At 40.4% G+C, this 71,213-nt stretch overlaps 5 protein-coding genes across 13 annotated transcripts in view; 3 read left to right on the top strand and 2 right to left on the bottom strand.

The window, feature by feature from the left end:
- rela (v-rel avian reticuloendotheliosis viral oncogene homolog A) overlaps window positions 1-11,507 on the top strand; it is a 30,436-nt gene extending 18,929 nt beyond the window's left edge. The window contains exons 5-11 of the mRNA XM_079392912.1: window positions 724-815; window positions 1,848-1,982; window positions 2,063-2,167; window positions 3,692-3,907; window positions 8,332-8,409; window positions 8,506-8,598; window positions 9,333-11,507. Of these exons, the coding sequence (XP_079249038.1) occupies window positions 724-815; window positions 1,848-1,982; window positions 2,063-2,167; window positions 3,692-3,907; window positions 8,332-8,409; window positions 8,506-8,598; window positions 9,333-9,997 (1,384 nt within the window). The 3' untranslated portion in view covers window positions 9,998-11,507. The remainder of the gene's footprint in view (window positions 1-723; window positions 816-1,847; window positions 1,983-2,062; window positions 2,168-3,691; window positions 3,908-8,331; window positions 8,410-8,505; window positions 8,599-9,332) is intronic.
- A 482-nt stretch (window positions 11,508-11,989) lies between these two features.
- On the bottom strand, window positions 11,990-14,381 carry cUnh11orf68 (chromosome Un C11orf68 homolog). 5 transcript variants are annotated; one of them, XM_079394143.1, is made up of 3 exons: window positions 14,128-14,381; window positions 13,925-14,094; window positions 11,990-12,941 (listed from the first exon to the last, which is right to left on the bottom strand). In XM_079394143.1, exon 3 carries the CDS (start codon window positions 12,867-12,869, stop codon window positions 12,165-12,167), a length of 705 nt encoding a protein of 234 aa, XP_079250269.1. In that variant the 5' UTR covers window positions 12,870-12,941; window positions 13,925-14,094; window positions 14,128-14,381; the 3' UTR covers window positions 11,990-12,164. The 5 variants fall into 5 exon arrangements, with proteins under 5 accessions (XP_079250269.1, XP_079250271.1, XP_079250267.1 ...); XM_079394145.1 differs by having other exon boundaries at window positions 13,925-14,381; XM_079394141.1 differs by lacking the exons at window positions 13,925-14,094; window positions 14,128-14,381 and adding an exon at window positions 13,338-13,615.
- Window positions 13,425-19,656, top strand: LOC306858186 (dr1-associated corepressor-like). Of its 2 annotated transcripts, none has more exons than XM_079398601.1 (7): window positions 13,425-13,852; window positions 14,281-14,353; window positions 15,784-15,877; window positions 15,966-16,085; window positions 16,548-16,638; window positions 17,284-17,375; window positions 18,992-19,655. In XM_079398601.1, exons 1-7 carry the CDS (start codon window positions 13,811-13,813, stop codon window positions 19,098-19,100), a joined length of 621 nt encoding a protein of 206 aa, XP_079254727.1. In that variant the 5' UTR covers window positions 13,425-13,810; the 3' UTR covers window positions 19,101-19,655. The 2 variants fall into 2 exon arrangements, with proteins under 2 accessions (XP_079254727.1, XP_079254728.1); XM_079398602.1 differs by having other exon boundaries at window positions 13,434-13,852; window positions 14,218-14,353; window positions 18,992-19,656.
- A 4,441-nt stretch (window positions 19,657-24,097) lies between these two features.
- Window positions 24,098-56,436, top strand: LOC306874176 (mitogen-activated protein kinase kinase kinase 11-like). The gene is made up of 10 exons (XM_079424011.1): window positions 24,098-24,939; window positions 43,328-43,508; window positions 46,219-46,367; window positions 47,310-47,485; window positions 48,127-48,370; window positions 49,194-49,301; window positions 50,351-50,501; window positions 50,580-50,686; window positions 53,412-53,813; window positions 55,314-56,436. Exons 1-10 carry the CDS (start codon window positions 24,204-24,206, stop codon window positions 55,886-55,888), a joined length of 2,829 nt encoding a protein of 942 aa, XP_079280137.1. The 5' UTR covers window positions 24,098-24,203; the 3' UTR covers window positions 55,889-56,436.
- A 13,920-nt stretch (window positions 56,437-70,356) lies between these two features.
- The window catches only part of nrxn2b (neurexin 2b), a 711,451-nt gene continuing 710,594 nt past the window's right edge, over window positions 70,357-71,213 (bottom strand). For all 4 annotated transcript variants that reach the window (XM_079427101.1, XM_079427100.1, XM_079427102.1 and 1 more), the window contains one exon: window positions 70,357-71,213. This exon is cut by the window's right edge and continues 2,034 nt beyond it. The gene's annotated coding sequence lies outside the window, so the exon portion shown is untranslated.

Below are 71,213 nucleotides of genomic sequence, written 5' to 3'. Positions count from 1 at the left end.
TGCATGAACATTTAAAGGGGAATGTTATGAAAACATACTAGTTTATTATCATTTGAATCTACAGCAGTGTGGATATTAATTTGTATTATTTTACCTAAAATCAGGTTTACTTCACACATACCTGACAGTTATGATCTAAATATGAGTTTCATTTACAATAATCAATCCTAAGATCCAGCATTAATAACTTAGTTTATGTGGCGTTCAAGCTGATATCCCAGTTCATCATTGAATCAGTGAGCTGTTGACTCTTTTGATTCACAAATGAATCGTTCGGAGTGACTTTTGAAGCGATTCGACAGCTCGGACGTGATGAACCACTCTTGTGTCTTCGAGCAGGTGGTGATTTCTTCAGTTCTGAATAATGAAGAACAAGATGTTTTTATGAAATGTAGTAAAGTTTCCCTAAATAAAGAAGTACAGTAACAGTAAAAACTCTCTTGTTCCTGTCCACCTCTTCCAGCAACTGATTTTAATTCATTCAAACTCTGTTGAAACACATGAACAGGAGCAGATTGGAGGAGCTTGGCTCCATCTCTTGTATGTGTGCGTGTTATTTTTGGTCAGTGCTATATTTAGTGCTGGCCGTCGGAAACATCTCATCACAGCGCTGCTTCCGGTTTGGGCTCACAGATGTGTGTTGGAGGGAGCTCCATCTCGCGGCTCGAAGCCGTATGTTTCCAGAGCTCAGCCTGCCTCTGCCCTCTCATTTCTCTCTTTCAGTTTCCAGAATTTGGGTATTCAGTGCGTGAAGAAGAAGGATGTGGGAGACGCAGTTTCCTGTCGCCTGCAGACACAGAACAACCCCTTCAATAGTAAGACACACACCAGGACGGTCAGTCTGTGTGTGGAAACCCTGATTCACTTTACTTCTCAGGATTCACAGATGAACAGAGAGTTCACAAGAGCAGCAGTTATATGAAATGGGAATCTTTTGCTACATTATAAATGTCTTTACTGGCACTTTTGATCAATTTAATGAGTCCTTGTTGAATAAAAGTATTAATTTCTTTCTGACCACAAACTATTAAATAGTAGTGAATGACGGTTTCCACAAAAATATTGTGCAGCACAACTGTGTTCAACATTGATAATAATCAGAAATGTTTGTTGAGCAGTAAATCAGTATATTATTATGATTTCTGAAGATCATGTGACACTGAAGACTGCAGTAATGATGCTGAAAATACAGCTGTGCATCACAGAAATACATTACAGTTTAACACATTCACACAGAAACAGCTGTTTTACAATAAAATTACACTATTTAAAAAAAAAAAATTATTTCACTATTTTTAAAAATCCTTATTAATCCAAACTTTTGACTTATATACACACACACACACACACACATATATATATATATATAAATTACATAAATAATAGGTTTGCGCAATGACTGAAGCTCATTGTGTATTTATGACAGAAAATAGTCATAAGGGTCAATTTTGTGAAACTGAGATTTCTACATCATCTGAAGCTGAATAAATAATCTCTCCATTGATGTATGGTTTGTTAGGATCGGACAATATTTGTCTGAGATACAACTATTAGAAAATCTGGAATCTGAGGGAGCAAAAAAATCTAAATATTGAGAAAATCTCCTTTAAAGTTGTTCAAATGAAGTTCTTAGCAACGCATATTACTAATCAAAAATGAAGTTTTGATATATTTACAGTAGGAAATTTACTAAATATCTTCATGGAACATGATCTTTACTTAATATCCTAATGATTTTTGGCATAAAAGAAAAATGTATAATTAATAATACCTGTGCTACTTATGACTGCTTTTGTGCTGCAGGGTCACATGTATGATTAGAATCATGTTTTGTGGTGTGTCTGCAGTCCCCGAGCCCAAGATCTGGGAGGAGGAGTACGATCTGAACGCGGTGCGCCTGTGCTTCCAGGTGTCCATCACGCTGCCCAGCGGAGAGCTGTACCCCCTGGAGCCCGTCGTCTCGCAGCCCATCTACGATAACCGTGAGTCCCGCGCCGGACACACGTCTGACCGCTCACACCTGAGCCTCTGACCTCTAAACCTCTGACCTCTCTCTCCTCAGGAGCGCCCAACACGGCTGAGCTCAAGATCTGCCGCGTCAACAGGAACTCTGGCAGCTGCCGCGGAGGAGACGAGATCTTCCTGCTGTGCGACAAAGTGCAGAAAGGTCAGAATACACACACAAGCCAGTCTCATTCAGCTTCACTGAGACACTACTATAGGTGCATTAACTCTTTCCCCGCCAAACACAGAATTTTGCTGTTAAACGCTAGGGGGCAATATCACACATCTCCTGAATGAGTCTAGAATCACTCGATCAAAAACTATGCATATGAAAAATCATCAGCACTAACTGCATATAAATGAACGCTGTCTAAAGTTTCAGAGTGAGGTGTGGATCCAGAAAGTGTTGAAGGCCTGTGAAGCTTTCAGATACTGATGGAAGACATCTACTGCATCTTTGCTTTGATAATATTACTGAATATGATCCAGATGTATTAGTTGATAAAAATGAGATTTGCTCAGCTTTTTGCTCAAAATGTTGCTTTTTTATGAAATCTACCTACATTCAAGTGTTGATGAAAAACCAATGCTTGAAGCTAGAATAAAACAGATTTTCAGTTTGAAAGTAGAGGGTCTGATCTTTATTTTGATGTTTTGCATGTTCAGATATTCATACAGCAAAATATTCTGGGCACCATGATGGACTTTTAGTGAAAATCAGCAAAAACGCTGGCGGTGGCTGGAAACCTTTTCAGAAACGCTGGCGGGGAAAGAGTTAATATCTTTACGTTTTATACTTTCTGTTGAAAGTTAGTCATTTTTATTAGTTCCCTATTAAATTTTAGTAGAAAACGTATTAAATTGTTAGAAAAATGAAAGCTGAAATAAAGCAAGTTTTAATAAAATAATTTTATATTTTACATTTAAATTTTTACTGTAAAATGTTTAGTAATGTCATTGTTTTTTGTTGTTAGTTTTAATATAAAAATATGAAGTTCTTATATTTTAATTAATTTAAACTTAAAATTAAAGTAAGAAAAATAATTAATTAATATAATTAAACTACAAAAAATAAGAAATATCACGTCAACTAGTTGAAATTTAAAATACTTTTTTTTTCTCACTTAACCTTGATTTAATTTCAAGGGAATAACATTTTAAATTTAATTTTAGTTTTCCAGTAAAATATCTAAATGACTTATTTACAATGAGGCTAATTTACTTCAGAACCCAAATCAAGAGAATATTTAACAGTCCATGTATTGAGTTAAGTTTATTTATCTTGAGTTTAACTTTGCTAATCTGTAAATTGTGGCATAAGAAAAATAAAACATTTATTATTGTTGTTATTTTTATTATTAAAGAATACTTCTGAAGTAAGTGATTTTGTTTCAAGGTTTTTAAGGTACTTTTCAAGATTATTAGTGATAATGCAGCATATAGAACTGTGACTGATCCGATGGCTGTCGGTCAAATACTCAAAAACAGCCCAGTGTTAGTGATTTATTTAATGTTTATACAGCTCTTTATTTCAGTTTTAGTTATTCCAGTGCTTCAAGTTAAACTAAAAGAGAGAGTAGTGATGCCTTGGCATCCAGCTGCACATAGTAAATCATTATTTTGCTGCTTGTTTAGTTTGAGTGCGTGTTTGTGTCAGTAGTAGTGTATCGTTGCTTGTGTTTTGTAGAGGACATCGAGGTGCGCTTCTTCCAGGACTCATGGGAGAGCAAGGGCAGCTTCTCTCAGGCTGATGTTCACCGGCAGGTGGCTATCGTCTTCCGCACGCCACCGTACCACAACGCTAACCTGACGGAGCCGGTGCGCGTGAAGATGCAGCTGCGCAGGCCGTCCGACCGCGAGGTCAGCGAACCCATGGACTTCCAGTACCTGCCGGCCGACCCGGGTGAGAGCCCTGCCCCGACACCAGCGCTCCGCTTGAGGAGAAACACCTCAGAGCTCATTATCAGCTCTATATACTCTACAACACCACACACAATCTAGGGCTGTAGTCTAGTCCACCTTTGTCGAGTCCAAGACCAGGACTATCAAGTCTGAGTCAAGACCGAGTCCAAGTCAAGTCCAAATGAGACAGTCAAAACCACATACTTAACTATTGATCATTTATGTGAGGTTTAGGTCACGAGAGACAGCATATCTTCTATTCTAAGATAATCATGTTGCATTATTATTTGTAATGATCTAAAAGCATGTGCAGGAACACTGTAGGATCAAATTAGGCCATTTTATTTACTTTAGGTTTAGCAAAAAGTCGCGTAAGCTGAAGTGCAACTTCACATTTTCAGCATTTTTATTAAAGTGTAACAATCACATTCTGGGCTGCCAATGGAAAATATTACAAAGAACAAGCAGCATAAGTCTAAAATAAATCTACATGTTCCCGTTCTTGAGCTTGTTACTTGTTCTAAAGCAGGGTGTCCAGACTCAGTGCTGGAGGGCCGGTGTCCTGCAGAGTTTAGCTCTAACTTGCAGACCTGCTGACCTGTACGCATGTTGTGTAGCGGGCACGCATTTTGAGCTCTAAGTACGCAGGTACGATTTGTCACTTTAAACTACGCAAAAACCTGCTGACGCCTTTGTGCAGCACAAACCAATCAAGCAACAGCAAAGAAAGAGCTTCGACCAATCAGAGCGCTGGGTTCATTCCCCATCTAGCAAGTAGGATGATTGACAAATGCGTAACCTATCATTAAAAAGAGACTGCAAATAGACAGCAAAACTAAATCCTGCTCGGTCTCGTACCTTTTTTACTCCCGCCGTCTGATTTCTGAAAAGAGGACAGTACACACGGTACTTAACTAAGGGAAACGGGTCGGGTGGATGTGGAAAGTTTGAGTTGAGTTAACTTTATCCTCTGGAGTCGACGTGATTGCATTGATATTCTAGAGGAACTGTGAACAGAATAAAAGCACATTCATATTCAGATCTGCTGCGGTTTATTAGCTGCACTCACTGAACAGCGTCCTTATATTAGGGCTTTCAGTCCAAAAAAGTGCAGGTACTTGGATAAATACTGCTATATTTGCACTAGAGCTTCGCCCGTGTCTAATAAACCTTTAATAAAGTCTTCCCGGAGCATTCACATCTGCGTTCAGCTGCTGACAGAGCTGAGAGATACCGTGTTTGAGTAACAGATCCACAAACACAGTATTATTTCTGTATTACAGTCATTCATAAGTTAACAGGTCAGATATAAACACTGATGTTTATGGTAGCGATCAAAATAGAGCTCTTGAAAGTTAACTGGCGCTTCAAATAATGTTTGTGTCGATGGCATTGTTTGGCCACTAGGTGCAGAGAAGTGACTTAAAACTGTATTTGTGATTGAATCAAGAGATTAGTTTAAAAACACTGATTCATCCAGTAAAGAAACAAGTGAAGTATTTATGAGCGAGACATTAAATCATTCAAACCACTTTATCATCATTTTAATGAACTAAATATATTAGAAATACATAGCAATTTAAATGTTTAATGATTCGTTCAAATTAAACACTTAAATAGACTGCAGCAATGGTATTTTGTCACATTATTTTGTTTCGTGGGAGAATCGTGATCTCTGTTTGAGACAAGATCGTGATTCTCAATTTATCCAGAATCGTGCAGCTTGTGCAGAGCTTGACATGAATAACGTTATCCTAACACTACTTAATTTTCAAGCTAGTTTGCCTATTCACCAGGCATTTAAGTTATCAAAGTAGAGTAAAGTTATGTGCTCGGTGACAGAAAAGTGTGTGTTCATGCCTTGCAGCTAAAAAACAAACAAACATGACATCAGATGAGGACACTGACAGGGAGAGAGAGCAGCAGACATGAGAAGAAACCAAAAATACCACAGCACTTCCTCACAAAATATCCTGATATGATATATCAGCATTTGTTTGCTGTTTGCCTTAGGCCATATAATACAGGTGCCTATATGTCCCCCGGGGATAGGGGATATAGACAGTGTTACAGGTGTTCAGTTAGAGAACAATTAAAGATTGGAAGGTTTTTTTATTTGTTTCTAGGGTTGGTGATATGGCAAAAAAAAAAAATCTTGATTTTCTCAGAACATTTGACCAATTCTCGATTTTGTACGATTTTAACTAGTCAACTTGAAAATATAACTACAGCATGATTGAAGCAACTATTTCTTTATTAACCCTCTGGTTAAAGAAAACTCTACACATGAAGTTGCCATCATGATGTAGATGTTAAATCACTAAATATCTTTGCAGAAAAGATGTATGAACTACAACTACATCGTGTACAAACTCTTCTTATGCACATATGTTCAGAAATAATACAAGAAAAATGCTTAAATTCTCTCGTATCTCGTGCATGAAACGGCTTTCTAAAAACACGGCGCTCTAGTTATTAAAACATGTTTGACTCCCATCTTCTTGCATGTTTTCCTGTTCCACTGCCGCGTGGCATCTTTGAGAACACAAAGCACATTCTGTGTGAACGGCACCGAGAGCGCTTAATCATGCGTTTGGATCGGTCTTCTCTCTTTACTGTTATTGGCAAAGTGTCTGATTCTAGCGTTTGGTCATATTTCTATTCAAAATCTGGATTCCTCGATTTATAAAAAAAAAAAGAATTGTGGCAAAACATTAAAATGGCCCAGCCATAGCCACAGTGTTTGCTTATTGTTACTTTATTTCAATTTTTGTGTCATTTATTTATTTTATTTTACATCAAGGTGTTTGATCTTCCAGGCTTTATTCGTTCTGTTTCTTATTCATTTGGTTCCTCAGCATTTGCTGATTTTCAGGGTTTATTTTTTTTAATTTATTTAAACATTTTGTAAATGCGTTATTTTTTATATATATATATATCTTATAGCATGGTAATGGTGCATTTGTATTTGTTTTGTTAATAAAAGTCCCATATTTATTGCAGAAAGTTAGTCGTTGTAAGTTCTAGATAAGCTGGGAACTGGGAATGAAAGTGAAGGTAAAATGCGCACGGGCATTTATAAGCCGTTTAAAAGCGAAGGAAAGTGATGTGGACTCCAACGTACTTTGTAAAATCAAACTGTATTGTGCAACTCTTCAACATTGTGTCTGTGGCCAAAATAGCAATGATGTATGCCTCCTGCAGCACACACTCAGAGCCAGGCGTATGAGCAGCCGACCAATGGCAGGGCCCGTTCTAGAAGGAGTTAAACCAATTACATTACCCATTTTCCCAACAAGCGAGCCAGATTAATTTGTTTTGAAAGAGAAAACAAAAGCATATATAGCTGGACTCGGTCGAGTCCGAGTCCAAATACCAACGAGTCGGAGACGACAGAAACAGGTCTTGAGTCTGGACTCGAGTACTACAGCCCTAACACCTTCCCTTCAGTGCTAACTCAGCGCTAGAGTTACACTCACTGATTCACAACATTATCTGCATGTGCTTTAAAGCCTTGCCGGTTAAACATTTCATTCCTACACCTGAAGCACGCACTAAACACCTGTCTAACAGCGCCTGATTACTCAGCTAACTTATCTTTTGCGCTAATACTGTCAAAACATACAAGGTTTCCATACAGACTGAGTTGGTTATCTCTAAAATGAAAGTAAATAGTTAAGAGAGAAACGGATGCGTGCCTGTATATTAGATGCGTGCAGCTCTTAAAGGGACAGGACACTAAACGTGCTGTCGACTGTCATTAAAGGGATAGTTCACCCTAAAATTACATTTCTGTCATTATTTACTCACTCACATGTTTCCCAAACCACTATTAATTTCTTGTGCTGAACCCAAAAGAAGATATTTTGAAGAATGAGGGTAACCAAACAGTTGCTGGTCCACATTGTCTTTGATAGGAAAGAACAATCCTGTGGAAGTCACTGAGGACCAGCAACTGATTGGTTTTCCTGCTTCTTCAAAATAGCATTTATGTTCAGCAGAAGAAAGAAACTCATCATCGTCCTTTAACGTTAATAAAACACCAAACACAGAGAAAAATCACTCTATTCTTGACCGAAAAACTTTAATACAGTTGCTTTAGGAATCAGTCTATCTAGTGTTTTATTTCTATATTTGTTCACAGTTTCTTGAATGCTCTGCTAAATACACCTATTGTACCTGAAAATAAAGCACTGTTTGTTGTATTTGTATATTATGTGTATTTGTAATGTGTATCTTTGTTCTTATTTTTTAATAAGAAAGATAAAATAATGACAGATTTTTATCTTCACCCACTTTGGCCTAAATATCTGCCATCCTTTTTATATTTGTTACCTTGATTGGGAAATTAGTTTCCAACATGACACAGAATCGTGATATTTCTGAAAGAATCGTGATATTGTTTGTTCTGTGTTGAATGAGCAGATGAGCACAGACTGATGGAGAAGCGCAAGAGAACAGAGGGAATGCTGCAGAACCTCAAACTGAACAGCATCATCACAGGTGTGTGTGTGTGTGTGTATCACTGTCATACAGTGTTATTTTAGCTTGTTACTGAACACACAGAGCTGATGATCAGTGCATGTGCTGTATGTGCAGGATCCTCTGTGCCTGCAGACCGACGGCCGTTTAGCACCGCTAAACGAACACTAGGCATCTCTAAACCCCCAGCGGCCTGCAGCCTCCCACCAGGTAACCAGAGCTAAACTGAAACATGCATGATTAGGAGTTTAAAAACAGTTAAAAATACAGATGAGCTGAAAATGTGTTCACGCTCAGTTCATCTGAGATCAGGATGAGTTTGTTTCTTCATCAGGTTTGTATAAATGTGTCTCTGCATCAGTGTCTCAGCAATGGATGCTCTGCAGTGAATGGGTGCCGTCAGAATGAGAGTCCAAACAGCTGATAAAAACATCACAATCAGCTTTTGTCTTCTCCAGATGTTACCTGATGGACTGGAGTGCTGTGGATTATTGTGATGTTTTTATCAGCTGTTTGGTATCTGACCCTGGAGCACAAAGCAGTCATGAGTAACACAGGTATATCTGCAGCAATAGCCAACAATACATTGTATGGATCAAAATTATACATTTCTCTTTTATGACAAAAATCATTAGGATATTAAGATCATGTTCCATGAAGATATTTAGTAAATTTCCTACCATAAATATATCTAAACTTAATTTCTGATTAGTAATATGCATTGCTAAGAGCTTCATTTGAACAACTTTAAAGGAGATTTTCTCAATATTTAGATTTTTTTGCTCCCTCAGATTCCAGATTTTCTAATAGTTGTATCTCAGACAAATATTGTCCTATCCTAACAAACCATACATCAATGGAGAGATTATTTATTGCTGGTTTAATGCTCCAGGGTGACGTGTGCTGCAGGTATAGTGTGTAAAGCACGTCTCTGTGTGTTTCAGTGCCGTCTGCGGGTGTGTCGGTGAAACCGCAGACCTCCTCGTTCTACAGTCAGCTGTTCCCTCAGTCTGCTCAGAGTTCCCTTAAGCTGGATCCGCCGGCCTCCAGCTCCACCAGCGACACCTGGAAGTTCCTGCAGACCCTGAAGGTGGACTCCCAGCCCAAACCTGCGATCTTCCAGAACCCCAGCGTGCCGCAGGACTTCCCCACGGTCAATCTGTCAGACCTGCAGGACTTCACCCTGAGCAACTTCATCACGGCGGAGCAGATGAGCGCCTCCGAGCCGGGCCCCGGCCCCGTCCCCAGCACCGCTCCCCAGGACGCCTTCAGCGACGAGCTGCCCGAGTTCCCCAGCTTCTCTGAGGTGCACGGCTCCGACGTGGACAACATCAACATCGAGGATTTCCAGGCGCTGCTGGGCCAGAGCGGGCTGGCGGGCGAAGCCAGGCCTGCGGAGGACCCCACGGTGCCCGGCTCCACCTGGATGTCCTTCCCTCCCAGCATCGCCAGCCTCATCCAGAGCGAGAGCATGATGGAGAGCGCGGCCCCCACGGCCCCGGCCGTCCTGGACGATCTGGAGGTGCTCAACTCCATCGACGACGACCGCTTCATGTCCATCTTCACCAGCACAAACCAGGTGGGCTTTCTGTCCGGACACCCCACCTAGAGCACGGGAACCTGAGGGCCCTTGTATTCGTGATGACTTCAGACGGTCTTGTGTACAGTGCTTTCTCCTCGCATCTCTCACCCTGAAGCAGGATCACCAGCTAAACCACAGTGCCTTACTGACCGGCTCAGCCAATCACTGCGCAGCATCCACAGCCTCGCAGACCAATGACTGTGGAGAACTCTGAGCTCTAGTGCTCACCCAGCAATTATGGCCACTATAGAATGTACTTCTTCAACTAAGAAGAGTTTATTAACACTTTTAAAGGAGCATCACACCATTTTTGTCTTATTTTTTAAAAGGTAAACCTGTGTTTTGCAGCCAGGAATTAAAGTTTTCATTTGATAATTTAATTAATCTTGTACCTAAGGGATAAAACATTGATATGTTTAATCATTCTTTCAAGATTTTATGCCGTTATTTGCTTGCCACCGATAATACATTTGTATTAAATCATAAATCCAGGAGAATTAAGTCAATGCAGATTTTCTGAAAAACATCAAATAAAAGATTTCATAGGGCACTGCGCAGAAATGTGAATACATTATTATACTGTTAAAATGTTATTATAATAATGTAAGTAAGCCATTAAAATGGACTAGGATAATTATAAAGAAAACTAAATTTGGGACTGAGACTTTTATACAAAATAAAAACAGATTTCAAAATAAATTTGTTAAACTTATAAGTCGTTGCTTATTAAATTTCAAGGAATTATACCTGCTTTTAAGCTCTACTTTATTACTAAAATGGAAAATTTAAAATAGAAAATCATGAAATTGAAAGTAAATAAAACTGATTTCATAGGGCCCAAAATGTCATTTTTGTTCAACTTTGATAAATCGTTTGTTAAATTGTGTAACTTTTATGATTTCAATTAATTGGACAAGCTTTGTGGTTACTAAAATTGAATTTACCATTGAAACAGGATCCAGAAAAATGAAAAGGAAAGAAATGGAGCTGCAGGATTAGCCCTAAATGACTATGAGCACTAGGAAGTCGTCTCGTTTATCTAGTGCGGGTCCCGTTAGAGCATCTCTGAAGGCTTCGTTCGTTCTGTCAGTCTCGTCTGTAGTCGCTGTTTGTCTTTTATTGTCTGCTGCTTTATTCTGGTGATCTGTTACACATTATGCATGAATAAATCTGACAATCCCTGGCTGTTTGTGCCAAACCCAGCACTGACAGCTGCCTGCAGAAGAGAAGTGTGCGGCTGGCTCATAGAACTTGTAAATATTCTGAAGAGGAGCTACCTGTGTGAAGGACAGAGTTCAGCAGAGCCACCGCTGCAGCTTTACCGCAGTAATCCTTCATGATGCTACTGCAGGCTCGTTTGATGTTCGTTACGCAGCACAATCGTTAATCGCTCCGCTTGCATGGGAAGAGAGACGGAGGTAATGGTTTCTGTTTTGTGAGCTTGCAGCAGTTAAACCTCTTGTTTTGACTCCATTTGTAGAAATTAAATATGCTTTTGTACTATTATTTCAGCTGTAATAAATGCATTTATATCACAGTTCTGCCTTTTTCATAATTATGAGTTTATATCTTACAATTTTGCCTTTTTTTCCTTGTTATTCTGAGTTTGTCTTGTAATTTTAAAGTTTACATCTTGCAAATCTTTTTTTTCGTGCATTTCTGATTTTTTTGTACATCACAATTCTGATATTTCTTGTTTTTCTCACTTTTTCTTGACTTTCTGGCTGTTTTTTTTCTTGTAGTTTTAAGTTTATATCTCAATTCTGATTTCTTCCCTGTAGTGTTTACATTTCACAATTCAGAATATTCTTGTTTTTCTCACTTTCTCGTAATTTTGAGCTTACATCTTGTAATTCCGATTTTCATCATAATCCAGAGTTTTCATCTCTGCGTGTGGTGCAGATCTGCTGTTTTGACACGACTGGAGGAGGACCTGTGTTGTGCACAAACTAAACACTTTTGTCTCATGTGAGCTGCAATGAATGTGAGCAACTGCTTTATCTCACAGAGAAACACCGGTTGAAACATCCCGGATTTATTTGGCAAAACGAACGAATGAACAAAACCTTGTCAAATAGAAAAATGACTCTTTAAAAGGAAAAACTGAAAAATCTCAAAGCCCTTCAACATTTGGGCTTGTCTTCAGGTGCAGTCCCCGCTGGACGCCAGAACAGGAGACGGGAGGAAAGCAGCTTCACGTCACCTCCTGGTTGGTGACCTTGTTGACGATGTGTGAGCGGCGAGGAACGCTCTCCAGGTCGAACATGCTCTCGTAGATGGTGGGGCAGATCTTCCAGCGGTTGTTGCGGTAGATGCCCAGGTACGAGTAGACGTCAGGTTTGTAGTAGAGGATGCACTTGACGCCGGCGGCGCGGATGGTGGAGTCCAGGCGCATCACCTGCTCCTCGTCGGTGAAGTTCTGGTTGTAGACGCAGATGACGTGCCTGGAGTCGGAGTGCGGGTCTCGGGGGCTGACTTTGGCCGAGTCGATCTTGCCGTCCAGCGCGGCTCTGGCGATGCTCTCCCAGGCGCGGTCCACCTTGAAGCCCGTGTCCAGGTGCATCAGCCACTTGCCGTAGAGCACGCTGTGATTGAGCGCCAGCTCTCTGATGGTGTGGAAGCTGACGCTGCGCCCGCTCTCCAGCAGCGTCTCCCAGCTGTCCTGCAGCCCCTCCACGTCTCCGGTGTCGCTCCAGTACTGCGGCCCGCGCACCGCGATCCAGCCCACCGGGCCCCCGGCTCCGTGCCGGCTGACCTGCGAGGGCCGGTGGGACTCCAGCCAGCCGCTGAACTCTGCGCGGGGCGTCTTGCGGACGTCGAACACGATCCAGGGGTCCATGTCGGCGGCCATGGCCTCGGCGGCGTAGTCCTCGGCTGAGAGATGCTGGTCCTCCGTCATGGCCAGCCGCTGGTCAGCTCCGCTCTGACCTCTCACACAGAACACACCAGAGCTCCAGCTGCTGGAACAAATCTGTAAAAGCGTCGTATAAATAACCATCACTTGACTTCTTCCCCTCAGCATCTCTTAATGTTGGCTTTTCTCACACAATGTGGATGTTTCCTGAGATTGTACATGTATCTGTCAACTTCATTATTAAGAGCTCGACAAAACCTTATAATTCATACTCTGTCCAGTATACACACTCACATAGTAACTCATGCAGTTTGAAAACACTGAGCTGTCTATATTGATAGAAATATATTGAATGTCTAAATGTTACATCATGTTGTTAAATGTGTTTATATTCAGATCATATTTAGGAAGTGCTGACTCTCTCTCGGTCCCGCAGTTCATCACAAACCCATCTGCTGTCGTGTTAATATGATCTTTGTCGTATGAAACGTATCAAAAGAGTAAAATTCTCACTCTGTTGTGTGTTTTTCTAGCAAAACTCTGCTGAGTCACCGCGGCTCTCATCCGCCTCAACGCTTCCGGCTTCTGCTTCTTCTCTGTTGGTTCGTTTCCGCCACCTTCCGTGATGGAGGGTGAAGCGCTGGTGTTTAGCGAAAATAAAAACAATAAAGATAATACAAATAATATTTACTCTATATCGTTGACTAAATTCTATTATAAAAAAAACGTGTTTTTATTTTAAGCCGATTCGGTTTCCGACTCTGTAACTTTATTTAAACACCCGGAAGCACAAAAAGCACCATAAAGCAGCGATAACTCGCGCAACCAGAAATCAGGAGAAAATCCACCGTAAAATACCGATAAATATCGCAGAAAGGCACGGACGGTGATCGGTGATGGCGCTTTAATCGTTTTAGCGACGGAGCTGCGGGAATCCAGCGAGTTTATCTTCATATATCTGTAGTTTGAGAGCAGACTGCGCCGAGATGCCGAGCAAGAAGAAGAAATATAACTCCAGATTCCCTCCGGTGAGCCGCTAACATCAGCATGCCTATCAGCACGTCATGTTTACTGCACGAGACTGCTTTACTCAGGCTTACCGTCAAGATTAGCTCATCGGGGGGTTAGCATGAATGCTAGCTACCCTCCTCTCTCTCTGTGGTGTTCAGGCTGATCCGGTTTGGGTTTAGTCTGTGTTCACACTGGACTCCGGTTTGGGTTTAGTCTGTGTTCACACTGGACTCCGGTTTGGGTTTAGTCTGTGTTCACACTGGACTCCGGTTTGGGTTTAGCCTGTGTTCACACTGGACTCCGGTTTAGTCAGAATGTGCTTGTGTTGACAGACTCTCACGCATGACTGATCTCTGCCTTACGTCTTTCACTTCTCATATAGAGATGCAGCTCGGTGTCTGCACGGCGCTGAATGACTGGAGAGTCTTTGTGTTTGGTTTTGCAGGCCAGGATTAAGAAGATCATGCAGACGGATGAAGAAATCGGCAAAGTCGCCGCCGCAGTTCCGGTCATCATCTGTATCCTTTTGCTCTCACTGTTTGTGTTGTTTGGGCTATTCTGCTTCCACGCGTCATCTTGTGTATTTTTAGGATCATCAGGTTTGTAGAAATGTGTCTCTGCATCAGTGTCTCAGCAATGGATGCTCTGCAGTGAATGGGTGCCGTCAGAATGAGAGTCCAAACAGCTGATAAAAACATCACAATAATCCACACCACTCCAGTCCATCAGTTAACATCTGGAGAACACAAAAGCTGAATAGTTTACAGCTGTTCTGGACTGTTTTGATCGGTGCTGATTCAGTAAAGTGTGTGTCGGCCGCATGGATGGATGTAAAGTGTGTGTGTCGGCCGCATGGATGGATGTAAAGTGTGTGTCGGCCGCATGGATGGATGTAAAGTGTGTGTCGGCCGCATGGATGGATGTAAAGTGTGTGTGTCGGCCGCATGGATGGATGTAAAGTGTGTGTGTCGGCCGCATGGATGGATGTAAAGTGTGTGTCGGCCGCATGGATGGATGTAAAGTGTGTGTGTCGGCCGCATGGATGGATGTAAAGTGTGTGTCGGCCGCATGGATGGATGTAAAGTGTGTGTGTCGGCCGCATGGATGGATGTAAAGTGTGTGTGTCGGCCGCATGGATGGATGTAAAGTGTGTGTGTCGGCCGCATGGATGGATGTAAAGTGTGTGTCGGCCGCATGGATGGATGTAAAGTGTGTGTGTCGGCCGCATGGATGGATGTAAAGTGTGTGTGTCGGCCGCATGGATGGATGTAAAGTGTGTGTGTCGGCCGCATGGATGGATGTAAAGTGTGTGTGTCGGCCGCATGGATGGATGTAAAGTGTGTGTGTCGGCCGCATGGATGGATGTAAAGTGTGTGTGTCGGCCGCATGGATGGATGTAAAGTGTGTGTGTCGGCCGCATGGATGGATGTAAAGTGTGTGTGTCGGCCGCATGGATGGATGTAAAGTGTGTGTGTCGGCCGCATGGATGGATGTAAAGTGTGTGTGTCGGCCGCATGGATGGATGTAAAGTGTGTGTGTCGGCCGCATGGATGGATGTAAAGTGTGTGTGTCGGCCGCATGGATGGATGTAAAGTGTGTGTGTCGGCCGCATGGATGGATGTAAAGTGTGTGTGTCGGCCGCATGGATGGATGTAAAGTGTGTGTGTCGGCCGCATGGATGGATGTAAAGTGTGTGTGTCGGCCGCATGGATGGATGTAAAGTGTGTGTGTCGGCCGCATGGATGGATGTAAAGTGTGTGTGTCGGCCGCATGGATGGATGTAAAGTGTGTGTGTCGGCCGCATGGATGGATGTAAAGTGTGTGTGTCGGCCGCATGGATGCATGTAAAGTGTGTGTGTCGGCCGCATGGATGCATGTAAAGTGTGTGTCGGCCGCATGGATGCATGTAAAGTGTGTGTTGGTGCTCTTTCCTTGACTCTGATCTGAGCTCGTGCTCTGGAGCTGTTCCTGGAGTCTCTCCTGACCAAAGCGTGTCACGTCACACAGTCACGCAACGCCAAAACCATGACCACCTCACACCTGTGAGTCACAGCCGCCTTCCACTTCCACGTGTCTTTCCAGCCGCCCGCTGGCCCGGTTCCTCATGTGTGTGTGTGTGTGTGTGTGCAGGAAGCAGTGCATCGAGCTGGAGCAGCAGTTTGACTTCCTCAAGGATCTGGTGGCGGCGGTTCCTGACATACAGGGCGAGGGAGAAGAGAACCACACGGAGGGAGAGAAGATCCCGCGCAGGTCAGGAGTGTGTGGTTTCACAGCTGAAGTGTGTTTGTGTGTGTGGTCTCACAGCTGAGGTGTGTGTGTGTGTGTGTGGTTTCACAGCTGAAGCGTGTGTGTGTGTGTGGTCTCACAGCTGAGGTGTGTGTGTGTGTGTGTGGTTTCACAGCTGAAGCGTGTGTGTGTGTGTGTGTGTGTGTGTGTGTGGTTTCACAGCTGAAGCGTGTGTGTGGTCTCACAGCTGAAGTGTGTGTGTGTGTGGTTTCACAGCTGAAGTGTGTGTGTGTGTGTGTGTGTGTGTGTGGTTTCACAGCTGAAGTGTGTGTGTGGTTTCACAGCTGAAGTGTGTGTGTGGTCTCACAGCTGAGGTGTGTGTGTGTGTGGTCTCACAGCTGAGGTGTGTGTGTGTGTGTGTGTGTGTGTGTGTGTGGTTTCACAGCTGAAGCGTGTGTGTGTGTGTGTGTGTGTGTGTGGTTTCAGAGGTCGTAAACCCGGCTCAGGACGTAAGAACGGTGGTGCTGGAGCCAAAGGCAAAGACAAGAAACTCTCTGGCACCGAATCAGAGCAAGAGGTACATGAGTCCTGTTCGCTGTGTGAGACTCTATCCCACAATGCAACGCCATCTTTACGTCCACACAAAACTGGATTAAAAATGCAACGTTTCCAAGACGCTTCAAGAAAGCTCCTGCAAAGCTACAGTGCTGTTAAAAGTTTTAGGCACTTGTCATAAATGGGTTTTCTTGATCAGTTAACTTCTATGAACTAAATTAACTCAACATGTGTTGTGAGCATGCTCTGTGTTTAAAGCAGCTTTTGTCCTCGGTGCTCTTGAGCAGAGTTTCTCAGGAGGTTTCTTGAAGCAGAGACACAGTTCTTCTGGATTTAGTCTCAGTTTGTTCTGTTTCTTCATGTGATTCCAGACAGACTGATGATGATCAGATCAGATCTCAAACATCTCACTGGATTATTACTATTAATGGATAAAACTGATATTTCCTTCTGACACTACAGCAGAAGATAAAGCCATTTTTAGCTGCTGATAATGCTAGTGATCATCTGACACCGCTGTGAGTCACATTTTAATGGTGTGAAGCGTGCTGTGATTTATACTCTGGAGCAGGTGATCTAATGCAGTGCACATCAAGCGTGTAAAGCCTGCTCCGTGCATGAAGCTTCAAATGAAAGTCCTGTCTGAACATGTTTGTGTTGTGTTCAGGATGATTCAGAGGACAGTGAGACAGACGGAGAGGAGGACGAGGACACGTCTCACACCAGCACAAACACACAGCCTGCAGCTTTCTTCCACAGGTACAGCCCAGACCACCACACACCACATTTATATTAGACCGGTTAACACAAACTAATAAATTAATGACCAACACAATATTTGATAATTAAACATAAATGTTCTTCTCTGTAGGCCAGTTCTACATGTTATGATAAATTAGGTGACATTTTTATTTAATCACAGAAGTATAATGACTGATTTGTTCAACTTCCCCCTTGTAAGCATGTTATAATTATGACAACATAAAGCACTGACAAATAAGCCTGGTGTAAACATTATGAAAGTCAGTATTAAATCACACAAACTAAAGTAGATTGCAGAAATATAAAACCACATCTGTTGCTTTACCACACAGTATTTATGTCATTAATTCAACATCACTGTAATAAACACACTGTGTGTAAACGTGTGGATTACACTTTTTAAACACTCTGTAAACTTTAGACCAACTTTAAGTAAATAAGAATATATATATATTTTACCTTTATTAAATAGCCTATATTATGTTAAGGTGGAAGTCTTCATGAAATGCAGCGTAACACTGCTCTGCTCGATTCCGGGGGTCAAATCCACATTTGTTTGGAGGGGTTCCCCTGGTAAGATTAGCATTTCAGGGAAAGCACCTCCGCTGCGTGTTTTTAAGAGTCTTTTCTGCTCGCTGCAATAAATCAGTTTTTCTGAACCCAAATCAATTTTGCCAAGACAGATATTTTCAGAGATGATAGACAAGATGTTATAGAATAATAATTGAATGAAAACCTAATTTTGACCAAAAAAAACATCCCTGAGTGACATCTGACGGGTTTTCCCAGATCAGATCTCACACACACACATATATAAAAAACTGAAACTAATTGGATTTATTGATGATTTGTTTGTGTATTTCAAACCTATTCAATTTATTAGAACTATTAAGACAATCTGACCCGTTTCATTTCTGTATGACTGACAAATATCTCATTATTTATATCTCATTATATATCTCAATATCTCATTATTTTTAGTTTGTTAAAACTGTCTTAATCTTGGATTTGTATGGCTGTTGTGTGTGTTCTCTGGTGTGTGTGTGTGTGTGTAACTGACTCTGGTGTGTGTGTGTGTGTGACTCTGACTCTGGTGTGTGTGTGTGTGTGTATGTGTGTGTGTGTGTGTGTGTGTAACTCTGACTCTGGTGTGTGTGTAACTCTGACTCTGGTGTGTGTGTGTGTGTGTGTGACTCTGACTCTGGTGTGTGTGTGTGTGTGTGTATGTGTGTGTGTGTGTGTAACTCTGACTCTGGTGTGTGTGTGTAACTCTGACTCTGGTGTGTGTGTGTAACTCTGACTCTGGTGTGTGTGTGTAACTCTGACTCTGGTGTGTGTGTGTAACTCTGACTCTGGTGTGTGTGTAACTCTGACTCTGGTGTGTGTGTGTAACTCTGACTCTGGTGTGTGTGTGTGTGTGTGTGTGTGACTCTGACTCTGGTGTGTGTGTGTGTGTGTGTGTATGTGTGTGTGTGTGTGTAACTCTGACTCTGGTGTGTGTGTGTAACTCTGACTCTGGTGTGTGTGTGTAACTCTGACTCTGGTGTGTGTGTAACTCTGACTCTGGTGTGTGTGTAACTCTGACTCTGGTGTGTGTGTGTGTGTGTGTTCAGAGGGGAGGCGGTGCTGGTGTCTCCGCAGGCGTCTCTGATGTCTCTGCTCCCGGCTGGTTCTGTGCCGCTCCGGACCGAGGATGAAGACGAGGAGGACTACGACTCCTAGCTGCGCCGCTCTCCTCACACACATCCTCCAACTCACACCTTTTAGGTTTTTTTAATCTTATTTTATTGAGGCTGTTTTATTGAGTCAGCGTTTCTTTTCTTTGGATGAGCGGCCCCAGGAGCGAGAGCGTGTTTCCTGCACTATTCTTTGGTTCTTCTCGACTCCGGTCATGTTTTAAGAGCGCATCACTCGCGTCTGAGGAAGTCCAGGAGATGTTTTGGTTGGTTTTAGTTGTTTTGTAAGGGAAATGCAGAGCTTCTCTCTTGCAGTGATTAAACTGTCTAGCCACACTTTCATGCAGTTTATAATTCATTCTGTTCCAGGTTCATCTGATGCGTTGGTTTGGTCCTGAGAGCGTTTTAATTGTTTCAGACACACTCTCTGTTCATTCCCTCGGGCGATGCACATTTGTATAGATTTCCCCTTTGTTTTCTATCTTTTAGACTCTTTTAATGTTCGCTGTGAAGCTGGAGAGAGTCAGGTGACTTCTCTCGTCTGTTCGCTTTTAACATTCTCTTGATTTTGTATGAGTGAAATAAACTTTGAGGTTTCAGTAATTTTCTGTCGATGTGCTTTCTTCATGGGCCAGTGGTCAGAAGCATTCACTCGGAGAGGTGTTAGCTCTGTTAACGCTTGTCTGATTTCACCGAGGCTGTTTCTGACATTGCTCTGCGAGTCTGTTGGTATGCTTGTCTGGTTAGCCCTGAATAATCGTGCTTTAATGGCTCAAACATTTGAAGAAAACGATCATTTCTTGAGGGTTTTAGTAGTATAGTGCTGCACACTGGAATGCACCGATTGAGCTGTCGAGAACTAGTGTTATTATTATTATTATTAACCAAAACCATAACAAACATTGCATTACTTGGAGTAAAATCAATGTTAACTAAATAAAATAAAATGTATAGAAACTTGCTTATTTTATTTCACCTAGTTTCTAAGATCGTATTTCTCACTTGTTTGGATGAAAGAAAAATACTAAAATAACTCAAACTAAAAAAAAATAGACATTATAAAATGCAAAAACTAATAAAATTACTAAAACTTAAACTAAAATTAAGGGGAAAAAAATAATGTGGTTCAAAATATAAAAAAAAAAAAATAGTATATCGATGGTAAAAAAACAAAACAAATACTGCTGTAAAATCAAGTATTATTTAATGAACTATATTTGCATTTATCAGATGCTTATAACCAAAGCAAATTAAACCGTGTCCAGTGGATGAATTTGATTTGATTCGGCACTGATTAAAGTACTTCTTATTCTTGATGATTCATAAGATTGCTTTATTCACTCAAACACCAGATCCTAATCAGTGTGAGAGTGTAATCTGATGGGAGAAATCTCACTCACACGCTAATTAAAGAATACACACCAACATCTCATTTACATATCGACCGACAAATTAAAAATAAATGAATCCGTGTGAATTAAAATCAGACACCATTACTAGACGCATCAGCAGCAACCAAAAGGTGAACATTTATTAATAAACCACTTAAAAATGTTTTACTATTTGTTCATCTTAATAATAAATGTTTATTTATTGATAAATGTTTTTCCAACCTATTTTGGGTTCATTTTAAGCAAGACATTTTTAAGCAATAGTTGAGTTAAATAAAACTAGCCAGAAGATTAGGTTAGACATTTATCACAACCCCTGGGTTAAACCAACCGTGTGTGTGTGTGTGTGTCTGTGTGTGTGTGTCTCTGTGTGTGTGTGTCTCTGTGTGTGTGTGTGTGTGTCTCTCTGTGTGTGTGTGTCTCTCTGTGTGTGTGTGTGTGTGTGTGTGTGTGTGTGTGTGTGTGTGTCTCTGTGTGTGTGTGTGTGTGTCTCTGTGTGTGTGCGTGTGTCTCTGTGTGTGTCTCTGTGCGTGCGTGCGTGCGTCTGTGTGTCTGTGCGTGCGTGTGTGTGTCTGTCTGTGTGTCTCTGTGTGTGTGTGTGTGTGTGTGTGTGTGTGTGTCTCTGTGTGTGTGTGTGTGTGTGTGTGTCTCTGTGTGTGTGTCTCTGTGTCTCTGTGTGTGTGTCTCTGTGTGTGTGTGTGTGTGTGTGTGTCTCTGTGTGTGTGTGTGTGTGTGTGTGTGTGTGTCTCTGTGTGTGTGTGTGTGTGTGTGTCTCTGTGCGCGTGTGTGTGTGTGTGTGTGTGTGTGTGTGTGTGTGTCTCTGTGCGTGTGTGTGTGTCTCTGTGTCTCTGTCTCTGTGTGTGTGTGTCTCTGTGTGTGTGTCTGTGTGTGTCTGTGTCTCTGTGTGTGTGTGTGTGTCTGTGTCTCTGTGTGTGTCTTTTGTTGTGACGTATTGTCAAGTATGGTGACCCATACTCGAAATTGGTGCTCTGCGTTTAACCCATCCAAGCGCACACACACAGCAGTGAGTAGTGAACAAATGCACACACACACACACACCGTGAACACACACCCGGAGCAGTGGGCAGCCATGCTGCAGCGCCCGGGGAGCAGTTGGGGGTTCGGTGTCTTGCTCAAGGGCACCTCAGTCGTGGTATTGAGGGTGGAGAGAGCGCTGTACATTCCCTCCCCCCACCTACAATCCCTGCCGGCCGGGGACTCGAACCTGCAACCTTTTCGATTACGAGTCCGACTCTCTAACCATTAGGCCACGACTTCCCCTATTTTTGTTTAATAGTGTCAATAAATCAGACAATATTTGGCCGTTGTGTTCTAGGCATCAAACGTCTCCATGACAAGACAGAATTTCTGTTTTGAAAAATGTTTACAAATAAGTGTTTTTTTGAACGAACACAATGAATTTAATGTGACGTTAACAACTGAAATAGTGCTATAATAAATAAGCGTTTTAATTAAGAGCTTTGAAAACGTATATTTCTGGTGTGTGAGTGAATATCCTTGTTTCTTCGCCGTGAGCGCACTCATCTGTGGAAGATGAAACACTGTCTCATTCATGAATGTGTTTTAACACACACGAGTGATTGAGCTGTGTGTGTTCTGCTGGACATGACACGGCTGCAGAGGGAAAACCACCAAAGGCCTGGAGGACGGGAAGCTTCTATTTCCTCTGAGAGCTCAGGAATCATGGGTAATAATCAGACCGATTCTCCCTGATCTCACTCATATTCTGGTATAAAATAGTCTCATCTGGACTAGCCACACTAATATTTAATATTTCCCAGTGTGATTATAACAGACACTTTTAAAGGCAGCTTCTGTCACTTAACAACAGTAGGCTTTTCCACTAAACACACTGCCTTTAGCGGGGCATGTTGTCAGACTATATGAGGTAAGCTTTAATAATGACAACAATTTACAAAGTAAAACAAAGTCTTTTTCCAGCATGTGTCTGTATTTTAAATGTATTAGAGTATTTAATGGCTTTTCATTAGTGTGTGTAAATGTGTATATATATATATATAACATGTATTTTGGTCATTATTTTCTATTTTTTGATTTGCATAAAATTCATATATTTCATATCCATATACCATAACATATTTATATAGACTGACCACTATTAACATTATTCAAATTAAGTTATGATTTGTTTTGTTTTGTTTGGGAGACAAATACAAATTGTGCTTTTGTGTGACTTTATTTAGAAAACTAAAATGTATTTTTATTAGTAAAGGAAAACAGCAGCAAGAGTCCAGCACACAGGAAGAAATAAAACGATATATAAACAAAGAGATGAGTCTGACATTTGTGCACAATCACACACACTCTCTCTCTCACACACACACATACACTCACACACACACACACGCACACACACTCTCTCTCTCTCTCTCACACACACACACACACACACTCTCTCTCTCTCTCTCTCACACACACACATACACTCTCTCACACACACTCGCTCTCACACACTCTCTCTCACACACACACACTCTCTCTCTCTCTCTCACACACACACATACACTCTCTCACACACACTCGCTCTCACACACTCTCTCTCACACACACACACACACACACTCTCTCTCTCACACACACACACACACTCTCTCTCTCTCTCTCTCTCTCACACACACACATACACTCTCTCACACACACTCGCTCTCACACACTCTCTCACACACACACACACACACACACATGTTGGTTTTTGTGGTTTATGGGGACTCTCCATAGGCGTAATGGTTTTTATACTGAACAAACTGTGTGTGCTATTGCCCTACACCAACCCTACACCTAAACTTAGCCCTCACAGGAGACTTTGTGCATTTTTAGATTTTCAAAAAAACTCCATTTAGTATGTTTTTTAAGCCTTTTGAATTACGGGGACATAGGCAGTGTCCTCATAAACCACCTTCATATTGTAATACCTCTGTCATACCCATGTCATTATACACATTTGTGTCCTCATAAACCACATAAACATATACAGACACACACACACACACACAGAGCGGCCAGGAGAGGGAGGAGGAGAGTCGACAGTCATCTGATTCTTTTCCTGTCCCACCCTCTACCGGACAGACGGGAAGAGTTCACGGTAAACGGGCTCAACACACCGACTTTGCGAGCGTCTCTGAGCCGCACGAATGAAGACGATCGACGCGGAGAGGCAGAAACGACGCGACGCCATTGAAACAGTGAGACGCGATCCGCTGCGCGCCTCTTCCTGCTCCAGCCGCCGAGAAAGAAGTTCCAGAACTTTAGCAGAACTTCAGAAAACCGATCAGACCCGCGATGATCGGTCCAGACGGGGAAACCTGACGACGCGATCCAGGCGAGAGCGTTTCTGAGCGCGTTTGGCCGCGAGTCGAAGCGGCTTTTCCTGCTATTCTTCTTCTGAGCGCTTCCTGCTCGGGCAAAACCACCAGCAGCTAAAAATACTGAGCCCTCAATGGAGCCCTGAACACAGACTTCAGCTCTCCAGGGCCGATGCGTCTCCAGTCGCTCGGGGGTTTTAGAAGGACTTGAGATCTTTTGAGATGTTTTCCTCTCTTTTGTGATGTTTTTGGAGTAAATGCTCCTCGAGTGACTGATTTAGCGTCTACATGAGGATCGATGTCTGATGGAGACGCTTCCACCGATGATCCGGGCGTACAGGGTTGTGACGAACCCACCTGAACTTCAACATCACGCTTCTTCTGATTTCATCCTAAGCGCCTTGTAAACTCTCAATGGAGCCGCTGAAGAATATATTCTCCCGCGGGCCGCTGTCCACCTGGAAGAGCCTGGATCAGACTCAGAAGGGCAACTTCACCAACCCGGTTTGGACCGCTTTGTTCGATTACGAGGCTTCGGGGAAAGACGAACTCACGCTGCGTAAAGGGGACCTAGTGGAGGTTCTGTCTCTGGATTCAGAGATATCCGGAGATGAAGGATGGTGGGCGGGAAAGGTCAACAACAAGGTGGGAATCTTCCCCTCCAACTACGTCTCCTTCAAGCCCAGCGGATACGGTGAGCTGCAGGACTCCGGTTTGGGACCGAGCGAGTTGGAGCCGGAGACGGTGGACTTTGGCGACCTGAGTCTGGAGGAGGTCATCGGGGTCGGCGGGTTCGGAAAGGTCTACCGAGGGACCTGGAAGGGTGAGTTGGTGGCAGTGAAAGCGGCCCGTCAGGATCCGGACGAGGACATCAGCGTCACGGCCCAGAACGTCCAGAACGAGGCCCGGCTCTTCGCCATGCTCCGGCACCCCAACATCATCGCGCTCAAGGGCGTTTGCCTGCAGGAGCCTAACCTGTGTCTGATCATGGAGTATGCGTCCGGTGGCGCGCTGAGCCGCGCTCTGGCCGGACGACGGATTCCGCCGCACGTTCTGGTCAACTGGGCGGTGCAGATCGCCCGCGGGATGCTGTACCTTCACAACGAGGCCATCGTCCCCGTCATCCACCGAGACCTCAAGTCCAACAACAGTAAGCTCTCGTCCTTCTGTTCTACACATGCTCAGTTTCCAGCAAACATTTATGCTGTTTTATCCAAAGATACTTACATTGGATTCTAGCTGCAGTTATTTGGGAATTGAACCCATGACCTTGCGTTTTTATTGCAACTCTACTTTTCGAGCTCCACAAAAGTTTAGACTAGTGAATGACCATAAAGAATCTATTTCTTTTCTATTTAGATTTACATAGAAATTTTTTTAGAAGCAATTTACATTTCATTCAGTCTACCTATCTGGTCAGTTCATGCATTCCCTGGGAATCGAACCCGTGAGCTTCTCGTTGAGCTACAAGAATGCTCAGTTTTTCTTTACACTCCCATATAATTCCTTTATAAAGCCACGACCTTGCATTTCTATTGCCAAACTCTACTTTCTGAGTGCCACAAACGTTTAGACCAGCTAATGACCATAAATGATCCATTTATTTTATATTTGCATTATTGCATTTGGCAGACACTTTTTTTCACGACGTATCTAACCCTAACATTGCATTCAATCCACACATTGGTCAGTTCATGCATTCCCTGGGAATCGAACCCATGAGCTTCTCTTTGAGCTACAAGAATGCTCAATTTTCTTTATAATCCCATTTCTGTTAGAGTCCATCTCAAAGTTCGCATTTTTCATCCAGTATGGGCCGTTCTTGGGTTCGTTCAGCTGCTGGCGGTGTTGTGTTTTGGTTTGGGATTATTATCAGGCCCGCATGGAACCTCGCCCGCAGAACTCGGGGGAAAGCTCTGCAGGTTTCCGCAGAGTCGTAACGCCCTTCATTTACAGAGCTCTACATCCTCTGCCTGCTGCATGTGCGTTTGGTTTGGTATTGTGTCTAACTCGATTGTGCATTCAGCTCTGTTGGTGTAAATTTAGCTCTACTCAAATCCATTCCACAGAATTCCACTAATATTCTTTTAAAAATTCGATCTGGACCTTCGATAGAATTTATTGGGGTTATTTGGTTGCGCTCCAGAACTCTTGAGAGAATTGTTGTTTCGGAGAAGAGGATCTTCCCATGGCATGTATCACACAGTTGTGAAGGGAATGTTGTTGGCCTGAATATCAAATGACTCACACACACACACACACACACACACTTTGCCAAGTTGTGGAACTCGATAAGACCACACAAGGGTCAAAGATCATACTAGGATGCAGATATATGGAGCTGGACTTTGTGTTTGCATTGCTCTTCATATCGTGCCATGTTTATTTGTCATGTACTGATAGAACCGTAAACTGTACAGAGTTGACTTTACTCAGACCAAAGTAAACGTAGCACTCTTAATCATCAGGATGATATGTTTAGATGACACAAACATGGAAAATCACTGGCTTATGCTTTTATTAAACATGGTCAACTGCTGGATGACAATATGTTAAATGTATTAATCATAATAATCCGAATGAACAGTAATATTTCATTAGTCCCAATTGTAGACTCTTATGCATATTAAATTCTAACATGAATTACAGGTATTTTTCAGCATTCTCAGAGACTTTGATCACAGAATATGGAGTCAGAACTATTAATATTTATCTCGTAAGCACTAAGTATACAGAGATGCGCAGTGCTTTTTTAAAAGCAAGTATTTGTAATCTTCCTTCCTCAAATTTTCTCTCTTTTTCTTTCTCTCTCTTACACCTTTACCCAGTATCTGTTTGGTTATTGTCCACCCACGTATATCCCATGATCCTTCACTTCCCTCCCGAGTCAGGAGAGAGTGCGTCCGGCGGGCTGGAAACCACCTCAGTTGTGTAAAACAAACTTTTTAATGCCGGCTCGCAACACACTGCAGCCAAAGCAGCTCCGTTTCACTGGCTGTAGCTGCGATCTTATCTGGTCTCTCTCTCTTCTCTCTCTCTATGTCTCTCTCTCTCTCTCTCTCTCTCTCTCTCTGTCTCTCTGTCTCTCTCTCTCTCTCTCTCTCATGTCTCTCTCTCTCTCTCATGTCTCTCTCTCTCTCTCATGTGTCTCTCTCTCTCTCTCTCTCTCTGTCTCTCTCTCTCTCTCTCTCTCTCTCTCTCTCTCTCTCTCTGTCTGTCTCTCTCTCTCTCTCATGTCTCTCTCTCTCTCTCTCTCTCTCTCATGTGTCTCTCTCTCTCTCTCTCTCTCTCTCTCATGTGTCTCTCTCTCTCTCTGTCTCTCTCTCTCTCTCTCTCTCTCTCTCTGTCTGTCTCTCTCTCTCTCTCTCATGTCTCTCTCTCTCTCTCTCATGTCTCTCTCTCTCTCTGTCTATCTCTCTCTCTCTCTCTCTCTCTCTCTCTCTCTCTATGTCTCTCTCTCTCTCTCTGTCTCTGTTTAATTCTTTCCGAGCTCTTTGTCCCAGACCTGCCCTTACTTGTCTCTCGAGCTCTGTCGTTCCAGATCGCAGCATCCTGTGTTTTTCTTTCTTCTTTCCCCCAGCTAACTTCATTTTTCGCTTCCTACTCATTTTGTAAAGACAGCCTCCCTCTGTTCCTGCGCTCGCTCGATGACGGAGGATCATGGGCCGGCGCTCAGTCTCCGCCATGCGTTAGATCTGTAGAGAGCTCCTTCACTTCTCATTATTCCATCACCACTTCAATCTCAAGAGTTTGTTTTCCAGTTAGTAGTTTAATGAAGCTTTCCGTCTTTATTCAGTAGTTTAGCGTGAACAGTGTCTTCTTTCATCAGTAGTTTGATGTGAAGTTTAATGAATGAGATTTGATGTTACGGTTCAGTGATGATTGTGAGATTCTGGTAAAAACATTAATCAGGTTATAGAAAGATGTTTTAAATAAACGTATCCGATGTATCCAAACCCTTCAAATGTTCAGTTATCAATTATGATCTGATTGTTTGTGAATTTCACGTCGCTGTCAGTGAAGACGGATCTTTTTCTTGATGCTAGAAGCTTGGCTTGATTGTGTTGTTTGTCCTACGAGAGGATTTTGTGTCCTATAATCACAATTTGAACATGGCCCATTTCCGTCTGCGGTCCAAAGTCTGAGCGTCTGGTGTTTTCCAGGTGAGCGCGAGGACAGAAGATCCCTTTACAGGAGCCACAGAGGAATCTAGCCAAGCTAATTTGACCTGTATACTGCTTTTCACAATACACACCGTTTCAAAGCCGCTTTACAGAAAATCATGATCTTAATGTTTATGATATCTGTATCTTCATACCTTGGAGCAGATTAAAGCTAGATGGTAATATAGTCACATTATAAACAATCACACAGTTGAGATTTGCTGTATACATAGCTTTACAACTGTATTTAGACACCGCTACAGTTCTATATCAATATCTGACTTGATATATTGAGCTGATAATATAGTTAGATGTCATGCCGTCTGTCGCTCTGCGTGCTGATTTCAGAGTAAAGCTGTGTTAGATCTGCAGGAGGTTCTGAGCTGACTAATGTGTCAGTCAGTTTTGATTGTGATTTCTGTATATTGTAATACATGAGACACATCTGCCGGGTGTTTTATTGAAATGTATTTCTACACTTGCTTTTGCATGCTTGTTTGTCATTTAATCAATTTTAAGATTCTTTACTATTTTGGCTAAATATGCTTTAATATTAGCTTTACATTTTCCTTTTTAATGTGAATTGTATTTACTTTTTAGTTTTTTTAATTTTTATTAATTTTGTTTAAAAAAATATCTATGTAGTTCATAATTAATAATTTTTAAGTTAATTGAATTTTTATTTCCAGTTAAACTCCAAGAAAAGCTTTTTTTTTCAGCTGCTTTCACACATTTTCAAAACGTTGCCTCATTTTTTTTCTTTTTTTTTTTACTTTACACACAAATCCAAGAATTGCACACAAAACGCCTCACATCTCTTGCATTCAGAATATCACACACACGTCTCATAAGCAAACATTTGCAAACTTTGCCATAATATTAATTCCTGTTAGATTTGTGTGTTACATAGAGAACTGTATGTTGTGTTTTGCAAAAAGTGTTTTATGAAATTGAAAACGGAGTCATGATTTGTGTGATTTGCTACTCTTTAAAGGCTCTTTAGTTTAGACACTTAGCAGTTTTGCACATGCACGTTTAAATGTGATGTACGACTTTAATGATTTGAGCTTTTTTAGATATTTGGTGATTATAATATTGCAGTCTGAACTGCATTATTTGACAGTTGTATTTTAACCAAATTGTCCATCCCTACTACATAGACAGCTCCCTTCTTAGGCAGCATGTGATGGCGATTGCATTATCGAGACACTATGTTCCTGTTTGACTCGTGAAGCTGCTCTGTGTTGTATGAAGCGCTGTATATATTTACAGGTGACTTGATTGATTTGAAGCGCTCTCGGTACGAGTGTAGACGCAGAGCGACTGCCAGCTTCGTCTTCAGGAAGCTGTTCGACGTCAGCGCTGCTTCTGCTGCTCTGAGGTGTTTCTGTGTGGCTCGAGGTTCAAACAGGAACACAGTTTTGGAGTGAAGCTCTCGGTTAGTCAGCTTGTGACGTGAGTCTGGGGCAGATGAATGGAGCCGGAGATCTGGCCTGCAGAGCAGATTGACCTAAAGAGACAGAGTTCACCCAGAAATAAAGCTTCTGCCATCACTCAGTCAAATATGACTTACCTTCTTCTGTGAAACAGCAGGAGATGTTTAGCAGAGTCGCACGAGATATATATATCAGTAAGATTTTGGTTGTTTTCTTTTAAGGGAGTCTCTTCTGCTCATCAAGAACTTGTAATACTTTTTTCTTTGATTCTTTGAAGTTAAAAGGAACAGCATTTATTTAAAAAATACATTTTGTGTTATAATATACAATGCTATTCAAAAGTTTGGGATCCGTAATTTTTTTGTTCTCTTTTTTTTTTTTTTTTTTTTTTTAAGAAATTAATACTTTTATTCAGGAAGGATGTGTTAAATGAATAAAAAGTCATAGTAAAGACTTCTATTGTTAGAAAATATTTATATTTTGAACAAATTCTAGTTCGATGTGTTGTGCGTTCAGAGATGGTATTCTGCATAACTTGGTTGTAACGAGTGGTTATTTGAGTTACTGTTGCCTTTCCATCATTTCTAACCAGTCTGCCTATTCTCCTCTGACCTCTGACATCAACAAGGCACTTTCGATATTTTTATCGAAAGATATTTTTACTTTTTCGGACCATTCTCTGTAAACCCTAGAGATGGTTGTGCGTGAAAATCCCAGCACATAAGAAGTTTTTTACATACTCAGACCAGCCCGTCTAGCACCAACAACCATTCCATGTTCAAAGTCACTTAAATCCCCTTTCTTCCCCATTCTGATACTAAGTTTGAACTTCAGCAAGTCATCTTCACCACATCTAGATGCCTAAATGCAAAGAGTTGCTGCCATGTGATTGGCTGATTAGCAATTTGTGTTACCAAGCAATTGAACAGGTGTACCTAATAAAGTGACCGGTGAGTGTATATAACGCGTGTATGTGTATGTATGTTTTTTTTTCAGTTTATTTTATTTTAGGTAATGAGTTTGTAATGGTTCTAGTGTTAATGTTAATTTCAGTTAACAGGAATAACCCTGGACACAGCATGGTGTGTTTTGAAGGCATTAAACGAGCCGCTGATGTTCCTGAGGGCTTGACGGGGTCAGAGGTCACAGCAGCACCCGGCGCTGGTTAAACTTCAGCCGTTCACAGAAGCACAGCAGAGTTAATTAGTGACCCATTCAGTGATTTCAGAGAACCCTCTAATGAACCTGCTCTCTGTGTGTGAGAGAGATTTAGAGGCTTTCTTTCAGATGAGTTTAACTCACCTCCACAATATTAGGGGTTGCCGGGGCGTTGCTATGTAGGATTGGTGGTTTCCAGGGCATTGCTATGTTGTTTGAGTGGTTGCTAGGGTGTTGCTATGTTGTTTGTGTGGTTGCTGGGGTGTTGCTATCTATGCTGTTTGTGTGGTTGCTGTGCTGTTTGGGTGGTTGCTTGGGTGTTGCTGTGCGGTTTGAGTGGTTGCTGGGGTGTTGCTATGGTGTTTGGGTGGTTGCTGGGGTGTTGCTATGTTGTTTGAGTGGTTGCTGGAGTGTTGCTATGCTGTTTGAGTGGTTGCTGGGGTGTTGCTATGCTGTTTGAGTGGTTGCTGGGGTGTTGCTATGCTGTTTGAATGGTTGCTGGGGTGTTGCTATGCTGTTTGAGTGGATGCTGGGGTTTGAGTTAGGGATGCACCGAAATTAAAAATTCTTGGCCGAAGCCAAAATTGAACAAAATGAAACACTGGGCTGAATACCGAACACGGTTTGTCAAATTTTTGCCCCATGTATTTTGCCAATTTTTTTCACCATTGCATAAATTAATTAGCCAAAATTAGCTTTTTGCTGTTTTGTCTTGTTTTAAAAGAAAAAAAATCAATTACAAAACAACAATTTAAAAATATGTATTTAACTCTGAATCACTGAATCAGGCATTAATTTTTACTGTACAAATAAACACAGTCTTGCTGAGCAGAAGAGACTTCTTTTAAAACATTAGAAAATATTACAGAGCCCAATTGGAACACTACAGTATGTGTGAATGTTATAATGTATTAATAAAGCTGTTGTAATTATTATTAGCATTGTTAGTCTTTTTATTTTATTTTACAGAACAACAGTAAAATTACAAAACTAAGATTTATGAATGTTGGAGTTTTTGTTTTTTCTCAGCTTTTTTGGCAGAAACCCCCAGGAAGGACCTGAGTGCTTCTTTTTGTTGACAAAAGCAGATTTATAAATGATTCTCATTATAAATTTGGGACACTGTTTGTCTCACATATCGCATTGTTACATCCATGCCTTGTAAAAATTTATAAAACTGTTACTGAGCAACTGGCAAGTAACACTGTTTCAGCGCAGATTTTGAACCCTGGCAGCACGGCCTAATGGTTAGACAGTCGTAATCGAAAGGTTGCGAGTTCGAGTCCCCAGCCGGCAGGGATTGTAGGTGGGGGGAGTGAATGTCCAGTGCTCTCTCCACCCTCAATACCACGACTGAGGTGCCCTTGAGCAAGACACCGAACCCCCAACTGCTCCCCGGGCGCCGCAGCATAAATGCTGCCCACTGCTCCGGGTGTATGTTCACTGCTGTGTGTGTTCACTGCTGTGTGTGTGTGTGTGTGTGTGTTCACTGCTGTGTGTGTGTGTGTGTGTGTGCACGTTGGATGGGTTAAATGCAGAGCACGAATTCTGAGTATGGGTCACCATACTTGGCCGTATGTCACTTCACTTCAAGCTTGTGCAGCGCTTTTTGAATACATGCAATTCATGTGTATTAGAAAACATAACGTTCTGCAGGTTATATACTTATTGTTTAAGGCCATTTTGCGATTTCTCTAATCATACAGTAACTAGTCTCAGCCTCAGACCATGGAACTTTGGCTCAAGGTCTGATGCATATGGCACACTTTAGTGGAAACACTTCAGGAATGTTGAAGTCGTCATCTGACTGGTTGAATTAAACCGGATTTCCGAGAGACATGAGTGTCGCATTTATTTTTGGTCCGCCGGGAAACATTTCCACGCCTCGAAACGTGACGTTAAACAAAAACTTTGATTGGTTGTTTGACATGTCTGTCAACCGGCCTCATGGGCGGGCCTTGGCCAATGAAAGCGGACATCTATTACAGACCTTCAGCCATCAGTCAGTAACCAGCAACAACCCCCCTTCCTCTTCTCATCGGAGATATGCGATACAGCGCTAAACAGTCTCTCGCTGTCGCTGCTTGTAATGATTTTTGCGTCTTTCTCAGACATTTTTAAATGCTTCCACACTTTCGACATGTTTGCTGTATTGCAAAAAGTGCATGCCTCTCACTCTACGCTGGTTGCTATTTGATCGCGTAACATCATTGTTTGGTGCAATTTATTAAGTCTTTTCTCTTATTCGGTTGCTGAACATTCGGCGCATCTCTAGTTTATGTGGTTGCTGGGGTGTTGCTGTGTGGTTTGGGTGGTTGCCGGGGCGTTGCTATGTGGTTTGGGTGGTTTGTGGGGTGTTGCTGTGTGGTTTGGGTGGTTGCCGGGGCGTTGCTATGTGGTGTGGGTGTTGCTAGGGTGGTGTTGTGTGATTTGTGTGGTTGCCGGGGCGTTGCCATGGAGTTTGGATGGTTGCTGGGGCGTTGCTATGTAGTGTGGGTGTTGCTAGGGTGTTGCTATGTGGTTTGGGTGGTTGCTAGGTGATTGTTTGCAGGTTCTGGGTGATATCTCAGTTTCTGTAGTGGTTTCTGACTGTCTGAAGTGTGAGAGAGCGTCTGTCTCTGTCTGCCGTGGGCTGGACAGAGAGTCTTTGTCTTGTACGATGTACAGACTGTCTGGCAGCCTCAACACACTCACACAGACAGGCGGCTGTGAGAAGGTTAGCTGGTTGATCACATGATCGACGACGCTCGCTGAGGTGCATTCTGGGAGCCGCCTCTCACACGGTAAACAGCCTCTGCATCCAAACAAACACAGCCGGTCGCCGTGGTTACCATCGGCCGGTGTCGCCGTGGCATCCAGCGTGTGGTGAAGACGGTCGCATTCCTTAAGAAAGCCCAGAGTAATTACAGAGTGATCTCGGAGCAGAGCAGATGTGCAGAGACTGACACCGAAGCGCATGAGAGATCTGATCGCTCACAGACACGTTTACAGTCTGCTTGCACTGTTGCTGTTTTTATTGGAACACTTTACTGGTAATAAAGAGTGCGATTTGATTTGTTATAGTCTTTGGTAGTGACACAAATGGTCATTTGACAACCGATTTACTTGCATTTGATTTTGGGCTGCAACAAACGATTATTTCGATAATCGATTAATCTAACGATTATTAGAATGATTAATTGTCGATTTCACTAATTAAGCAGTAGACTTTGATTATTCAGTTAAAATATTGAGAATATTATATAACTAAAATATACAGTTTATATAATGTATGTATATTAGGGCTGTGTATTGGCAAGAATCTGGCGATACGATACGTATCACGATACAGGGGTTGCGATACGATATATTGTGATATACTGCGATACTGTAAGCAAGGTGATATATTGGGATATTTCTTATTTTAGGAATAGGATATATATTTTTTAGGTAAGCTGTCATTAAGAACACACCACCATATGCAAACCTTAGCAAAAAATAAACAGATAGTTTAGCCAGAACACACTGGGATCTGCAATAATCTGTCCCTGTAACATTCAATATTATTGAACTCCTTGTTGTGCAGTACGAACGAGTAAAGGGGGAAATATTCAAGTGCTTGCAGGATTCTTTAGTTAAATGCATGTATAAAATGTATTTTATAAAAATAAAAAATATATATTTATAGACTCTACTTTAAAGCTTAACAGTTTACGTTTACAATTGTGACATACAATGTCATAACATTCAGCGGCGTAACTTTGCTTTGAAAAGTGGTGGGGACACCGCACAACTCGTTTTGCTATTTGTTTATTTAATAACCGAATTTACTTGGGGACTGAGTTCAGAGTTGGAAATGCACTTAATTTTCACTTTGATGTACACATGCATCACATTCACAAATATGTCCATAAACATCCGAATAAGCAAAACGTAACATTCACAATGTGAATGTTACGTTTTGCTTATCACAACACATCCAGGGTAGCTAATATCAATCAAAATACGCAAGATAAATATGGTGAACTTACCATTTCATGGTCAGCTCAGCTGCAGCGTATTTATTAATTGCACAATTGTGTGTGTGTGTTTGTGTTTTTTATAAAAGCTCTATTTTTTCCTCCCCCACCCCACATGTAAAGGCTAGTTAACGGTAAATGTTGCTACCTATAGCATAAATGTTAAAACATCAACAAAATGTCCAAAAGAAAGTGTGGAAGTGATATAAGAAGCTTTTTAGTGAAGCAGCCACGCACAGTAAGTTACTTTTCAGATCAAATGTATGATAACATTTGATCTGAACAAAAAATGACATCATCTTAATATCAATGAAAAATAAAGTGCTTGCAGGATTCCTAAAGAAAACAAAACAATTGTAAAACAATCAAATAAATACAGATGTTAAACATTCTCAGAACTTTTCAACTTGATTTCACAGGTTTTTCAGTTTGTATTTGTTCCGCGTGGAATCTCTGAGACCGCGACGCGAGCACCGCCTCAACTGCACAAAACGTCCCGAATTACGAGAGAAAGCAGAACCGAGGTTGCGCTCGCGCCGTGGTCCCGGGGCGGACATTACCACAGAAGCCCAAATGACGCCACACTTCAGCTTTGTACACCTAAACGAGAACTGGAACAATTCTTTCATCCTCCGTTACTGGCAGCGAACTATATTAACGCTAACATTAGTGGAGTGCCCTGATGCTAGTGTTTCCTGTCACTGTTTAACTTCAGAGATGAAGACTGATATCTAGCGGTCGGGATATGAACTCAAAACCGAACAAAATATTGCAATACTCACGTGTATCGATATTTTCTTACACCCCTAATATATGTGTGTGTATATGTGTGTGTATATGTGTGTGTATATATATATATATATATATATATATATATATATATATATATATATATATATATATATATATATAACAAAAAATATTTAGTTAAAATATTGAGTTATGTATAGTCTAACAAATTGAGGTGATCACTTCAGCTTTTGAAAATCATATGATGTAATTACAATTATTATACAATTAATTCATACAAATAAATATATTTGGCGCACAAAATGAGATGACAAACTCTCTTATTCACCATTTAATTAGCTGTATGAAAAAGTAACTGAATGATTAATCTCCTTTTCTATGTCATGAATAAGAGAACAAAATGAAGGTAAGAGACAAGACGCTATATTTTTGGATAAACTATTTTATTCACTACATAATTTCTCTAAAAATACCGTATAGAGTTATGATAATCAAAACAGTCCTAAGCTAGATCAAGCTTTGATCTTTGCAAACCAAACTATCACTTTAATAAAATCATATTTTCCCACTAATAAAGATATTTTATCATTAGCTAGCTCCACACTGGAGAGCTGCTTTATAACAGGAAATCAATTCTTACTGAAAGCGACACTGACTCTGTTTTCCATGTTTAATGCTGTAAAGCTGCTTGATTTAAAGCTATCTGCTGCATAAAGTACTGTATAACTAAACGTGAGGTGACTGGACTTTACTGGAGGACCGAACTAACATCACATCACTGTAATGCTTTCCTAACTGCTGCTTTCTCATCACTGTCAGTTTGTGTTGTTTATGTCATTATTGAGAGGAAAGCATGCAGCATATATTTACATATTCTTCAGGTTTGGCTGCGTTTGCTCTGAAGTGCTGTCTCTTCCTCTTGAATTACATCTAGGAGTGCTGAATTACTGTGGTCAAACTGCATTATTGCAGGCTCTTACATTAAAGATTTGAGATTCAACGACTCTACAACAAAAATATTTGTCGACAATGTTCGTTTCAGCACTAATTTCATTAGTGACCTAAAATAGTGCCAGATTTACTTGTTTATTTACACAATTTTTATTATTTTGAAAATTATTATTTTTTTTAAAAAGTGTTTTTTTTGTTTTTTTTAGCATTTAATGAAAAATTGTTGCAATGCATTCTGCGTTTGCTTTCTGATGCGGTGCTGCCCTAGTGAGTGATCTTCACGTCAGGAGTCGAGTAGCCCCAGAGAGCACTCTGGACGATGGGGCGGGGCGTTAAGGACACATTATGGTCGCTCCGCCCACCCCCACTTTCATTGGTTTATAATACAGCAGAGCTTATTGGTGCAGACGTTTTTTTCTTTGTTTTTTTTATTTATAACGCTTGGCGTCGGCATCTCCGAGTACTTCAGACAGAACAGAGCTGTGTAGTGCGGCTCAAGAATTACGTCTGGGGAACAAATTCTTGATTCATGACCATTATATAGAACTACCTGTGCTGTAGCACGTTATTATGGCATTTTTCACAGTACACGAAGCAGACATACTTTAACTCTGAGCAGTTTTAGCTGGGCGATGTTGATAAAAATGGATGTGTGTATTTGCATATAGGCCTATTTTAAATGTTTTTGTTTACTAAAACAGCTGTTATTAAAGCTGAACTACATCAAATATTATTATTAATGTGCTTTAGTGCGTATATTTTCTCTGCAACATTTTTATTTATACTTCTATATATAGTCTATATGCACAAATTAAATGACTGGTTTTGTGGCTCAATCCTTTAAAAAGAACCAGGAATCACTGTACTAGGCTATATTAGGCATACTGATATTAGAATTTTAGCAGTTAATATAGTCTTTAATAAATATATATATATCACAGAGAAGGTCTCTTTTACTCATTAAAAGTGCTCATGTACCTATCGCCCAGATTTGCAGCTCTGAGTGATTTAATATTGGATAGTTATGCAGGTCTATATGGCTGCAAGGATCGAGTGTTAATAACTGAATCTAAATTCATCCCGTACACAGATTTGAACACGCACACAATGAGGACGTGGATACATAAATAATTGGATTTTTAATATCTGATGTTACGTGGACACTTATTTGCTATAGGAACCTTTAAAAACTGTAAGAGAATCAAATAGGCTCAAATAATTTATTAAGATATAAACAAGGAAACATTGAGCTTGCCATGAAAACATTTTATTAGCACTTTATAACCTACAAGTCTGTGACGCATTGAGCAACGTAACTCCTCTCTTTAAACAATAACGAAGAACGGGTGTGCTTTAAAATGTAAAATCAGCTGCTTATGTTTGTCCATTTCTAAAATACAGTAAATTATCGTCATTTGCATATAAAATCCCAACTTAGTGCTGATCCGCGGCCTGCCGATCCTCAAGGAAATATGAATGAAGCTCTATTGAGCCTGAAGAACCAGGAGGTGCTGTCATCAAGAGTTTATTTCTAAACACTTCATCTGACTAAAATGACCATGGTTACTAAATAGGCCTATGATTCTAGAGTTAGCACATAATATTTCTGTAATATGGCCAAATCAATTACAAAATCATACACAAAGGAATACGCATGCTCGGGTCTACACCAATAAGATTTGCCGTGTTATCAACCAATGGAATTGGGGGACACGTGTCGCCCCGCCCCAATCGTCCAGTACTTGCAGGAGTCTGTTTGGGTTCTGGAGGTGTGTAAGGGGATCAGAGGATGCTTGAGCTCTACCGGGTCGATCTGAGATCAGGTTTGCGTTTCTGAATCAGCAGTTACAGAGGAGAATCCAGCAGGTCCTGGATCAGCGCTGGAGACGCTGCTGAACTCTGCGTGCCCCGGTACTGTAATACAGGAAGTGCAGAGAGCAAGACTCAGACATGCTGATTTTACAGAATCATTTCTGTGTGGAAATCTCTGTATGAATGCTTGTCTTTGCATTGTGCGTCTGATTTATGAGCCTTTCATGTGAGAGTGTTTACATTACACTAGATCTGCTCGACACAGGAACACTTCACATATACTGATCAGCACAGGAAGATTTCTTCTCCGTTTACATTTATGTGTAAGAGAGTAATGGCAGTTTATTGTCTGTGCATGTTTGGTAGACATTTTTATCCATTTAATCAGGAACTCTGAGATATTGGGTCGTGAAATATGAGTTGTGTCTGTACGAAGGACTCCACAGTGAAGCGTATTCTTGAAAAACTTCTTGAAGTGAACTCAAGAAACTGACCTGTGGGTCGCCAGATTCTGTCGTTTTTATTTAGAAGTGTGTCGATTTCATTTGCCTCACTTCCTGTTGAGGAGTAGGCCGACGGAAACCAGCCTCACCGCCACAAATGAGTGTGTGTGTGTGTGTGTGTGTAAATGCGGTCGGTGGCAGAAAGACAGACGGATTCTTCTAGCTGGATTGAAGGCTGAGTGGCAGTTTTACTTCTTCATGTTCTGCAATTTCGTTCCACATTTCCTTCATCATCCAGAACACAGATGTGTGTGTGTGTGTCTAAATATTTACCACTGCAGAAACTGGCCAGTTTAAGGCCTGCTGACTGTGTGTGTGTGTGTGTGTGTGTGTGTGTGTGTGTGTGTGTGTGTGTGTGTGTGTGTGTGTGTGTGTGTGTGTGCATGTTTATGTGGTTTATGAGGACACAAATTTGTATAATGACATGGGTATGACAGAGGTATTACAATATGAAGGTGGTTTATGAGGACACTGCCTATGTCCCCGTAATTCAAAAGGCTTAAAAAACATACTAAATGGTGTTTTTTTTTAAATCTAAAACTGCACAAAGTCTCCTGTGAGGGCTAAGTTTAGGTGTAGGGTTGGTGTAGGGCAATAGCACACACAGTTTGTTCAGTATAAAAACCATTACGCCTATGGAGAGTCCCCATAAACCACAAAAACCAACGTGTGTGTGTGTGTGTGTGAGTGAGTTTGTCTGTCCAGGCACAAAGCTCTCTCTCTTCTGCAGCCTTTTGCAACCGCTTTGACGTCACACACACACACACACACACACAGACAGTCTTCCTGCTGAGAAAGAGACAGCAGGCAGATCTCTTGTTCTTTGTGTGTTTTTAGAATTTCCGATATATAATCACATTTCTATATATACAGCATACACTATATGGACAATAGCATTGGGTCACGCCTCTTCATGACTGTATTCAGGGGTTTCAATCAGACCCGTCACCACAGGTGTGTTATATCAAGCACTCACCATGCAGTCTGCATTTACACACAGTTGTGAAAGAAAGGTCATTCTGAAGAGCCCAGTGGATTGAAGCGTGATGCTGTGATAGGATGCCAGCTTTGCAGTGTTTTATCACTGCCGGATGTCCAGCTGTAAATGGTGTAACTGGACAATGGGAGAGTTTAAAGACAGCAGTGACTCTCAGCAGAAGAGCTGTGAATGTGTTTCCACGGCATGCAGCCGAGCGTGGGCTGGAGCAAGTAAAGCACACAGATACTGGACTCTGGAGCAGCAGAAACCTGCTCTGTGGACTGACCAACCACTCAGACTGACCTCACAAATGATCTACTCAATGAATGGGCAAAATCTCCCACAGAAACACGCAAAAACGATGTCATTAAAATCTGCTGGTTTAATGCTCAGGAGTCCCAATACATTTGTCCATATGGTGTATAATAGAGGCTTTATAGAGAAAATATGTATCCATGCTCAAAACAAAGTTTTCATTTTTAAGTTTTTATCAGAATCAGAATGAGCTTTATTGGTCAGGTATGTTTACACATACAAGGAATTTGTTGTAGTGACAGAAGCTCCACAGTGCAACAGAAAGACAGCAACAGGTAACAAAAATAATAAAAATAACAAATAATGTACAAATATACAAAAATGGACAATGTGCCAAATAGCACAAACACAATATACAAAATAGACAATTCGGTATGTACAGGTATGTTAGGTGCAAATTTGAAATGTAATAAGTATGTGTGTAAAATAAAAATAAAATGTATGACAGTGTTGTGTGTTTCATGTTTATTGTTAAGAGTTCAAGTGTTGATGAGATGGATTGCCTGAGGGAAGAAACTGTTCCTGTGTCTGGTCGTTCTGGTGCTCAGAGCTCTATAACATACAGTTTATTGCCAAGAGTGTTTACACACACAAGGAATTTGTCTTGGTGTTAGGAGCTTCCAGTACAGAAGTACAAACATAGTGCAGACAACATATAATTAAGGTGATAAAGAACACTAATAATGAAGAGAATACACAATAAATTATAAATAACAGTAATTAAAAATAAAAATGACCATAGACAGAACTGTGAATGTGCATGTGTCCTATGTACAGATGAAGGTTTGATGAGTTATTTACAGATGTACAGTACCGGGGTGTGTTATGTGTTGTTCAGGTGGGATACGGCCTGGGGGAAAAAACTGTTCTTGTGTCTGGCTGTTCTGGTGCTCAGTGATCTGTAGCGCCGGCCAGAGGGCAACAGTACAAAGAGAGAGTGAGCTGGGTGTGAGGGGTCCAGAGTGACTTTCTTAGCCCTTTTCCTCACTCTGGAGGTGTAAAGTTCTTGGAGGCTGGGCAGAGGGGCACCGATAATCCTCTCAGCAGTCCTAACTGTCCGTTGTAGTCTTCTGATGTCTGTTTTGGTAGCTGAACCAAACCAAACAGTTATAGAAGAACATAGAACAGACTCGATGATTGCAGAGTAGAACTGTTTCAGCAGCTCCTGAGGCAGGTTGAACTTCCTCAGCTGGTGAAGAAAGTACAACCTCTGCTGGGTCTTCCTGACAATGGAGTCTATGTGAATATCCCACTTCAGGTCCTGAGAGATGGTGGTGCCCAGGAATCTGAATGACTCCACTGCAGTCACAGTGCTGTTCATGATGGTGAGTGGGGGGAGAGCAGGGGGGTTTCTCCTGAAGTCCACTATCATCTCCACAGTTTTGAGTGTGTTCAGCTCCAGGTTGTTAAGACTGCACCAGACAGCCAGCTCCTTAACCTCCTGTCTGTAAGCAGACTCGTCACCGTCCTTGATGAGGCCGATCAGTGTGGTGTCGTCCGCAAACTTCAGGAGCTTGACAGAGGGGTCCTTTGATGTGCAGTCATTCGTGTAGAGGGAGAAGAGCAGTGGGGAGAGAACACAGCCCTGAGGGGCGCCAGTGCTGATGGTGAGAGTCCTGGATGTGAGTTTGCCCAGCCTCACTAGCTGCTGCCTGTCTGTCAGGAAGCTGGTGATCCACTGACAGATGGAGGAGGGCACAGAGAGCTGTGTGAGTTTGTCTGAGAGAAGGTCAGACATGATGGTATTGAAGGCCGAGCTGAAGTCCACAAATAAGATCCTTGCGTAAGTCCCAGGTTTGTCAAGGTGTTGCAGGATGTAATGCAGTCCCATGTTGACTGCATCATCCACAGACCTGTTTGCTCTATAGGCAAACTGAAGAGGATCCAGCAAGGGTCTAGTGATGTCCTTCAGGTAGGCCAGGACCAGTCACTCAAATGACTTCATGACCACATACGTGAGTGCGACAGGTCTGTAGTCATTAAGTCCAGTGATTTTGGGCTTTTTGGGGACGGGAATGATGGTGGAGCGTTTGAAGCAGCGGGGAACTTCGCACAGCTCCAGAGATCTCAAATTCAAATTCAAATTTTATTTGTCACATACATATACATACGTAGTACGACATGTAGTGAAATGTATTGTACGACTGTCCAACAAATTGTCCAACAAATTTAAGAAAAACCTCAAGTTTACAAAAATACAAATAGAAAAAGCACAGTAAACATATATACAGAAATAAACTAGCAATAAAATAAAATAACAATAGATATGAGAATAAAAATAGATATGAAGAATAAAAATAGAAGATTTGTGTAAAGATGGGGGCCAATTGGTCAGCACAGACTTTTAGACAGGCAGGTGAAATACCGTCTGGTCCTGAAGCGTTCCTAGATTTCTGTTTTCTGAAGACCCGGTTCACATCCTCTACACAGACTTTAAACGCAGGTAGAATGGTGGGGGAGGGAGTAAGGGGGGTTGCAGGGGGGGGGAAGGTGAATGTGTGAAGTGCAGATCAGAGCGGGTGCTGGGTGTCAGTCTGGCCTTTTCAAATCTGCAGTAAAACACATTGAGATCGTCAGCCAGTTGCTGACTCTTCAGACTGTGGAGTTGATGTTCCTCAGACCAGTCCATCATTGGCTGAAAGCTCTCTTCTAAGCTTCTCAGAGTAGTTCTTTTTAGCCACTCTGATCTCCTTTGTTAGTCTGTTCCTGGTCTGGTTATACAAGATTTTATCCCCACTTCTGTAAGAATCCTCTTTGGCCTGACAAAATACATATTTATCTTTTATTTATTTATTTATTACTACTTGCTATTATGTAAATAAGAGAAGTATTTATTTATTTTTGCACTTATTTATGTATTTAAACTTTTACTTTCCTGGCATTCCCTGTTCCTCTCTAAATAATATTTCAGCACATTTCACAAACATGTCACATTTTCATACATCCAGGATCACAGGACTCACGTTCAAACAATCTCTAGGGTATTAAGTGCTATAAAAATAAAGGTGATTTGTCAAACAGGTTGTTAAAACAATTAAACAGATGAACAACAATTGACAAGTGTAGTGTGATTGTTGATGGTTTAGAGGAGGATGTATAATATACTGTATATGCAGGCGAATATACTTTTCAAGATTCAAGATTTTATTTGTCACATACACAATTATACAGAGTATAACCAGCAGTGAAATGTAGGTCAGGTCCGCTCCAAGGACAGTGCAATTATAAGAATACTTTTATTATAATATTATTATATTAAGAAAAAGAAAAGTAGAAAAAAATAAAAGAATAAAATATAAAAAATATCTGGATCTTGAGTCTGTAATAAAGTTTGATTGATGGAGATGTGTCTGTGTGTCTCCTGCTATTATTGTGTGGTCTGTTTTGGAGGGAAAACATTATCGGGACAGCATTTCTGACATCTCTCTCTCTCTCTCTCTCTCTCTCTCTCTCTGTGTGTGTGTGTGTCTCAGTTCTGCTGGCCGAGCCTGTGGAGAAGGACAGCATCGAGGGCAAAACCCTGAAGATCACAGATTTCGGTCTGGCGCGCGAGTGGCACAAGACGACGAAGATGAGCACCGCGGGAACCTACGCCTGGATGGCGCCGGAGGTCATCAAATCATCCACCTTCTCCAAAGGCAGCGACGTCTGGAGGTGAGTGAGGTTCCTCAGAGAAAACACGTCTGCTGTGAGATCAGCGTTAATGAAAACTGACGAAAAACACTCATGGATGACCTTTTTTTTTTTTGCGGTTGCCAGATTTCAAGGGTTTAAATCCCCTTAATTACAGCTTAATTTTTTTAATGACTCTGTTTAATTTACTTCACAACCTGGCAATCATTTGCACCACTCTCTCTTACACAGCAGAAATATTCTGAAAATAATGAATGATGAAGTCTTCACATCCATGTTCTCAGCACTTTTAATCATGATTTAGTCTGAAAGTTTTCACCTGGTGAGGTTGAAACTGTACGTACTGTCATTGAGGCTTTATTCTAGCTGTTGATGAGTGGTAGTTATTGTAGTTTATAGACTTCAGTACTAGATAATGTTCTTTTGGGGGCAGTCGTGGCCTAATGGATAGAGAGTTGGGCTTGTAACCCGAAGGTCGTGGGTTCGAGTCTCAGGTCCGGCAGGGATTGTAGGTGGGGGAGTGAATAACCATTAGCTGCCCTCTGCTCCGGGTGTATGTTCACTACTGAGTGTACACTTGGATGGGTTACATGCAGAGCACTAATTCAGAGTATGGGTCACCATACTTGGCCACACACCACTTCCCTTTCCCCTTACCTCCCTGTCCCTTTTGCTCTTCGGGAATTACCGGTTAACCCACTACTGGAGATCAAATGATTAACTCACTGCCACTGTTACACAGTTATGTAATAATGGCTGAAGTCAGGAGCTAAAGCTGAAGCTTAAACATCCCATCCTTAAACATGTCTTCAGGAAGCCATTAGCTAAAACTAAAAAGTCTTTTAGGCATAATTTATATCAGGGTGTCATTTGATGTTGTAAAATGTCTGTAAGTGACAGTTTTGAATTTAAAAGCTGACTATCCAAAAGCTCGGAAGATTGTACTAATTATGTTTTATAAGCTTCAAAGCCTTTTTTGAGCTTTTCAATGCTGTAATATTCATATTAAAGCATATTGTAAATATAATGTATTAATTTGAATACCACTTAATTAAAAACAATTATATAATCAATATCATACGAGTAGACATGAGATATGGCTGTATATCGGCACGGCTGTGATTCGGCCGTAGGCACGAGGCTGCAGGTAACCACAGCGTGCCGATATACAGCCATATCTCATGTCTGAGTGTGATATTGCATTTATACAACAGTTTGACGGCATGAGTGTGTTAATACATCAACAAAAAAAACAACGGAGTGTCATTAAAAGCCTTCTTTTGTGCAGAACTACTTCCTTCCGCCACAGATACAAATCTAAAGTTGACAGTTTAACAGCTGAGCCCAAGCCTCTGGTACTAATTCAGAAACGTCCCTTTAGAACTAGTAACGAATGAACGGACTGAGCGAGTGTGATTACCTGCATCTGATACAGCATTCATTCTTCAGATCAGTCTCATATTTACAATAAACATTAGTTTGAATATCTGCTGAGGAAAGCATTATTTTTGTCGTAACAATGTCCTTTCATCTGTTAAGGGTGATTTTGCTGCTCGGTACATTTGTTCGTTGCATCAAGCTGTTGTTGAAATTAAAAAAACGTTCCATTATAGCATTTATTTTTCAAAGTAAAGGTCTTTACTGCTGACTCACTCATAAAAACAGTCTCTTGTTGCCATCTAATGGCGGAACAATGTAACTAAAATCACCATCACAAACACACCATTTCTCAATACTAAACACTATTATTTATATAAAATATTATTTACATACAATATTATTTATTGAATAATATTTTTTAATTAGCAACAACAGCCATCATAAAAGTTGCTAGGCAATTTAGTCAGAAGTACAAAGGCAGCGCTCTGATGCAGCATTGAATTTGCATAAACATGAGACTTTGTCAGAACTATTCACTCTGGAACTAATAATAGATTGAGACCAAAGACAACCATTAGATTTACCCAAAAGGAATTATGTCTCATGTGTAACCACTACAGAGACATCAGAGCCAGCGGTAAATTCCAGAAGATCTGGCCGAGGTGAGGCGCTCTCTCTGCGGGTTCATGAGCGCTGAACAACTGCTGACCATCTGAAGCGCACAGCTCCGAAAACATCAAAGCTAATTTTCAAATAGACGTTATCTTTATTAACACACTGCATATTTGAACTATAAAACCGGTACATACTCGCCCGAAAACCTCTTAAAACTACATTCCCTGACACAAAAACAGTAATGCTTATAAAATGATACTGGATCTGGGCGTCCGCCATGACACTCGCTGTAAGTACTGCTAATGATATGATTGCAAACTGTGAAACAGCTGTTGGAGTTCTGATAACACACTATCACACTCTTATCAGCCAATCAGATTCGAGGACCAGAAAGAACTGTTGTGTATTACATTTAGTCATGTAGCAGATGCTTATATATATATAGAGAGAGAGAGAGAGAGCGAGAGAGCTTTATTTGAGCTTTAACAAATATTACAGTATTTCAGGAGCTGATGTTGATCGTTGTTCATATGAGCTCACTCCATGTCAGTGCTGCAAACGATTTAAAAAATATTAAAATTCATGAATATTTGTTGAATATTTGTTGTCCCATTCAGAGATTCTCCTGAGGCCTCACCGCGGTGTGCGTGTGCGCGTGTTAATGCTGTAATTAGACTGCTATATAAAGCGGCTGTGGGTCGTCTCTCTCTCTCACTGTCTCTCCCGCTCTCTGTAGTTATGGTGTGTTGTTATGGGAGCTGCTGACCGGAGAGGCTCCTTACAGAGGGATCGATGGTCTGGCCGTGGCTTACGGAGTCGCTGTGAACAAACTGACCCTTCCGATCCCCTCCACCTGCCCCGAGCCCTTCGCCCAGCTCATGTCCGGTGGGTGCATCATCCATTCATGCATTCAGTCATGCATTTTCTCCAATAGCCAATGATAAAAAGAAAGAAAAATAGTTTAAATAAGTGTTTGTTGAACTGGAGAAGTCTTGAGTTTTTCATGACACGAGCCTTTTAAATGACGAAAATTCTAAAATTTTAACTAAAATTAAAACAAAAAAGATAAAAATAAAACCCAAAACCATAAAAAATTGGTTACTTAAAATAAAACACATTTTAACTTAATAATAAATTATATATTTAATAAAATATATATTTTTAAATTCTTAAACTTATTTCATTTAAGCTAATTTCAAAGGCACACAAAACAAAATTACTACAACTTTAACTAAAATCTGAGAATTCATATAAAATCTAAAACCTTTCAAAAATAAAAGGAAAATGAACTTGAATGATAGAAAATAAAATATTAAAAGATTTTTAAATTATTTTATTTCAGCTAGATGCCAGAAAACAGAAAATATACAAATAAAGCCTAAAACTAAAACATGTTACTTGAAATAAACTTTAACTGACTTAAAATAATATATGAACTATTTTAATTTATCTATTTGCCAAGGCAACATTTAAAATTTTCATTTAGTTTAACTTCATGTATTAAAAGAAACTAAAGTAAAAACGATATGCAAGAAAATACATAAGAAAAACTATATAGACATATTTAAAATAAAAAAATAAAAATTACAAAGAAAAACACAGCAAATGTACTAAAACTGGACCCAAATTTAAAATTAAAACAGAAAAATAACAAATTAAATAAAAATTAAAGCAAATTCAAAATATTAATTAAAACCATGATAGTATTAAATTGGATTAGATTACATTCCAGTGTGTTGTCATTGTGCAGACTACAGAGACGATGAAATGGCATCCAGTCAGAAGTTCTAATAGCAATATTTTAATATGTGTGTGTGTGTGTGTCAGAGTGCTGGGATCAGGATCCGCACCGGCGGCCCAGTTTCTCCTCCATCCTGCAGCAGCTGACGGCTCTGGAGGAGCAGGTGATGGACGAGATGCCACAGGACTCCTTCCATTCGCTCCAGGAGGACTGGAAACTCGAGATCCAGGACATGTTTGACGAGCTGCGGGCCAAAGAGAAGGTACACACGAGATTCAGTGCATGATGGGATGCATTAGACCCGCTTGTGCTGTAGATCTGCTCTCCCACAACTCCTCAGCAAACACATGCACGGACTAATTCAGCTCATAAAATGCACAAATCTATGGTTTTACATTAATAAAAGTTTAAAATAGGCTAAGAATAGCTAAGAATCTAGATTAAGGAAACTGACAGTCTGTTTCTTATTTTTATAAATTTTTGTGATTTTTATTTAAGAACAACAGTCTTGGACAACCTGGATATATATGAGGGGATTTTAAAAGTGAGATTTCTGAAGTCATGGAAAATAATATTTTGAAAAGTCACGTACATTTCTATAATGAATATACATTTTTCTAGTAATGTCAAGCTCAAAAGTGCTTAACTGAGTAGAAATTGAAATTTGTGATTTAAAAATATTTTTTATACGTTAACCCATAAATGCAAATGTGCTAAATTAGATTTTACTTTTCTATTTTTATTTTTATTTAATTTTGTTTTTGTCATTTTTAGATATTTTTAAATGTCAGTATAGTTTTTTTTATTTTTCTCAATGTTTGTTATTTTGAGTACTGAATATGTCTGGTTTTAGTTAGGATGGTAACCCTGGAGAAGCGCTGATCTGATGTGAACTGTGTGCAGGAGCTGCGGTGTCGTGAGGAGGAGCTGAAGCGCGCGGCGCTGGAGCAGAAGTCTCACGAGGAGTTCCTGCGTCAGCGCGAGCAGCAGCTAGCGCAGTGGGAGCAGGACGTGTTCGAGCGCGAGCTATCGCTGCTCATCCTGCACCTCAACCAGAACCAGAAACCCAACGTCAAGAAGCGCAAGGGAACCTTCAAGAAACACAAGCTGAAGGTGAAGAACGGAGAGAAGATCAGCATGCCGCAGGGTGAGCCTTCACGTCAAATAAAGCTGATGATAATTATCACACTCTCTTTATTAATGAGCTGTTGTGACACTAGAATGGAAATAATAGTGAACATGTAACAGAACACAGAAAACACACACTTCTTCACAGCGTTCGTAATAATTAACCGTGTTGTACTCAACAGAGGTTTCACTGTTAAACGAGACGGATTAAAAATTAACTAACAGATATCAACATACTTACACTGTTGATTAAACACAGTACAATTAATCAATAGTTTTATATTCCTGAAATGCTATGTTTAAATATGAGGCATTACATCATGAAACATGCACTCATTTGCAGAAATGTCCAGAACAGAAATCTAAACTCAGGTTCATAATTCTAGCTTGAGTTTGTGGACAGTAGAGTTAAAGGTTTTTACTGAAGGGATTCAGGATTTCTCTTTTCATCACTTCATAAATCAGAAAATACTGGTAATAGACAGAAATAAGTGCATTTTTGCCACGTTTTTAGGAATAACATGTTATAAAAACTCATGTGAATGAAATATGAACAAACCCCACAGTAAAAACCTTCAGAATATAGAGAGGAATAAACCTCTAAGTTTTGGTGTGTGTAAGTGTTGCTGAAGTGGAGGAAAAACTCTTTAAAGATGTGTATTGTAATTGAAATCTGCAGACACAAATAGACAGTGCAATAAAATAAACACTTAAATGTGTGTTTCGTATGTTTTCTTTCCATTTGTCTGAAAGAAGGCATGTTATGGAAGCCAAATAGAGAGGAATCTCAGTGGTTGTCGTGATCTGATTGTAAATATCGCTTGTTCTTTTTTGCTGTATAGATTTTATCCATAAGATCACGGTCCAGGCGTCTCCGTGTTTGGAGAAGAGGCGTAATTCTCCGGATCTGGGCTCACCGTCCATCGGCCCACGCTTCCGAGCGATACAGCGTGAGTTTGCTCAGATATCTCATTCCTTCACTTATTCTTCCATACCTTACAAAACACAAAATCACATCAAACAAGATCCGGAGATTCTCAAATACAAGTGAAGGCCATTAAACAGATTCAAATTTAAGAGGAAGATACAAAAGAACTAACAAAGTAATATCTGGTGGAAATGCATATATACAACAGCGCCACCATGTGCTTGTGTAAATATATATATATACATACACTGTAGAAGTGACATTAGAATAAATTGCATGTGGTGAAACACTGTTAGAAGCTGAAATTATGTAATAGAAATATTTTCTTGTTTCCATGTTTATGATAGTATGTGGGAATGCAATGAAGAATCAGGTCTCTGTGTATATTAGGAATGGAGACCAAACCTAGCTGAAGGTTTCACAGATGCTAGATTCAGTTTTTCCTTCACTTATTCACTGTGTGTATGTATGTATATATATATATATATATATATGTATGTGTTTGTGTGTGTGACCCTGGTCCACCAAACCAGTCTGAAGTCGCTGGGGTATATTTGTAGCAATAGCCAAAAATACATTGTATGGATCAAAATTATAGATTTCTCTTTTATGCCAAAAATCATTAGGATATTAAGATCATGTTCCATGAAGATATTTAGTAAATTTCCTACCGTAAATATATAAAAACTTAATTTTTGATTAGTAATATGCATTGCTAAGAACTTCATTTGAACAACTTTAAAGGAGATTTTCTCAATATTTAGATTTTTTTGCTCCCTCAGATTCCAGATTTTCTAATAGTTGTATCTCAGACAAATATTGTCCTATCATAACAAACCATACACCAATGGAAAGATTATTTATTCAGCGTTCAGATGATAACCTAGTTTAACTAATAAAAAAGTTGCTTAAAATAAATGTTAACACATAAAAAAAAAAAAAAAAAAAAAAAATATATATATATATAGACTGATGTGGAGTCCAGAAGACCCTGTGCATCATGATGAGTGTGTGTTTGTCAGCACATGGTGGCGCTGTTGTCTCAGGTGTGTGTGTGTGTGTGTGTCTCAGTTAGCCCCAGTGAGAGTAAGTGGAGCTCGGTTTGGCCGCTGGAGTCTCTTCCTCTCAAACAGACCAACGGCGAGAGGAAATTCACTCCTCATCTGAGCCTCAAAAGCCCCAAGAGCCCAAAGATCCTCCGTCTGAGCACGCAGGAGAACAGGTAGGTGTGTGTGTATTATATCAGAATGTGTGTATGTGAATCGATCAAATCTGATGTGTGTGTGTTTGTGTGTGTCAGTCTGTCGATGAGAGCCAAACTCCTGGAGGTGGACAGTAACGAGAGTGAGGAATCCAAAGCTGATTTTGAGGAGTACAGACCCATCACACCAGAGTCCAGCCACAATGGTAACACAAACACACACACACACACACACACACACACACACACAGACAGACACACACACACACAGACAGACAGACACACACACACACACACACACACACACACAGACAGACAGACAGACACACACACACACACACACACACACACAAACAGGTGCATCTCAAAAAATAAAAAGTTAGTTAGAAAGTGAAAAAGTTAATTTTTTTCTTGTAACTTATTTCAAAAAGTGAAACTTTCATATATTTTACATTCATTACATGTAAAGTAAAACATATCAAAAGTTTTTTTGTTTTAATTTTGATTAGAGTTTACAGCTCATGAAAGTCAAAAATCCAGTATCTCAAAATATTAGAATATTTCCTAAGATCAATCAAAAAAAGGATTTGCAAATCAGAAAAGTTCAAGTTATGTAAAGCTATGTCTAAAAGTATGTTGATTTCTGCACTCAATACTTGGTCGGGGCTCGTTTAGCACAAACTCCAGCATCAGTGAGGAATGGCATGAGATCAGCCGGTGGCTCTGCTGAGGCACTATTGAGTCTTCAGCTCGTCTGGATTGTTGGATCCACTGTTTCTCATCTTTCTCTTGGAAATATAGATTCCATATGGGGTTCAGGTCAGGCATGTTGGCTGCCCAATCAAGCACAGTAATATCATGGTCAGCAAAGCACTTGGAAGTGTTTTTGACAGTGTTTTTATCTCCATAAAGCCTGTCAGCAGATGGAAGCATAAAGTGCTCCAAAATCTCCTGGTAGACGGGTGCATTGAGTTTGGACTTGATAAAACACAATGGACCAACACCAGCAGACATCACGGCAGCCCAATTCATCAGGCTTTCCTGTAGCTCAAATAGTAGAGCATGGTGCTAGCAACGCCAAGGTCATGGGTTCTATTCCCAGGGAAAGCAAGAGCTGATAAAAATGTAAAAACTGTAACTTGAATGCAATGTAGGTCGCTTTTGTCTGCTAAATGCATAAATGTAAATGTAATCACTGACTTCGGAAACTTCACACTGGACTTCAAGCAACATGGATTCTGTGCCTCTCCACTCTTCCTCCAGACTCTGAGACCTTGATTTCCAAATGAAATGCAAAATTTACTTTCATCTGAAAAGAGGACTTTGGAGCACTGAGCAACAGTCCAGTTCTTTTTCTCCACAGCCCAGGTAAGATGCTTCTGATGTTGTCTCTGGTTCAGAAGTGGCTTGGTAGCTCTTTTCCTGAAGACGTCTGAGCGTGGAGACTCTTGATGCACTGACTCCAGCTTCAGTCCACTCCTTGTGAAGCTCTCACAAGTGTTTGAATCAGCTTTGCTTGACAGTATTCTCAAGCTTGCGGTCATCCCTGTTGCTTGTGCACCTTTTCCTACCCAAATTCTTCCTTCCAGCCAACTTTGTATTTAATATGCTTTGATACAGCACTCTGTAAACAGCCACAGCTTTCAGTAATGATCCTCTGTGACTTACCCTCTTTGTGGAGGGCGTCAATGTTCATCTTCTGGATCATTGCCAAGTCAGCAGTCTTCTCCATTATTGTGGTCTCAAAGAACAAGAGATACCCAGAATTTATACTGTAGAGATGATCATTAATTGAAACTCAAATGTAAATATTCTAATATTTTGAGATACTGATTTTTGACTTTCATGAGCTGTAAGCTCTAATCATCAAAATTAAAACAAAAAAACTTTTGAAATGTTTTACTTTACATGTAATCAATCTTTGAAAAACAATTTTCAAAGAAAAAAAATTGTAATCAATTTTTGAAAAACGTTACAAGAAAGAATGTACTTTTTCACGATATTCAAATTGTTTTACATGCACCTGTATAGGAACAAAGCAATCATCAAAGAGCCAACTTGTCTGAAACTCTGCTCAAGTGCACCGAGGACAAAAGCTGCTTTAAACACATGCTCACACCAAAATGTTAAAGTGCCTAAAACTTTTAACAGAACTGTAGCTTTGCAGGAGGTTTCTTGAAGCGTCTTGGAGACACAGTTCTTCTGGATTTAGTCTCAGTTTGTTCTGTTTCTTCATGTCATTCCAGACAGACTGATGATGATCAGATCAGATCTCAAAAATCTCACTGGATTATTACTATTAATGGATAAAACGGATATTTCCTTCTGACACACACTACAGCAGAAGATAGAAATAACTGACTTAAGACCATTTTTAGCTGCTGATATACTATTGCTCTAATGATGTTTTATTAACAAAGTTCAAGAAGAGCACGTTCAGATAATTAACCTAATTAACACAAGAGGAGCACAATCAGTAATCAACCCAATTAACAAGATAAGCGGTGTATATATGAAGTTCATTTGCAAAAACAGATAACTTCATTTTGAAAAATGTTCAAAAATCTTTTATTTAAAAAAAAAAAAAAATCCTGAATTCCAATTAATCTCAATCAAACTGCAGTTGGGTTGTTTTGATTAAATTATAATAACTGAAAAAATAAAGCTTACTAACACAATAAAACACAGTAAAATCAAGATGGCACAATAAAAAAACATAATTTATGAAATTATGAAAATCGTTTTCCAGCATCCCTCCACCACCCCTTCTCTGCACTTACAGTACATCTATTCCTATCTTAACCTGTGGTGGGTACTCTGGGTACACATAACCTTTCCTCTGCTTATGATATGTGAGTGTGAACTCGTGAAATAACTCTGGCCAGCCCTGTGTATGTAAGTGAATGTTTGATGTTTCTGGGTGTGTCTCAGAGGGCTCCGAGAGCGAGGAGGGTGGCTCGTCCCCGTGCGGTTCTCCCAGACCGGATCGCCCCAGGCCGGTGTGTCGGGGTAAGAGCACACACCGTGCTCTGCTCAACAGCGCCGCCCTGCTGGCGTCCGTGGCTCTGGGCCGCTGTGTGGAGCCGCAGCAGCCACCCACTCCTCCGCCGAGGGCCTCGTCCCGGACGCACCTGCCGGAGCCCGAACCAGTGGGGGATCTGATCAGCTTCAGCACGGACTCGCTGCCGCGGGCCCTTCTGGACTCGCTGAGGCCCCCGCCGCCGAACCCGCGGGACCGCCGGACTCCACACGCTAACGGAGACGCCACGGGGCTCCCGCACAGCAGGGACCGCAGGAGGAGGAGCAGCTGCGGACTCAGCTCCTCACAGCTCAGTAAGACTGCTCTCACTTTAATCATCCAGCAATGTATTTACATTTTTTCATACAAATTTTTAGTATTAAAGTTATGAAAAAGGGGTTTGATGAATGATTCAGTGACTCACTCATAAATACTTCACTTGTTTAATTACAGGATAAATCAGCTTTTTTGAACAAATCTCTTGAATGAATGATTCAATGACAAATAAAACATTTTAACAGTCACTTATCAACAATGCAATGCAGTCGACACAAATGTTATTTGAAGCACCAGTTACTTTCAAAAGGGGATTTGCTGCTCTATTTTGATCGCTGCCATAGACATCAATGTTTATATCTGAACTATAAACTTTCATCCCAGTGTTTCTGTGATCATATGAATGACTGTAAGACAGAAAGAAACTGTGTAGTTGAAAACAAGCTGTTTCTTACCTAAACGCGGTAAATGTCTGCTCTCGGTATCATCGCAAACACAGATTTGAATGTTCCATATGATTTTTTCAAAGATTTAATAGCAGGTATACAAAATCACGGCTCACTACAAATCTAGTGAAATGCTGTAATCATCTGCAGCTGAAATAAAGCATAAACACCGGATCACGAGCTGATCGCCTGAATGAAGTTTGCGCTTCGCTTTGAAACGCACAGCGAAAACAGACTTGATGAAGGGATTAAGCATATTCACTGCAGAAAATGCTTTTCTTACTTAGACTTTTTGTCTTGTTTCCAGCCAAAATATCTAGAAGTTCTTAAAATCGAGAAGGATTTTCTAGACAAGTAAAAATGATAGTCTTGTTTTCAGAAAAAAGTGAAAGGGGAAAGGGAAGTGGTGTGTGGCCAAGTATGGTGACCCATACTCTGAATTAGTGCTCTGCATGTAACCCATCCAAGTGTACACTCAGTAGTGAACATACACTCGGAGCAGTGGGCAGCCAATGCTGCGGCGCCCGGGGAGCAGTTGGGGGTTCGGTGTCTTGCTCAAGAACACCTCAGTCGTGGTATTGAGGGTGGAGAGAGCGCTGGACATTCACTCCCCCACCTACAATCCCTGCCGGCCCGAGACTCGAACCCACAACCTTTAGATTACAAGTCCGACTCTCTAACCATTAGGCCACGACTTCCCCAAAAGCATGTAAAGAGTTTTTGCTTGAAACAAGAAAAATAATCTTAATTTCTGTTTGAAATAACATTATTTTGCTTAGAACAAGCAAAATAATCTGCCAATGGGGTAAGCAGAAACTTTTACATGTTTTTTTCTGAAAACAAGACATTTTTACATTTTTTGCAATGTTGTGCTTTCGGTTTTATTCGTCTGACAGATACTGTGCCAAAGCATAATGACCCAAAACACAACTTTAAAGACCTTTTGTGTTAGAATAAGAAGTTTAAATGTATATTTAAAAACTACACTTTTTGTCCGGAAGACCTATCGTTTCATATCGTCATGTAACCACACGATATGCGATATCACGATATTGTTGCATCCCTAATTCTCCTCTCTGTGCTCTGTTCTAGTCTTGGATCTTCCGCTGTGTCAGGACACGTTTGAGGCCGAGGACAAGTCTCCGCTGCCGTTTGCCCTGTATCCCGACCCTCGCTTGTGGAGCCCTAAAACCCCGCGTCTGGAGGTCAACATCGTCCCTCGGCCGCGACCGTCCCCCAACCGGCCCCGCATCGACCCATGGAGCTTCATATCGGCCGGCGTGACGGACAGACCAGGGGCCAAGGCGCTCATCAGCAGCCCTCGCCTGGCCTTCCAGCCCTCGCCCACAAACCCCTTCACGAACTGTGACCCATTCCCTTCCCCGGACTGCGACCCCTTCAATCTGAGGGTCGACCCTTCGGTGAACTCGGACCACGCCTCTGCCTTTGACCCCTTCTCGACCCCGTTCCCCACCTCACGCTCGGCGCCCTGCTCCACCAACGGCAGTCCCAATCTGTCTCTCAGGGTGGCGCCGCTGAACCTGGCCGACTCGCCGCTCATAGACCTGGGATGGATGGGCGGCACCAAAGAGAGGGTCCATCCTCGCCAGAGCCTCGGCCTCAGTCCATTCAGATCGCCCGCGCCACTCAGAGACGACCGCTTCTGAACACTGTCCCGGAAACCAGGGCCATGCCAACCTTGGGAAACCAAACACAGGGGACTTCCATTTGACCCAGTATTGTTGATGTGTCAAATGCTCCTTCTGGGGTCACTTCCTCTCTGATTGGGTGATCTTTCAGCCCTGTCTCAAGGTCTCTTTGGCCTCTAGTTGCGCTTGAATAGATCCGCACTTGTTGCATCGCTTTAATCGGTCTCAAAAGTGATGCAGTCAGTGTCAAAAGATTTCAAAATGATTGCTTGTTTCAGCACAGATTCGTCTTGTGTTGGCCATTAAGGTTGCGTTATTGTGCATTTCGAGAACGTTATGTGTGGGAGAATCCATTACACACTCAACATACAGCGGTGGCCAAAGTGATCAGAACACTAGTATTATCAGCAGCTAAAAATGGTCTTAAGTCAGTTATTTCTATCTTTTGCTATAGTGTGTCAGTTGGAAACATTCATTTAGCCATTAATTGTAATAATCCTGTGAGATTTTTGAGATCTGGGGATCTTTGAGAAACTGTTTAGACTAGTCTTAAAAAGTTAGTCACCAAATTTTTTTTCTTCAAGACTGGTCATAACTTTTTTAATTCAGTTATGAAAAGGTAGATTGTTCTTATCTGTATTGGAAAAGTACGAAGTACGACTGATTATCCCTTGGCAACTGCTAGTTGGTCAAACTAGTTTAAGACCCAGTCTTAACATGGTGGCTACATTTATGCAACTGGCCCCTGATCTGATCATCATCAGTCTGTCTGGAATCACATGAAGAAACAGAACAAACTGAGACTAAATCCAGAAGAACTGTGTCTCCAAGACGCTTCAAGAAACCTCCTGCAAAGCTACAGTGCTGTTAAAAGTTTTGATGTTGGCACAGTTCTTCTGGATTTAGTCTGTCTCAGTTTGTTCTGTTTCTTCATAGAAATAACTGACTTAAAACCATTCTTTAGCTGATGAAAGTACTAGTGTTCTAATCATTTTGGCCACCGCTGTAGTTGCCAAAGATTGGAAGATGTTCACGTCTGATGATGAGTTGTGGTTTTTATGTTGAAGCCAGTTAACAAATGAGCAGAACGGATCAAGCTCATCATGCATGAGAAACGTTCTGCTGACCTCGCTGGAGGTGTTTGGGCAGGAGAAGTGCACTTAACCCGTTTTTAAGCAGACTTAAACTGTTAGTGGTGAGTCAGAGATTAAGGGAATATCTCATCTGACAGAAGTAGAAATAAAGATCAGCCTGAGATTATGAACTCACAGTCATTTTATAGATGCTATCGTGTTGGTATATAATAATAGTCAAAAGCAATATGGAAACCTAAGCGTAAACCTCAAATCACAGTATATTTGTCTTGTTTTCCATTCAAATAATGTTTAAACATTCTTGAAATGTGAATGCATTGAGAAGAAATACATTTTGTATTTCTCAAACCTCACTAAAGTTTGTGCGACTGATGTGTTTCAGTGTACATGCTTTTGACAAAAGTTCATGCAAGCATGCTGATTTTAGGTTGGATTTCCAGTACAAAATATTGAAATGTTCTAAATTAATATACATTTACTGGAGATGAAAACGGACATGTCTTGTTTTCTGATCAAAATGGTCAAAAATGAAGTGATTTTATGCATAAAACAAGAATGAAACTGTTCATGGAGTAAGACAAATTAACTTGAAGTTCATCTTTCTTAACCCCCCCTTTCACAGACAAGGCTTAAATGTCAGTCTGAGCTGTTTCAACTGACAGAAACTTGCACTGATTGATCTTAAAACATGTCAGTGCCTTTGTTTTGTCTCAAGATGCATACCAGGAATGTTTTTTCTAAGGCAAGTTTTTTTAAAAATGACTTAAATGTCCTAATTGGACTATGGCTTAGTCTAAGCCCTGTCTGTGAAGCCAAGCCTAGATTTTCTCTCTTGTTTCTCAAATAAATGCATCTCCGCCACACCTGCACATCATTAAGTGTCTCGTTTTTAGATATTTTAGGTATTATTTCAGATTTTTGATGTGGTAATAACTATACAGCAGTGGAGCATTAAATACTGCAGGAGAATCAGTCTGTGGATGTTGTAGAGTGAATCTGGTGTACTTTAACATCGCAAACCATCAGTTATCAGCACCGTAACCTCAACTAGAATAGTATAAATGTGTGCTAGCCTGTTTTATCTTTCATACGGCCTGCACAGAGCATCTGTGATTCCCACCATGGAATAAAAGGTAATTGGAACAATCTCTCAGTTAATATCTCACAATTTTGACTTCATATCTGAGTCCAAGTCTGAGCTGTGAGATATAAACTTAAAAAAATACAAAAAGTCAAAATTGAAGGGAAAATGGTGAAATTATTGAAGATGAAACTCTTTTTATATATATTTTTTTAATTCCATGGCAAAAATAAGCCTTTATGCAATTATTATACAATTACCACAGAAAGAAAATGTATTTAAATTAATTGCACATTTTTATCCATTTTACATTTTATATATTGCCATTTTCACTTTGTATCTTGCAATTAAATTTTTTTAAGTCAGAATTGTGAGATAAAAAGATAAGAGTTTTATAGAATTGCGAAAGATGTAAACTCAGAATTCGGAAGAAAAAAGGTTCAGAATTGCAAGATATTAACTGCGGAATAAAGTCAGAATTTCGAGATGCAAACTTCAAATGTAGAAACGTATAAATTATAAGATAGAAATTCTGAAATGTGAGATGGAAAAGTTGCAGTTAGCTTTTTTTTTTTTATTTTGGTTGCACTTTATTTTACAGTACGTGTACTTACATGTACTTACCATATACTTACCAAAGAAAGTACCAGTAATATAAGGTAACTACATGGGGTAGGGTTAGGTTTGGGGGTAGGTTCAGGGTTAGTACCTAGATATTGTAATTACTATAATAAGTACATAGTATGTATATGAGGACCAGGACTGTAAAATAAAGGGCTACCATTCTTTTTTACAAGTTTCCATTGGTTTGTGAGATTCTTCCATAGAATAAACTCAGAACTTGAGTTTATAACTTGCAGTTGTGATACATTAATATTTGTGAAAAAATTATTCAGAATTGTGAGATAAAAATTACCCTTTTTATGTTTTATTCTGTGGTGAAAATAAACTTTCACAGATATGGGATATTCCTGCTTTGACATATTTGTTCTCAAACACCGCTGCTAGTTGTGGTCAGATCAGATAGTTTCTGCTCATTAGTGATGAAGATGATTGTGAAGATGATCAGAATCTGTGTTTTGGCTCGCGCCGTGTAACGCCACCATCTGTTCACTCACGTGAAGTCATTGACACACACACACTCCATCATCCTCACGCGTTTGAGCCTCACACTGTGCGCAGATCCCGCTCGCAGTGAATAAAGCTAATCCCAAGCTATTCATATTTATTACTGAGGCCTTTAACACACTGGATTCGAGCGATTTTAAAGGGTCAGAGACACAGTCCACGTTAGGATGCTTTATTAAATTGTATATTGAGAAATATCTTTAGGTTTTTTTGATTCTTCACTGGAGTCTGTGGAGTTAATGGGTGCTGCAAAGGGACAAATCTGTGTTTTACAATGTCAGAAATAAAGACTTGATTGAAAAGAGAGATATCTGAACTGTTTTTCCTTGGAACTATTCTTTTATGTTCATCGTTTTTGAGATTTATTTAACCAAAACACTCCAGGCGTCTCTCAGGACAGACGGATGTTCACGTTCATCTTCCACTACCTGCTAAAAACTTGCCGATTTGAGGAGAGTCTTCTGTGGGGGGGGGTTTCTTTTTCATGTTGATTCATGTTTTATTGTAAGCTTATTGCGATATATTCAGTTCTGGTGAAGCCTGCATAACATCTGTCGTGTGTGTGTTATTCTCAATGGGCTGGGCCTAATTACTCCATTACTCTGTGTGTGTGTGTGTGTGTGTGTGTGTGAGAGAGAGAGAGTGCTCAGTGACGAGTGTGTTTCTGTGTTAAAGAAGGTGCGAATGTTTATTTTGCTAATTGTAATGGGTTTTAACCTGTGGAACTTCTAAGTTTAAAATGAGAAAAAGGAGCAAGACCAAATAAAATTTAACACAATTTTAAAACTGTGTTTGTGTTTTGTTCTCGGAATAAGAAAGACACAGAATAATATTAGCATAGATGCCATTCTTCTAACAATGTAACAAGTACATCAGGTGTTTTGGGAAGTGTTCCCGGTTCCAGTTGAGCTAATTAATGCAGCTTAACAATCCTTTAATGGAATTGAATTATAGAAATGTGATAGTGTATTATGTGTGCACCAGGTTAAAGAGATGGGTCTTTAATCTAGATTTAAACTGACAGAGTGGGTCTGCTTCCCGAACAGTGTTAGGTAGATTGTTCCAGAGTTTGGGAGCTAAATAGGAAAACGATCTCCCGCCTGCAGTTGATTTTGATATTCTAGGTATTATCAAATGGCCAGAGTTTTGAGAACGCAGCAGACATGAAGGACTATAATGCGATAAGAGCTCGCTCAAATACTGAGGTGCTAAACCATTCAGGGCTTTATAAGTAATTAGCAAGATAGTATACGATGTTTAATAGGGAGCCAGTGCAGTGTTGACAGAACCGGGCTAATGTGGTCATACTTCCTGGTTCTAGTAAGAACTCTAGCTACTGCATTTTGACCCAGCTGGAGTTTGTTTATTAAACGTGCAGAGCAACCACCCAATAAAGCGTTACAATAATCTAGCCTCGAGGTCATGAATGCATGAATTAATGTTTCTGCATTTGACATCGAGAGCATAGGTCGTAAAGTTAGATATATTTTTAAGATGGAAAAATGCAGAGGGAACGCAAAAGATTTGAAAAAAAAAATTTCCTCCCACCCCAAATTTTTTTCACCCACCCCGAAATCTTTCCACCACCATGAGCTCTTAGGGGCTCCGTATGAAAGAGTCTCTATGTGCTGAGAATTAAGTGACTTCTGTGACATGAGGCGGCTAGCAGACGGTCGGTTTAGCCAGTCTGTCTGCTTCCTGACCTGATATATATACAGTATCTCACAAAAGTGCGTACACCCTTCATATTTCAGCAAAAAGTTTAGTATAATTTATCAAGGGAAAATACTATAGAAATGAAACTTGGATATATTTTAGAATAGTCAATGTGCAGCTTGTATAGAAGTCCAAATTTACTGTCCTCTAAATATCTCAACATATAACCATTGTCCAAATAACTGGCAACAAATATGAGTACACCCTAAGTGAACATGTCAAAACTGTGTCCAAAGTGTCAATATTTTGTGTTGTCACCATTATTTTCCAGCACTGCCTTAATCTTCCTGGGCATGGAGTTCACCAGAGCTGCACAGGTTGCCACTGGAGTCCTCATCCACTCCTCCATGACGACATCACGGAGCTGGTGGATGTTAGACACTTGTTGCTTCTCCACCTTCCGCTTGAGGATGTGCTCAGTAGGGTTCAGGTCTGGAGACATACTTGGCCACTCCATCACCTTTACCTTCAGTAAGGCAGTTGTCATCTTGGTGGTGTGTTTGTGGTGGTTATTATGTTGGAAATCTGCTGTTCAGCACAGTTTCTGAAGGGAGGGCATCATCTTCTGCTTCAGAATGTCACAGGTCATGTTGGAATCCATGTTTCCCTCAATGAACCGCAGCCCCCCAGTACCAGCAGCACTCATGCAGCCCCAGACCATGTTGCTACCACCACCATGCTTGACTGTATGCAAGGCACAATTTTCTTGGTACTCCTCACCAGGGCCTCGCCACACATGTTGGACACCATCTGAGCCAAACAAGTTTACCTTAGACTCATCAGACCACAGGACATGGTTCCAGTAATTCATGCTCTTGGACAGGTTGTCTTCAGCAAACTGTTTGCGGGCTTTTAGTGAGCCAGCTTCAGAAGAGGCTTCCTTCTGGAACGATGTCCATGCAAACCGACTGCAGTGTGTGGCGTATGGTCTGAGCATTGACAAGCTGACCTTCTGATTCTGCAACCTCTAAAGCAATGCTGGGAGCACTCATGCGTCTGTTTTTTGAAGCCAGCTTCTGCACCTAACTCACAGCACAAGGATTCAACTTCTTTGATCGACCCTTGCGAGGCCTTTTCCGAGATAAACCCGTCTTTGAAAACCTCTGTATGACCCTGGCCACTGTACTGTAACTCAGTTTCAGGGTGTTACTGATCTTTTTATAACCTAGGCCATCTTTGTGGAGAGCAACAATTCTAATTCTCAAATCTTCAGACAGTTCTTTGCCATGAGGTGCCATGTTGAACATCCAGTGGTCAGTATGAGAGAATTGTACACAAAGAACCAAATTTGAACTACTCTAATACAAGATACACAAATTTGTATGGTCCTGTCAAGCAGACAAAAATATGAACATGATGAATAGGACATGTGGCTTTGCATGGTTAAACGATGTATAGCTGTTATCACTTAGGGTGTAAGTTCAAGTTTATTTGTATAGCTCTTTTTACGATACAAATCGTTGCAAAGCAGCTCAACAGGAAATGAAGTTTCCACAATATATTTATATATTGCAGAATATATTTAACTTATGGCAAAATTTGGTAATTCTGTATGTTGTCTGAGCGTTGGCATCCTCTGAGGGGTTGGCATTATCTTTTCTCAGGCGTTCGGTCATCTCAGATCATTTAAAGATTTGATCCAGACTGAAGCTTCTATAATTCCTAGTTACGGCAGAAACAGAGAAACAAATAGAGACATAATTAGCGTAGCTGCTGTTCCATCTAAGCAAAAATCATTTGTTTAACCCAAGCTAAAGAATAATAATATGATCAGATATAACTGCAGTACAAGATTATAAGATGCATTATGTGAATGCTTGGCTAGATGTGTCTTTAATCTAGATTGAAACAGAGAGAGTGTGTCTGAACCCCAAAGTGTACCCACTTTTGTTGCCAGCTTTTTTGACAATAATGGCTGTATGTGGAGTTATTTTCAGAGGACAGTAATTCTTTACTGCTATACAAGTTGCACATTGACTACTCTAAAATATATCCAAGTTTAATTTCTATAGAATTGTCCCTTGAAAAGATATAGGCTACTAAAATGATACTGTATATATATATATATATATATATATATATATATACTATATATATATATACAGTATCTCACAAAAGTAAGTACACCCCTCACATTTCGGCAATCATTTTAGTATATCTTTTCAAGGGACAATTCTATAGAAATTAAACTTGGATATATTTTAGAGTAGTCAATGTATATATCCATCATCCGTCCAGGGCTGTCCAAACTCAGTCCTGGAGGGCCGGTGTCCTGCAGAGTTTAGCTCCAACTTGCCTCAACACACCTGCCTTTAGCATAAAGTTAACTACTGTATATTATCACACTGCTTTACATATATAAAGCTGGACATATACTGTATACTGTAGTAATACAATCTCTATTATCACCCAGCTCTTTATATAAAGTTGTATATATAGTATAGTTGGTTATACAGCAAAATATTATTGCACAGCTCTATACATAAAGATGAATATATAGTCATATATTTAGCAAAATGTTGACTATATTATTGCACAGCTCTCTCTGTATATAATGTTGGAAATATTATGTTCAGTAATATCTTCCAAAGATTCATTTTAGTGCACTTTTTTTTTCTCTGAACAATGTTTCTATGGCAACTAGGAAGTACACTAAAACTGTGTTCCAAATGACGCACTACACACTATATAGTTACACACTGTGTACTCAACATACCACACTTGGGTTGTTGTTTTTTTTTATTTGTTTGTTTTTTCCTCTGGTTATTGAAGTGCATAATTCAGGTATTGAAAGTGCATGTTTTCTTTTGGGAATTTTCAGTGGGTACACATAGGTTATGATAGTCTTTTCTCAAGCTTTTGTAAGCCCTTCGTTGAGGCAAGGGGAAGGGCGACAGTGGTGTCTTGCGTCTCATTAGGGAAAGGGACAAACACCTGTGCTGTATTTCTAACGGAATCTATAAAGGTATGAGGTCTGTTGTTGTTTGCCAGGGGATTTTGTATGCGAGTGCTGCTGAGCTTCTTGCCGAGGCTACCGTGCCGGACGTGGGTTGGATGTTTTTCTGCGACGCGTGTGAAGTGATTGGGAGGGATAGTTTTGGGTTCCCTAACTGAAGTTCGGCGGCCGCCGCTTGTCTTCCCGAGCGCTGTACCCCATGTCCGGTAGCGGGTAAGAGGGCCAGCAGCCCATTATCTGCCTATATGGTTTATTGAATTGGGTGTGTATATATGAAGTGTTTCGTTCGCTGGGGCGTCCTGGTTTAATGTGATTGATTAATGGTTACCGGTCCCCCGGCGTTTGTATCGGTGTTTGTAATTGTGTGTGTGTGTGTGTGTGTGTGTGTATGGGGTATTAGGGCAGGTTATCTTCTTTCATGTGCCATTTTTCATATTGTTTTATATTGACGACGTCTATGTTAGCCAGAGTGGTTTTGGCCCATACTGAGTGATGTTGTGGTGTGTATTTAAGTGTGTGATCTAACTGATGCACTTGTGGACTTGTGTACCTTTTTGGTGTTTGCTGTGTAATGAAACTGTGTATAATTGGCGGACACATGAACTAATTTTAAGGTCTTGAAACTCTCTGCTGAATACTTCCTGTTCGTCGACTGTTTATTTATTGTAGGTGATTTGTCAAATACATTATTAATTGAAGTATAGGCCTACCTGTGCTAACCATCTTAACCTGCTGCTTTGCCCTTTGGAGGTTTTAATATTGTAGTATTATTGTATGAGAATAAAAGTGCCATATTCATTTATTAAGGTTGTGTTCTTGAGTCTCCTGCTATTGATGCCCAAATAAATGATCTGGTCCAGGAACCTTGTGGTCTCTTTATCTACTCCTTTGACATTATTTTGGAGTGTTACACTTTTCTTTATTGACTTTCTTCTGTGGAACTCAAAAGCAGATATTTAGCTTCAAATAGTAAGTCTTTAGTGATGACAGTTTACTTTGGATACTTTCATCCACTGCTCTGAAGCACTCCACCCTGATGACGCCGTGCCCTTCTTACGTGTTCAGAACAAGCAGCTCTGTTTGAGTCACGTTACAGCAGTGCTTGGCTGTTTCTGAAAGGACTGTAGAGTGAAGGAGCTGCGGTGGAGTCAGCGTTTGCCCCGGAGCTCTTCAGCTCTTCCCAAGAGTCTCCAGCTTTCACGAGTTCCCTGTGAGAAAGACCTGCAGACATTCACTCTCCGCGGGATGCTGGAGTCACACAAACATCCTCAAAATCAAACACTCCACTATAACAAATGCTGAAAATTACAAATGCAGGCAAATGGACAGTTTTTGATTTTTCACCTGTAATGTACCATGTTTAATATCGTCAGTTTTATTTTCTTTTATCTGGTGCAAAATCAGAGAGAGAGAGAGGCTCTGTACATCGTCAACGGAAGACTGCGAGGAGACTCGCTCGGCCGATACACCTACAGCTCAGCTCTCGGTAACAGCACTGTAGATTATACCATCACAGATCTCCACCTTTCCTCTCTGAGAGCATTCACAGTCAAACCCCTGAAACCTTTCTCAGACCACAGCCAAATCACACTCTATATAAAGCAATCTGAAACATCCCCCACACCAATTAGGACACTATATCAAATGATCAAAATTATGTCATTCAGATGGACAGAAAACAGCGCCACAAATTACATCAATGCTGTTGAATCTCCAGAAATACAGTCCCTCTTACACTCATTCCAAACACAGGCATTCCCTAAAAATCAATTCGGCATCAATCAGGAAGTACAAGATCTAAACAACATATTATACAAAACAGCACAAAAGAGTCATTTGACCATTGTTAAACCAAAGAAAAAATGTTTAGATACTGACAAATGGTTTGATTTGGACTGTAAGACTCTGAGAAAAAACCTCAGAAATCTATCAAATCAGAAACACAGACAACCAGATAATCCTCCGCCTTCATTACTGTGAGGCACTAAAACTATATAAAGCCACACTCCGGCGGAAAAAAGCACAGTTTTTGCAAAACCAGTTTGAAGAAATTGAAAAATCTATAAATTCACACAAATTTTGGGACAAATGGAAATTATTATACAAACCAAATCAAGAAACTCTGGCCATCCAAGATGGGGAGACGTGGAAACCTCATTTCCAAGAATTATATAGCCCAACCCAAATAATTAATAAACTAGACAATTTAGAAAGATCGATTAAAGCGAATCAAAACCCCTTAGATTTCCCCATAACAATGAAAGAATTGGAAGATAAATTAGGGGTCCTCGAGCCCAAGAAAGCCTGTGGTGTCGACAGCATCCTGAACACTTTATCTCTGTGTGGTGTAGAGTGAGACCTTGAAAGGGGGCGTGTTCTAATGTGTTGGCCAATTGGTTGATGTAGATGTTGAAGAGGGTGGGGCTTAAACTGCATCCCTGTCTCACTCCACGCCCCTGGGGGAAGAATTCGGTTCTTTGGTTCCCAATTTTAACCGCACAATGGCTGGCTGTGTACATTGATTTGATCAAATCATAGAATTTTCCCCCTATTCCACTGTCGATAAGTTTTAGGTATAGTCCTTCATGCCAGATTGAATCGAATGCTTTCTTGAAATCAACGAAACAAGCAAAAATCTTTCCTTTGTTTTGATGTAGATATTTGTCTATTAGTGTTTGTAATGTAAAAATGTGATCGGATGTGCGACATTTTGTAAGAAAGCCAGTTTGGCATTTACTCAAGGCATTGTGCTTCGTAAGGAAGTGTAACAGTCTGGTGTTTAAGATGCTACAGAACACCTTCCTCAGGTTACTGTTCACACAGATGCCTCGGTAGTTGTTGGGGTCTAGTTTATCTGCGTTCTTGTGAACGGGGCTGATGAGGCCCTTGTTCCAGATCTCAGGGAAGAACCCGACACACAGAACATCATTGAAGAGTTTGAGCATGGCCAGTTTGAAGCTTTGCTCTGTGTGTTTCAGCATCTCATTTTTTAAACATTTAGAAATGTTTATGTTAGGAATTTTGCGGTCTATATATTTAAATAACATTTGAGAAAACACAAAATATTATGTAAATGTTGAAACAAAATATATTTATTTGTTCATCAAAGCCAGTTTTCAGGTTGCATTGGTATATTTGGCAAGAGATGGTTTGGGATGATTTTTGACTATAATAATATTTGTTCATGAGTGTGTGTGTGTGTGTGTGTGTGTGTGTGTGTGTGTGTGTGTGAGAGAGTTTGTGTGTGTGTGTGTGAGAGAGTTTGTGTGTGTGAGTGTGAGTGTGAGAGTGTGTGTGTGTGTGTGTGTGAGTTTGTGTGAGAGTGTGTGAGTGTGAGAGTGTGTGTTTGTGTGTGTGTCTAAGGCTTGTATTGTGTGTTGAAGATGTGTGTTTGCGTTATGAATTGTGATTATTGAATAAATCATCGGTCAAAAGACAAACACTGGCAATTCTTCTTGATTTCATCTTTAGTTTGGTCTGTTTTATTTCTTTGCCTGTTTCCAGAGATCACTGGAGACTCAGTTAACACAACCCCCACACCCCCCGACACACACACACACACACACACACACACAGTCATAAAGGACAGAAGCCTGTTTCCATGGAAACTGCAGGAGGAGAGCTGTGTGTGTGTTTGTTGTGAAACATCTGCACTTTTCAACACTTCCCATCTTTCACAGCTTCAGTCCTCACGGTGTCTGTCCTGAAATGAACATTGTTTTCATAACAGTCTTTATTTGGTTAACAGCAGGTGAAATGTAATGTCACATCTGAATTCATGGCTGACCTTAATGTATTTTTATTCTATTTCTCTGTATTTCAGTAGCTGTGGATGCGGTGACCGACGTTTGGAGCTGAGGCCGTTGCATAAAACATTTAGACTAGTCTTACAAGTTAGTCTCTAAAATGTTTACTTTAAGACTGGTCTTTAAAATGCTGTTTCATAAAAACATAGATTAGTCTGTTGAATCCAAACAATGAAACTGATTACTCCTTGGCTAATGGCAGACTCTTAACATAGAGACTAAGTTTATGCTTCCAATCACAAGCTGCTGATATGTTGAGTCTGAAGACGTGACTAAAGTCAGGATCTCTAACACTACGCCGCGCACCACAGAAGCCCTGGACTGCAACCTGAAACAACTAAACAAATTCAAAAGTGTGTGTTAGTGTCAAAAGAATTCTACGATTTTATTTCTCACTTTTTCTCTTGAAAATGTTCTCCCTCTAAAAAAAAGATTTTTTTTGTCTCATTTTTTTTCCCACCATTCTTTTTTCTTGCATGCAGTACCGACCTCAGCCACCAGCTGCTGCTGTCATTAAGCATTAAAGCTACTGCTTGCATGCCTTTCTCTGATGATTTGAATAATACATTTAGAAGAATGTTTTGCAAATCATAATGAACACATACTCAGGTAACGTATATCACGTTCACAGTCATGTTTATGTTTTTAAATTGTTGGTCTATAGAAACATGCACTACTAGACTATTGAGACGCCTCTCGCTGTGCTATAGAGGCCCGTTTCCGCCACTGAATAAAACATGAAAAAAAGGCTATTGCGACTTTGAGAAAAAAAGTCAGAATTGTGAGATATAAACTTGCAATTGCGAGTTAAAGTCCAATTTTGAGGGGGAAAAGTCAGAATAACCTTTTTTTTTTATTTTATTCAGTGGCGGAAACGGCCTTCCATACTGTGCCGCTTGCCCATCGTTACTTGGACTTTTTTTGGGGAGGGGAAAGTATTTTGGTAGAGGAAATGCAAACACTTGGAGAGATACGTTTCTGGGAGATAAAATATCAGAGACAAAATTTACAGAGAAAAAAAAAGTTTTTTGAAGAGGAAAAAAAAAACAATCAATCAAAACAATGAGAGAGAATTTTTTTTCTTTTTTTAAAAAGGAAAAAAAATCTGAGAAAAAAAAAATTAAGAGTAAAAATTCTGAGCAAAATTACTAGGCGGAAAGAAAAAAAAATGTTTGTGTGAAAGAAAAAATCAAGAGAGAAAAAAATATTTTGAAGAGAAAAAAATGCAAAAAGGAAAAAAAATCTTGGAGATAAAAAAAAAACAATCATGGAGAAAGAAAAAAATTCAGAGAGAGCAAAAATGTTTTGGGGAAAAAAAGAGAAAAAAATGTGCAGTACTTTGAACACCACAACACATTCAACAACAGCTAGATGAAGCACAAAACAAGCACAATACTACGGAAGCCCTGAACCACAACATGAAAAATAGAAAGAAAGGTGCAGAGAAAAACTAAACAAACAAAACACCAGTGTCTCAGGTCCTTTTTGAGTGGAAAAAAGTCAAGAAAAAAAAAAGCTCGTGGATCAGAGCTTTTATAAAATATCAAATGTTTTAAAAGTTTGTGTTTTTGACACTCTCTTCAGAAACCTTTTTCTTTCGCTTTTTTCAGCATGAGAGAGAGAGAGAGAGAGAGAGAGGGAGAGAGAGGGAGAGAGAGAGGGAGAGAGAGCGACAGAGAGAGAGAGAGAGAGCGACAGAGAGAGAGAGAGAGAGAGAGAGAGAGAGAGCATTATCATGCAGTACCAATCTTGGCCACGAGGTGCCGCTATAATTTAGCATGAAATCCAATGCTTACACTGCTTTCTGTATTTAGACTTGAATAAATACATTTACAAGGTTATGCAAGTCAAAGAAGAAAAGAACTTCCCTCTCTTGTGTTGCCTGTTTAGGAAAAAAAAATTGAAGAGAGAGAGAAAAACATTTTTCAGAAAAGAAACCAATTGGAAAGAGAAAAATATATATATATTTTTGGAGAGAGAAAATTTTTAAATAGAGAAAAAACTAATTCTTAAGACCTGGGCTCAGGAAGGATCCAAGACGATTTTTCGTCCACCTTTACTTTTTCCCCTTACATTGCAGTTCAGGGCTTCCATACAATATAAATCATGCTGTTTTTGACAGCGTTTGACCTGACAGTCGTATCATGTGATTCAGTGGTCAGAGAGCTCAGTCTGTGTTTATGTGTGGATGAACATTAAAAACAGGCCTATCGCAGCTGGATCGAACAAACACCGTAGGATAGTGATACATGACTAATGATTGTAAATAAAAATAACATTAAATAGCATCTACAATTAATACATTTGACATCCCAATAAAAATTATAATGAATTATAAATGAATATAATATAGCTATTAACCATGTTTATATCTGGTAATAGTACTATTACAATATTACCAGCGTCAGTTTGATTGTCTGATAATTGGAAACATATCAGGACTCCAATTTGAGATTATACAGGTTTCATAATCTGATCATTATAATATTTTCTGCTTTATTTTAAATGTTCAATAAGAAACCACTTAGCATTATGAGAATTAAAGACTTCCCGGCACTCACTTAAATGTGTTTTACGAGTCCAGAGTTATACTGTACTATAAATACTCTAGTTTACACTCTCAAAGTGTTCGTGTCGAGCTGAAGTGAGGAAGACTATTCTGGAAGAAAAGTGTGAATCTGAAATAAGCACACAACACAGGGGGTAAGAAGTATATAACCAATTGTATTCCCTTCTGTTAATATACACGTATGCAGATTCATCACACTGGAACACTCTACAATAACATTTAGAAAGAACAAGGGAGCTGAGGAGAAACGCAACCAACAAACTTGAACAGGAACGGAAAGAATGGAAACACACTCACACAGACAAACAAGCACACAAACACTCACGCAAACACACAGAGATGGAAGAGTGAAATCAAATGATGTCTGGTCCTCGTCGAGTGAGTATGGAGTATGGACAGCCCTCCACACGCTGGGTAAAGCGAGCAACATGATTTAAACCGAGGATGGAGTCAACGATCAAAGTCTTCTGGATACAAGGAGATACTCTCCCGCCTGGTAAAGGAAATGTTCTCTTGTAAACCAAATCACATTTTGCTTTTAATATTCAAAAGAGCATCTGCTTTCTGGAATCCGATTCACTGATCTTTGCATTTCACAGCACTTTCTTTTTTTTTTTTTCTTAGGGATGATAATTAGGAGAAACACATCTCTTTTAGCACTGGGATGAGATTCAAATATTTAGACATTTCACAAACTGTTTTAAACATTTTCTTTTCAATGTAGAGTTTAGTTCTTTTAATAGAGTTGAGAAAATTAGAATACTAGAGTTCAAGATGTACATCTTCCAAGGAACAAGCCATTTGTCTTTCTTTCAAGAGAGTTTGTTCCATTAAATGCACAAAGTTCATACCTACTTTCCTCCTGAGAGAACGTGGTCAAAGACGCAGGTGAGTTCACGTTCCCTACAAAGGATGTACATTAACTGGAACGTTATTGTCTTTTCCCTTTGACGTTGTGACAAAAAAAAAAAAAACGCACACACACGCACACAC

The sequence above is a fragment of the Barbus barbus genome (assembly GCF_936440315.1).
Source record: "Barbus barbus genome assembly, chromosome: 1".
NCBI lineage: Eukaryota > Metazoa > Chordata > Actinopteri > Cypriniformes > Cyprinidae > Barbus > Barbus barbus.
Note: the sequence above shows the minus strand (reverse complement) of the source record. Positions and strands in the feature narration are given on the sequence as shown.

What these genes read in the sequence shown, in the direction of transcription:
- LOC306874176 (XM_079424011.1), top strand. Translation starts at nt 24,204, where the DNA reads ATGGAGCCGCTGAAGAATATATTCTCCCGCGGGCCGCTGTCCACCTGG. An exon ending in AGCTGCGGGCCAAAGAGAAG is followed by an intron (nt 47,486 to 48,126) that starts GTACACACGAGA and finishes AACTGTGTGCAG; the next exon opens with GAGCTGCGGTGTCGTGAGGA. An exon ending in ACTCAGCTCCTCACAGCTCA is followed by an intron (nt 53,814 to 55,313) that starts GTAAGACTGCTC and finishes GCTCTGTTCTAG; the next exon opens with TCTTGGATCTTCCGCTGTGT.
- LOC306858186 (XM_079398601.1), top strand. Translation starts at nt 13,811, where the DNA reads ATGCCGAGCAAGAAGAAGAAATATAACTCCAGATTCCCTCCG. An exon ending in ATAACTCCAGATTCCCTCCG is followed by an intron (nt 13,853 to 14,280) that starts GTGAGCCGCTAA and finishes TTGGTTTTGCAG; the next exon opens with GCCAGGATTAAGAAGATCAT. An exon ending in CCTGCAGCTTTCTTCCACAG is followed by an intron (nt 17,376 to 18,991) that starts GTACAGCCCAGA and finishes GTGTGTGTTCAG; the next exon opens with AGGGGAGGCGGTGCTGGTGT.
- cUnh11orf68 (XM_079394141.1), bottom strand. Translation starts at nt 13,388, where the DNA reads ATGAGAGCCGCGGTGACTCAGCAGAGTTTTGCTAGAAAAACACACAAC. An exon ending in CTAGAAAAACACACAACAGA is followed by an intron (nt 12,942 to 13,337) that starts GTGAGAATTTTA and finishes ACGCTTTTACAG; the next exon opens with ATTTGTTCCAGCAGCTGGAG.